This window comes from Topomyia yanbarensis, chromosome 2 (genome assembly GCF_030247195.1).
Source record: "Topomyia yanbarensis strain Yona2022 chromosome 2, ASM3024719v1, whole genome shotgun sequence".
Taxonomy (NCBI): domain Eukaryota; kingdom Metazoa; phylum Arthropoda; class Insecta; order Diptera; family Culicidae; genus Topomyia; species Topomyia yanbarensis.
This window is the reverse complement of record NC_080671.1, coordinates 279,218,475-279,290,563: the sequence shown is the minus strand read 5'-3', so window position 1 is coordinate 279,290,563 and position 72,089 is coordinate 279,218,475. Positions and strand designations below refer to the sequence as shown.

The 72,089-nt window shown below is 38.2% G+C and overlaps 1 protein-coding gene across 1 annotated transcript; it reads right to left on the bottom strand.

The window, feature by feature from the left end:
• Positions 1–37,679: 37,679 nt before the first annotated feature.
• Positions 37,680–43,123, bottom strand: LOC131680369 (uncharacterized). The gene is made up of 6 exons (XM_058961087.1): positions 42,843–43,123; positions 40,017–40,336; positions 39,319–39,958; positions 38,844–39,232; positions 38,174–38,773; positions 37,680–38,056 (listed from the first exon to the last, which is right to left on the bottom strand). Exons 1-6 carry the CDS (start codon positions 43,121–43,123, stop codon positions 37,680–37,682), a joined length of 2,607 nt encoding a protein of 868 aa, XP_058817070.1.
• Between the last annotated feature and the right edge of the window lie 28,966 nt (positions 43,124–72,089).

Sequence of the window (72,089 nt, the reverse complement as noted above, 5' to 3'; positions counted from 1 at the left end):
ACACAGCTTTGATAGAAAACCGTTACAAGAGGTAGGATCAAATTGAAATTCAATAACAGCCAATGGGAATAACGAAACCGATATAAACGTCCGCACATACAAACACATATGCATACACACAGACATTTTACGATTCGAAAAGTATATGGGACTACGATGGTTTTTGTAGCAACTGCATAACCTTTATATATTAGAAAGGTAAAAAAGTTGCGAAGTTCAGTAAAAAAGTTATAGATTTTTGTCGACGTTTTTTCGAGATCACATAAAATCATGAATTTTAAAAACATTTAACAGCAAAAATACGAGTCCGGTTTTTTAAATTTCATGTACTCTCCCCTTTGGAAAAATTTCAGATTCCGGCTGACATTGAAATTTCATGTATGACCGAACAATTCAGTTTATATTTTCGGAACCATATAAGCAATCCAAACGAAACGTTATAGCAACCTATGGGGATACTTTTGAGTTAAGATTAAGTTTGTGATTATCGGACAATCATCTACGATAAGTCGATGTGACTGTTAATTTTGAAATATGGTCAAATTATTTAGAGATTTTATATCTAACCGTACTCTTCAACTCGTAAATCCGGAAAGCCGATGGGAATATTATACCATTCATTTGAATCTTAGTTTGGAAAAATCGTTTCATATATCCCAGAGAAATCGATGTGGATATTTTGTTGATATACACACAAAGTCATTAACAGAAGACAAAGATTAAACCCGTACGATATTAAGCCTGCTCTAATGACTCTGCCACTTCTAGTTTTCCGATCTATTTACTTCACATCCTTGCTCTCACTTGAGTACTATGGCTCTAAGTTTCATAACTTTCCCTACCCAGTAATCTCTAGCTAATTGAATGTCGTTAAAATGTAAAAAACAAAAAAAAATACCTACATACATACATACACACGTACAGACATTTTCCGATCTCGACGTACTTAGCCAAATGGTATATGAGACTCGGCCCTCCAGGCCTCGGTTAGAAAGTCGGTTTTTGTAGCAATTACATAACCTTTCTATATGGGAAAGGTAAAACTATTGTTCCCACTCTTTTAGATCGGATTGTATTCCTAGTTTTGAGATAGATGTTTCTTGTTCGATTTAACATAAAAAATATTCCAGCACTTCCTTATTTTAATATATACAAAATGTGAAAAAATAAATTGACATTGTCAAGCTAACGCATTTGTGCCTATACAATAAGCGAACTGATTAGGAAAAAATAATTATCGGACATTTTTAAATAGACCATACTTTCGAAATATTTTGAGGAATCGGCACAAAATGAACATCGTTTACTTCTACGTACTATCAACATTATCATCTTGAGAATGTATTTTGCTACGGGAATAAAAGAAGCATCGTCTTTTCGTATTACGGCTAGTCTGACTTGAAGTGCGTCTCGTTGTACACCAAAAACGCAATACATTAGGGGTAAAGCTCTTTGGACGTTTTTGCAGCCTTATTTGTGCCGTTTTTACTTGATGCGAAACTGAGCCAGGTTCAAACTCCAGCTGCTGTCAAAATGTTCGAACTGACAGCGATTGGGATTGCAACCTGACGCAGGTTCGGGATCAAGCAAAAGTGGCATTAGTCTATCGTCTTAGTTCGAAACGAGAGGTCCATAAAGTTTAATTGTTATCTGAATGAAATAACCCAAAATATTCATTTTTATACACATCAAATCAATAAGTTTGAACGATATTAGAAATCGTCTTGTTCCTTTTTAACCATTATCGAAACAACTTAATCACATTTTCTGCCACAACCAACCTCCGGATTTGTGCTGCCGACAACTTTTCACCGATCAACATAAATATAGCCGGTTTCTCTCTAGCATTCGCACTAGATTTCATTCTGGTCGCGGTTTTAGTTAAAATTTCTTTCGCGCACATTTTTGCGATAACATAAAAACCAATAGTTTCTTCCAAAATACTAATCATTCTACTACATGTTTTCGAATACAGTCGTTAGGAGTCTTGACACTAATGATTCGTCCTATCCCAGGTACGAAGGGTGCCTTACCGTTTGCACCACAGGGTAAAGAAAATGATTCAAATTTATTTATAGCCATGCTAATAATTACGTACAGTCGCAATAATTGATATGATGCAAGACTTTATCATACTATCTATACTATACTATATTGGTTTACTTATGCTAACTAATTTGCCAACCTTCGTTTTTATGAAAGAAAGAATAAAATCCATCATCAATAGAAACATAGCTTTACATTATGATCATCAAAAACGAGCGCTAGACCCACTGCGTACCATTTGTGTAGTGATCATGTAGGATATATGTGTCGGTTTTTCATTTTGCGCTTTGTGCGGAGGTTCGTCACCCCAACTCGGTTCATTTTTTGCGCGCGCTTTTTCGACCTGAATTTCACCTTAAGTCTTAGGTTGCACAGCTTTTTAATGCGAATAGTTCATCTTTTTGAGAGGTCCTCAAAAACCTGAACATTCTACTCACTCCACATTTTTCAAATCTGCTTTGTTCACGCTATTGCAACACATTCTTGGCGCATAATCATTTTTTGACGTAGGACTACGTTTTGCTTTCGATATGGGGGTGCACTGTGCAAATTCTACAAAAATTGCATGTAACGAAAAGTGGTTCAATTTTAAACGCATATAGTTCAGCCATCTCACGATAAATTTTCATTTTTTTTTGCTCATCGCCCCGAAATACTTCTAAGAATAGATTTCAATAGATACACCTAAAGATTTTTGATATCATAGCATTAAAAATTTAAATAATGTACATAATAATAGTCAAAACATCACGCATTCACACACAGAAGATAGCGCTTCCCAAGTCCGGCACGACAGATTTGTGTACCAAGCGCGCTACGCTTCTATGAATATCGTCATCATCGACTATTTAAAGAACGGATTTGACCGAACAAGCTCAGTAGCCTGTTGAACGGCAGGTGGAGCAGATCACTGTGCTGTGTGTTTTCGCAGCCTGAGGTAGAAGTCCGTTACACTGGCTGTGGAGGTACGCTTCTCAGTTCCGTCCAACACGCGACTGAGCTTGTCCGTTCAAACACTATGCCTTCTTTTGTGTTGTGCTCGCTTCCAGCACACTTTTATGTACGATCTCGAACATTATTCGTACACAAAATCACTTGTACACTCGAGCTCCATTTGCAAACACGGTTAACATAGTGTCGTGGTACTAGTTGTCTCTTTCGCTCTACCCATCATCATCAGCGCTGACTCATTTTGCTTTGTGCGCTTGGGTTCAATGTTTGAGGCGGTTGTATGCGTAACCTGCATGATAGAAATCTGTGCTTTCGTTGCGAAAAGACGAAAACTTTCTTAAATTGATGGAAAGCACAACGAAAGTTTATTATTTACGTTCGATCAATTCATTGAATTATTTCCACTTCATGTGATTCATTTTCATTCAGCCTATCCTATTTTGATTCTACTAATAGGTACATACTAGAAAACCTATTTATGAATGAATACACTTCCACTCGAAAAACCGTTGCAAAAACGCGTCTACGTCCATATATAAAATTGTTTTCGATTCTTGTATATTTACAGTTTCGATATATGATTAAGACCACTGCATTCGCATTGTATACGTACTTTAGGAAAGCTGCAATAATGGCAAAATATAACTAGAAAGCTTGTACAGACACATGAAATGTGATTATATTGTCTAAAATTTGTCTACTACAAATGAAATGACCTGATAACCAAGAAGGTTTGGTTCAATATGTAACATTTGATGTTGATTGGTTGTGCTTAAACTATACGTAAGAAATATATTTGATTTATTATTACTCTAAATGTACTAAGAAAATAAATATTTTACATTAAGTAGTATAGTCCTACGTCTACAGTTCGTGCAACCCCATAGACTGCTCCTTGTAGTTTTATTTCTTAATCCTGAAAAAATACTGATGAAAATTGACTCAAAAATCAATTTTGATTTTTATCATGTTTTACGTCTACTTGAAGTTCTTAAAAATATACTTTACTTAACTCATTGGATTGGAGCAAAACAAGGTGCTGGACGAACTGAGGAATGAAGTTGCACTCAACACCACGAAAATCAATACAATACTTCAGCGAACGCACTTTCCCACCACACCACGTAGAACACAACTAAACCCAAATTCGCGCAAGAGACCACGGCTGTTAATCCCGGATGAACCACCGCACCGCGATAACATTTTCGAAGGTACAAAAGATATTGAACCGGACGACGCTATACCATTGGTCGCAGCTTAAAAGGATAAACAGTTTTGGCTGTACTTATCTGGTTTCGATCCTCAGGCGACAGTGCATCAAATCGAAAAGGTAATCAGGAACAATTTAAAAACAGGCACAGCTGTGGACGTCGTTAAACTAAAGGCAAAACTCTCGATGAACTCTCGTTTGTATCGTTTAAAGCTGGCATTGACTTGCAACTAAAAGATTTAGCACTATCCAAATCAACATGGCAAAAGGGAATTGTTTTCCGACCATTTGATTTCCAGCCCTCGTCGAACACACGTAATATTTTTCGCTTCTTGCGGACACTAAAGCACAATAAGCCACTCTTCACACGTTCCTACTGTCACACAGAAAGTTCTACTGATGCTCAAGAACTACCAGCTGATTTAACCTGCATCCGCACACCTCCGTCTGCACATCAGTTTTCTGCTATCAACAGACGTGGTCCGAATCGTGAAAACAGTTACCGTCCAATCTCGCTTTATTATCAGAACACGCGCGGAATCCGGAGTAAGACAAATAAGTTACTAATGTTTCTCAGTGCGATTATGACGTTATTGCCTTTACTAAAACTTGGCTGAATAATGACGTTTCAAACTCTGAGCTAGCTCTGGACTATACTATTTACCGTTGTGATAGAAACCCCCAAACCAGCCAGCACAGACGAGGAGGGGTGTCCTGATAGCAGTAAAAAACGGCCTTCAGAGCTCTGCTATTCGTATTGCTGACTGTGATCAATTGGAGCAGATTATCGTTCGCATCTCATCACCAAACTTTGATATGATAGTGTGCTGTATATATCTGCCGCCCAACAGTGAGCCCCTGTTGTACGAGCAACATGCAATATGTGTGAAAAAATTAATTGATCTTGCGGGTGATCGTGGTGTGGTTTTAACTGTTGAGGATTATAATCTCCCTCAATTACGCTGGATGTTGGATGAAAATTTGAACTGTTTGCTGCTGTTAAATGCTTCGTCTGAACAGGAAATATCCCTGGTTGAGTCGGTTTGGCAAACGGAATGTCTCAGATAAACGATCTCGAAAATAAAATGTAAATGAGAGACTACTTGACTTAGCGTTCATTAGTGACACTAATTGCGTTGAATTGTGTGAGCCACCGTTACCATTGCTGAAAATCGACCAACATCACCGACCTTTTATCTTATTATTCGAGCTTGACGTTGTGATGCAAAACGCTCCTGGTATGGTTGTTGATCCACTCGGCTTTGATTTTACCCGCTGTGATTTCGAGAGGCTCAACACATTGTTACCCGATGTTCATTGGGAGGGATTTCTTGTTTGTTGCAGTATTAATGACAAATATGTACGATAAAATGTATGATATATTTCGTGATGTTGTTCCTGTGAAGCGACCTCGTCGTTCGCGTGGTAAAAAGCAGCCTTGGTGGAATAACGAGCTGCAGAATCTACGGAACCGTCTTCGCAAGGTTAGGAAACGATACTTTCGCTGGAGAGATGATCAGCACAAAGCTGAGCTGCATGCCATTGAGAGCGAATTTAACTCTTTGCTTGCGCATTGCTTTCGTAGCTATATTCATCGCACGGAGGAGAACCTGAAGCAGGACCCCAATTCATTTTGGTCATTTGTAAGAAGCCGTAAGCAGTTGTCCCGAATTCCACAACGTGTTAGTTACAACGCATCTACAGCCGAGTCTCCGCTTGAATCGGCAAATCTATTCTCATCCTTTTTTCAAAGTGTGCAAAGTAATAACCGACCACCTTTGTCTGAAGCATATTTGAATATTCTGCCGTTGTTCGATTTGAATATGTCGCTATTTAATTTATCGCCGCGTGATGTGGAGCTGAAGTTGCAGTCTATAGATGGTTCTAAGTGTGCTGGTCCGGATGGCTTACCGCCTATCTTCTTCAAGAGCTGTGCTGAAACGCTGGTTGTTCCTGCGAGTATAATTTTCAACAGGTCATTGTCCGAAGGAATTTTCCCGAGTGTCTGGAAGACAGCATCCATTACACCGATCTACAAGAAAGGTAGCATCCACGATGTTGAAAATTATCGAGCCATTTCAATTTTGAGCTGTTTACCGAAAATTTTTGAAAGCCTCGTTCACGATTTGCTGTACCCGAAGGTTCACCATATAATTTCCGAGTGGCAGCATGGATTTGTGAAAAAACGTTCGACGAGTACTAATCTTATGGCGTACGTTTCGTCACTTAATAGCGCGCTTGGAAAGCGTCAGCAGGTTGATGCCGTTTATGTTGATTTTGCAAAAGCGTTCGATAGGGTGCCTCATTTGTTAATCGTGGCCAAATTTGAGCGAATGGGACTTCCTGAGTGGTTGACACGGTGGATAATGTCATACCTCACCGAGCGTAGCGCATTTGTGCGCATAGATGAAACGAGATCGTCTCCGTTTGTGATAGAGTCGGGTGTGCCTCAGGGAAGTCATTTGGGCCCGCTACTGTTTATTTTATTCGTAAACGATTTATGTTCCGCTATACAGTCTCCTAAGTATATGTTTGCTGATGATCTGAAATTTTTCCGTGTAATTGCGTCGGCAGTCGATTGCTGTGCCATTTAAGCCGATATTGATGTGCTGCTAAAATGGTGTACTCATGACGGCATGGAAGTAAATGTGCAGAAGTGCAATGTGATATCGTTCTGTCGAAACAGGCACGTCATGACATTCGATTATAGAATGGCAGAAAGCAGTATCAACCGAGTTAATACGATAAAGGACCTAGGCATTCTCCTCGATAACAAACTAAATTTCGCGCAGCACATTGCAATGACTACAGCTAAGGCCTATGCCGTGCTGGGGTTCATTAAACGAAACACGCAGCAATTCAGCGATATTTATTGTCTAAAAACGCTCTTTTGTGCTCTCGTGCGTAGCATCCTGGAGTATGGCGTGCTTCTGTGGGCGCCTTATCATGCTGTGCAAATCAATCGCGTCGAACGAATTCAGTGTCACTTTGTTCGATACGCTCTGCGACTACTGCCATGGAATGATCCTGTTCGACTACCGCCGTATGAACAACGATGCAACCTTCTACGTTTACCGACGCTTGCAAGTCGGAGGATAATGCTGCAACGGCTCTTTGTGTTTGATCTTCTCGGAAACAATGTTGATAGCTTAGAGTTGCTGAGCCAGGTTCGCATCAACGTACCACCTAGACCTACCAGACGAACAGATTTCTTTCGGACTCCTATGTATCGTACACTTTTTGCTCAGAACAATCCGTTCAATGTGTGCTGTCGTAATTTTAATGATGTAGCTAACCTGTATGATTTTAGCATAACCAAGACTACTTTTAAACTTAGAATTAATAATAATTAAGGAACTATCTGTACGAATACTTCGAAGATCAGTACTAATAAATAAATAAATAATTATGCAATTCTCCATGCGATGAAAATTGAAGAGATTAAATTATTTAATCACAGATCAAAATTTAAACTGAACCAGATTAGTTTTCCGTTCGCAATGAATAAAGCTCTTTCAAGTGGATCTAAGCCATGTTTTAATGAAATTTGCATCTTGGTGCTAAGGACGCGACGCGGTTTTTGTTTTTTCTCCGGACATCACGTTTAACCTAGTGAAATAAATGTTGACGTACTAATCGTATGTTGTTGCGGGTGATTCAGGCGTAAACGATTATGAAATGTTGTGCAAGCTACTGTCGATTACGCCTGCATCGCCGCACTGCCACACCGTTATAAACGCTTTCAAGATAAACCCATTGTACCCGCTTTTTACTGAAGGCTCAAGTTTACTCGGTACATGTTAGTATGTGTATAGAAAAAATGTGCTTATCTTCACGTCGTATCATGCAAAAAAGTTGTTAGAAAACCTATTTGGATGCTGCGTTTGAAAAAATAACTGATTTTTAGTCGCACTACTAAACTATACTGGAGCACGCAGAGACGAGAAACCAGTTATTTTTTCAACATCAGCATTTAGGTCGTTAGTTTTTCTAGCGATTATTTAACATGATTCAAAACGTGATCATCAAATAAATTTAATTTTTTGATAAAACGGATGTGAAATTGAACGCATTCTTTCTACACCTATAGTAATATGCTACCGAGTACACTAGAAGTTTAGTGGATTGAAATTCGGTCTGCATGGTTTTCTTTATTACAAAGAGATGCATTCCGAATGAGATAAATTCATCAATTACCTAGGCACCAACAGTAAATAAGATAGAACTGGCGCTTTTCTCCATACGTTCAACTCTTATCACATGCGTTAAGCCGTTTGTAGAGTTTCTTTCTGTGAACTGATTAAGCTGAAATGTCCAGGGCCGCTATATAATACAGGAAATCAGTCTATCAAGAGCAATGTTTCGAATTCAGATCCTTTTGGTCTTTTAACGTTGACTTATCAGAGTATGAACTCGCAATAACAAGTACAAATTTGAGCATTACGTTCATTATGTCATTGTTTCCAATCAAACATTTTCGACACATGACACTTGATAGTGTGTAGGGAAAAATCGAAGTCCTTTAATGGTGTAAGGTGTGTGTGGTGGGAAATTTGTGGTGCAATGCATGATAAAACTATGGGTGAATTGTGGGTTACACATGGTAGAAGTTGTGGTAGTTCAGTGGGGTAAACCACGGTCTAGTGATAGGGTGATGTATGGTATAGTAATAGTACAATGCATGGTTTAATAATAGGGTAATAGATGTTATATTTAAGGATTATCTCTGCTCCTACTATAGAGGAATTTATGGTCGTTCGATGGTATAAACTATGGTCCATTAATGGTAGTTCACATGATCTATCGTTACAATCCACTGTATTGAATCATAGTGTTTTGATGGGTTCAATGAACCATGCCCATGATCCTCGTCCTTGGAAGCTATGGTTGTTGTATGACATATTTTATGGGTGGATCCCAGTTCCAGCAGTGGGTAGTGTTTGAGGTATTGTAGGGGGAAACACCCATCTTTTTCCAGGTCATGCTACGGTGTTTCTGTGGGTTTTCCATTTGCTCGGTACGCAGACTCGCTTGCGTCGACGAAAATATGGAGTTGAAGATCCTTATAACGTATACTGCTTGCGTTTGGGAAATAACAGCGAGGGATTTTAAGATTGCGAACGTCTTCGAACAGATTCGTCCAATTTAACCACCTTCTATGTAGATCATCGTTCACTTTTTCATCCCATTGAATTCCTGCTCCCCACACTTCTTGTAATAGGATCTTTCCATCAGTTGACAGCAAACTGTTGTCATGAGCACACGCGTTATAACGACAAAAATAGTGGTTTTTCTATAACGAAATTCGCGGACTTAGTCCGGCATATTATAACAGTTTAAACTCCGATATTCGGAACCAGCAACTGCCAATATGGCATCATCAATTGAAAAAACATTTGTCATCAACTTCAAAGTTGTATCGACTAAACTAAACCTGCCTGCGATCGCAGAATTCATAACAAAAAATCTCGCTATTGAAGCGACTAAACTACAGCACTCAAGCAACGGACGCGTCTTCGTGGGCACCGATTCCGCTCAAACAGCACAGGACATAGTTTATTTATTGTCGTCAAACAAGAGTAGATCGTTTTGTTACAACGATAAAATTTAGTATACACTTAAAAAATAAAATACTAATAACTAAACTAAACACTATCTGGTTTACATAGTACTACTTTAGGATGTTCTTTATAAGTGAATAGAATTGAAATATTTTTTTAATTTGCTTTTTGTCATTGTTAAGTCAATAGCTTCGCTGTGCTTGTTGTAAGTTGCCATCATCTGATTTAATGGTCCAAACTTGGCATAATTTGTACGATAATTGTTTGTTATAAATGTATTTCGGATTCGTAACTGCCGGGAAGGTATATAAAAATTAAGTTTAGATAGAAGTTCGACTGAATCAATAAGACACGAAATGATATCGTTTAGAAATGAAACCATTGCATATTCTCGGCGCTCTTTTAGTGTTTGGATGTTAATGAGCATACAGCGAGCTTTATAAGATGGGAGAGGAAATCGTGTCCAACCTATTTTGCGAAGTGCAAGCAATAAAATTTGCCTTTGTACTGATTCTATTCTTTCTTCGTGTGTGATTGAGAAAGGTGACCAAACTATGCTACAATATTCCAGTATTGACCTTACATACGAGATGTATAATGTTTTAATTGTATATGGATCATTAAAATTGTAACTAAAACGATTTATAAATCCAAGCATGTTATTTGCTCTATTGATGATTGTGTTGTAATAGTCAATGAATGTTAATTTTGAATCTAGAATGACTCCCAAATCTTTAACTCTTTCGCACTTTTGTACCACTTGATTTCCTAGAGTGATTGAAATGTCAGGTATATTTCGTTTCCTACTAAAAGTTATTGCATTACATTTTTTTACGTTTAGTTGCAGAAGGCTTTTGTTACACCAGAGGTAAAACATATGTATTTCTTACTGTAATATCTTTATGTCTTGTTCGTTCCTAATTTCTAAAAAGAGCTTCATGTCGTCGGCATAGATAAGAACTTTTATGTTTTTGAGAATGAATGATATGTCGTTTACGAATAAAATGAACAAAAGAGGGCCTAGATGGGAGCCTTGAGGAACTCCTGATGTGACTTGAATGGGATTCGATTCTTCCCTTTAAATCTAACTATTTGTTGACGGTTAGTTAAATATGATTCGAGCCATTTGAGAAGACTTGGTTCAATTCCTAATTTTTTCAGTTTGAATAATAGCAAGGGTAATTTAATGGTCCAAACTTGGCATAATTTGTACGTTAATTGTTTGTTATAAATGTATTTCGGATTCGTAACTGCCGGGAAGGTATATAAAAATTAACTTTAGATAGAAGTTAGACTGAATCAATAAGACACGAAATGATATCGTTTAGAAATGAAACCATTGCATATTCTCGGCGCTCTTTTAGTGTTTGGATGTTAATGAGCATACAGCGAGCTTTATAAGATGGGAGAGGAAATCGTGTCCAACCTATTTTGCGAAGTGCAAGCAATAAAAATTGCCTTTGTACTGATTCTATTCTTTCTTCGTGTGTGATTGAGAAAGGTGACCAAACTATGCTACAATATTCCAGTATTGACCTTACATACGAGATGTATAATGTTTTAATTGTATATGGATCATTAAAATTGTAACTAAAACGATTTATAAATCCAAGCATGTTATTTGCTCTATTGATGATTGTGTTGTAATAGTCAATGAATGTTAATTTTGAATCTAGAATGACTCCCAAATCTTTAACTCTTTCGCACTTTTGTACCACTCGATTTCCTAGAGTGATTGAAATGTCAGGTATATTTCGTTTCCTACTAAAAGTTATTGCATTACATTTTTTTACGTTTAGTTGCAGAAGGCTTTTGTTACACCAGAGGTAAAACATATGTATTTCTTACTGTAATATCTTTATGTCTTGTTCGTTCCTAATTTCTAAAAAGAGCTTCATGTCGTCGGCATAGATAAGAACTTTTATGTTTTTGAGAATGAATGATATGTCGTTTACGAATAAAATGAACAAAAGAGGGCCTAGATGGGAGCCTTGAGGAACTCCTGATGTGACTTGAATGGGATTCGATTTCTTCCCTTTAAATCTAACTATTTGTTGACGGTTAGTTAAATATGATTCGAGCCATTTGAGAAGACTTGGTTCAATTCCTAATTTTTTCAGTTTGAATAATAGCAAGGGTAATTTAATGGTCCAAACTTGGCATAATTTGTACGATAATTGTTTGTTATAAATGTATTTCGGATTCGTAACTGCCGGGAAGGTATATAAAAATTAAGTTTAGATAGAAGTTCGACTGAATCAATAAGACACGAAATGATATCGTTTAGAAATGAAACCATTGCATATTCTCGGCGCTCTTTTAGTGTTTGGATGTTAATGAGCATACAGCGAGCTTTATAAGATGGGAGAGGAAATCGTGTCCAACCTATTTTGCGAAGTGCAAGCAATAAAAATTGCCTTTGTACTGATTCTATTCTTTCTTCGTGTGTGATTGAGAAAGGTGACCAAACTATGCTACAATATTCCAGTATTGACCTTACATACGAGATGTATAATGTTTTAATTGTATATGGATCATTAAAATTGTAACTAAAACGATTTATAAATCCAAGCATGTTATTTGCTCTATTGATGATTGTGTTGTAATGGTCAATGAATGTTAATTTTGAATCTAGAATGACTCCCAAATCTTTAACTCTTTCGCACTTTTGTACCACTTGATTTCCTAGAGTGATTGAAATGTCAGGTATATTTCGTTTCCTACTAAAAGTTATTGCATTACATTTTTTTGCGTTTAGTTGCAGAAGGCTTTTGTTACACCAGAGGTAAAACATATGTATTTCTTACTGTAATATCTTTATGTCTTGTTCGTTCCTAATTTCTAAAAAGAGCTTCATGTCGTCGGCATAGATAAGAACTTTTATGTTTTTGAGAATGAATGATATGTCGTATACGAATAAAATGAACAAAAGAGGGCCTAGATGGGAGCCTTGAGGAACTCCTGATGTGACTTGAATGGGATTCGATTTCTTCCCTTTAAATCTAACTATTTGTTGACGGTTAGTTAAATATGATTCGAGCTATTTGAGAAGACTTGGTTCAATTCCTAATTTTTTCAGTTTGAATAATAGCAAGGGTATGTCGATGCGATCAAATGCCTTGCTAAAGTCTGTATAAAGAGCTTTCGTTTCCTACTAAAAGTTATTGCATTACATTTTTTTACGTTTAGTTGCAGAAGGCTTTTGTTACACCAGAGGTGAAACATATGTATTTCTTACTGTAATATCTTTATGTCTTGTTCGTTCCTAATTTCTAAAAAGAGCTTCAGGTCGTCGGCATAGATAAGAACTTTTATGTTTTTGAGAATGAATGATATGTCGTTTACGAATAAAATGAACAAAAGAGGGCCTAGATGGGAGCCTTGAGGAACTCCTGATGTGACTTTAATGGGATTTGATTTCTTCCCTTTAAATCTAACTATTTGTTGACGGTTAGTTAAATATGATTCGAGCCATTTGAGAAGACTTGGTTCAATTCCTAATTTTTTCAGTTTGAATAATAGCAAGGGTATGTCGATACGATCAAATGTCTTGCTAAAGTCTATGTAAAGAGCTTCAATGTAGTTTCCATTCTCCATTGCAATCAATGAGTAGTTGACGAATTCTAGTAAATTTGTATTAGTTGAACGTCCTTTGAAGAACCCATGTTGCATGTTAGTAATTCTGTTTTTGATTTGATTGAATAGTTTTGTGTTAACGATTGCTTCAAAGAGTTTAGGCATACATGGCATAATGGTAATTCCACGGTAGTTACATATGTCAGATTTTTTGCCACTTTTAAAAATGGGTACCAGGTACGAGCTTTTCCATAAATTGGGGAAAATGCCAGATTCAAGCGACATGTTAAAAATCCAAAACAGAGGAGTTGTAAGTTCCAACGCTAAGTTCTTCATAAATATGGGTGGAATCCCGTCAGGTCCAGAACCTTTGGAGGCATCTAGTTTGTTTAGAGCCTCCTTAATATTTTGCACACTGACATGATTGACGCCAATGTCTGTGGTGAATTCTGGGAAGAAACCGAAATATTATATTAAAATATTATGTGGTATAGATGTCTTGAAAGAAGGTTGCGAAAAGATTGCAGATTTGTTCCGAGTTGACACCGACATTTTCTTTAAGTTTCATTTTTGAAGGGAAGTTTTCCGATTTTAAATTATTTTTAACATGATTAAAGAAATTTTTTGGGCAAGATTTTATTTGAAGTTCGGTTTTTGAGTTATACTCTTCGAATGCTATATTAATGGATAGGTTTAGTTGATCGCAAATGTCCAAATAGTTAAATAAGTTCCTTTCATTTCTGATTTTTTTATACTTTTTGTGGGCCTTTTGTTTACGATTTTTTAAATTTTTAATTTGCTCGTTATACCGAACTGGATATTTTGTGTTGCCTTGTCGCCTAATTTTTTTCATTGGTACTTGTTCAACTATTATATCAAACAATTTTGTGTAAAAGACGTCTACTGAATTTTCGATACTCGTTTCATTTCTAAACAACGTTTGCCAATCTATACAGCTTAATCTTTGTTTTATGTTGTCAAAATTTGCCAATTGAAATTGAAAGGCCTCTTCGTACTCGCAGTCATCGGGTCTTTTGTTATCATGTACAAATACAAAAAACTCAATTGCTGTATGAAACGCTTCATTTTTCCATAGCGGAGTTAATGATTCGGTGACACAGAAGTCTTCAAGAATGTTTGTGAATAATAAATCTAAATAACAGTTTTGCTGATTTCTAACATGATTAATTTGGTTAAGTCCAAAACTTGCAGTTTTGTCAAATATGGCCTGCAGAGTTTCGTTATTCCCAACGACTGGAAGTAGGATGCTTTCATTTTCAGTGTCTGGAAAGAAGTCAATGCTTCGTTGATTGAAGTCACCATAAATATGAACTTTTACCTCTGGGGGGAGCCTGGTTATAATGTCTTCGGCAATAAGAATTTTTTTTCAAATGTATCTTTGCGGGCATTATTTGGGGGGAAGTACACAGAGGCAAATATATGTGTTTCACCTGCCAGATGGGTTTTAACCCACACTCAAATTCTTTAAATTTCCTTGTAGTAATGATTTCTGCGTTAAATTTTGATGTAATTGCTATTAAAACTCCCCCTCCTGACTTCTTTTCAGACATATGAATGTCTCGGTCAGCTCTAAACACATTGTAGCTGTTCACGAAAACTTCTTCACTTCTAACACTTTCGTCCCAACTAGTTTCTGTAGCCAAAATAATTGTATAGGAGCTACTTAAAATATTTTTTCGAATTTCATTCATTTTCGATGCACTTTTCATTCTATTAAAATTTTGACAGTAAATTAAAATTTCTACTGACGACTCTACTTGAGGAGTCGAGATTACCTCTTTTTGTTGTCGTTCAAATGGCGTCGAATCTTGGCAAACTGCGGTGTCCTCGTCGTTTCCTTCTTCTAGGGAATGCGTCAATGTCGTCGAAAACACGAGTGTTGAGAATGGCACGCCTTACACAAAACTGTTGACGAGCGCTCCGATGTTGGGTGCATTTGCAGCGTCGACCGTGGTAAATCGTCCACTGGATAGGGATTCAATGTCGGTCCTCTTTGAAACTGAATTGTTGGCCTATAGTTCGTGGGGGGTCCTGAGAAATGATCCTTTGCAGCCGCAAGAAGCACTCTATCCGGTGGCAGGAAACTATTGTTGTAGTGACTACTCGTATGGTTTTACATTTCTTATAAAAGAAATGTATAGAATTCGCTCAAACTTTCAAGATTTTTTCCGAGGCCCGGAGGGCCGAGTCTTATACACCAATCGACTCAGCTCGACGATTTGGGACAATGTCTGTGTGTGTGTGTGTGTCTGTGTGTGTGTGTATGTAACGGACAAATTCTCATTCGTGTTTCTCAGCAATGGCTGAACCGATCTTATCCAAACCAATTTTAAATGAAAGAACTAAAAAACAGTATGAACGCTATTAATTTGTTTTTGATTCTGATGTTTAGTTTCCAAGATATGAATGTTTGAATGCGTAAAAATGGCGTTTTTTGCAGTTTTTTTTGAATTATCTGCCGAAGTTGACAATATAGATTAACAATTGATATGTTTTTAGACAGCTTTAACGAATACCTTTCGAACAAACTATAGATTGTTGAAATCGGACTATTATCAAAAGAGATATTTAACATTAAATGCGGACGAAAGATTTTTATCATTTCCCATTGCCAGAAATATGACCAAAAACATGTAATCTATTATTAACGCCAAAACGGCTTATTTTAGGTCAATAGTATCTTCGGAGAATTTAATGGAGGTAATATGCCCTTTCTTTTGGTATTGTGCTTTTGCTGATTAATCCCCCTATGAGTGAGATATTTTCACAAATTTTCTTGGAAGTGATTATATCGAAATGATGCCTTCTACAAATTTATAACTTACTTTTGCGAATAACTTTACTGAAGACTTCAAATATCTATTTTGAATACTTTAAAAGTTATGGCTTGTTGTTTGTGGATTACTCTTTGTCGCCTATTTATTGTTCAATATAGAAATAATCCATTGAAATAAGCCAAACATTATTTCGACAAATCGAATTTTGTATTTCATTTTTCTATCTACAACCGCTAGAAATAATCACCGCACCGAACACTTCCAAGTTGTCTGGAAGGTACTTGATAACTTATCAGTGCAAAAATGTTCATTTGTGCGAACCTTCTGACTGCAATTTTTCTAACTAATGACCATCGGATCGATCTGAAACATATCGGAAAATGAAAAGCCAAATAAATAACTCCAAGCAACGGCGTAGCCCAGAGAAGGTTTTGGGGTTTAACACCATACAACCCCCCCCCCCCCACCACACCCAAAAAAAATATTGGATTGAAGTTGAAAATGTATTGATGCAGACTGATTTAATTCAATATTACAATAACAATTATCTGATCCGTAGATTGATAACCTGTTGTTGTAAACATCATGAGGACTTTTGATAAATTGTCGGAATGGGGTCCTGATATGTACCTGATCTATTGGTCTTCATTTCACAGTTGTCTAATAGCATCAATATCAAATTCCTGCCTGAAAACATTCCAATAGAAAATTACAGAGTTCTGTAATCAATCATAGTCCTCAGATTTATTTTCAAATTGATCTCGTTTTTGTAGAGATGTACTGTAATAAGGGTCTTTATTTAATAGGAAGAGAAGTTAAAATTGATTTAATGTCTATGAAACATAGAACTGCTCACTAAAAAAATGCATAACTTTCAACATTTGCCAAAAATGTTTTTGCCTTTCTCATTCACTCTAAAATTGGTCAATCTAATCCCGACCCGGAGGACCGAGTGTCATATGCCAATCGACTGAGTTCGTCGAGATCGGAAAATGTCTGTGTGTGTATGTATGTGTGTATGTGGAAAAAATGTGACCTCTGTTTCTCAGAGATGGCTGGACCGATTTGCACAAAGTTAGTCTCAAATGAAAGGTACAACCTTCCCATTGGCTGCTATTGAATTTTTTATTGATTGAACTTCCGGTTCCGGAGTTACGAGTTGAAGAGTGCAACCACACAACAAATTCCCATATAAACTGAAATGAAAAATTTTCAAAATCAAATTTGTATTTTGACTTTTTTTGGACTTTGGTACATTTTTGTCTTTCTCATATAGAAAGGTTATGCAATCACTCTAAAAATTGTCAATCATACCGGCCCGGAGGGAGTATGCAGTGAGGGGTAGCTACTTTAAAATTAAAACTAGTTTAAAATTTCTTAACAAGTTGAAAATTTTCGGCAGGATCTGGAACTCCCGGACCTTTCTCCATGATCCGCCCCTGGTTTCAAGCGACGTTTCAGTATCACATAGTATCTCAAGATCGTGGCTGTCGATCCATTGTATGTATGTGCAAATCGTACTGAACATGTAATATTCATTACCACCATTGTATTGAACATAACCAGCCATGGAATCGTAGTCTGGACAAATGAGAAAAGCACAATTGCACCACTAGGTGGATTAAAACAGGTTTTCATTTTGGGAATGCGTCGAGTTGAGATGAAAAACGTAATATGATTAATAACGAGTATAACACTTTCCGAATATAAAGAGAAATTTTTGAAAATGACGATTTCCATTCGACTCTAGCAGATCCTGATCGATTTTGATGAGCATTTGATTTTTGTTGTATGACCAATTATATGTATAGGTCAAATGTTTAAAATCAGTAATTTAAGGTCAAGATAGCATCATTTTGAAACCGCCAACTTCGGAGGTTTAGTATCTTCGATGAGTTTTGCAAACGTTAAACAGCGCATCATTTGATAAAATAATTTTGACGGTATATCGTCCAAGAAGTATTTATGGTGATTTTTCTCAGGTTAATATTCATGACTACAATAAAGTCTCAACAAATTCGCTAGACACGAACTCTGTTACTATTTTCTGAAAAATTAATTCTGCATAATTTTAAAACTTCAAAAATTACGGTTTCGGAATTATGCCGTTTGGACAGTATGATCGATTTTCACCAAACCCCCACCAAACCGAATTTCTGGCTACGCCGCTGACTTCAAGTAAGTAGAAACAAAGTCGTTCTACACTCGTTCACAAGAAACTTCTTCGAATGCTGAATATCTATTATAATACATTGAAACCCTGATTTTATCAGCCAAATATGAACATATGTTTGATGGGCTCTAGCAGACGAACAAGACTGAATTCGAGTAAATCCTTTCTTGAGCATGTTTTCCTTATCATGAAGATGGAAATATGCAAAAATAAAAAGTTCATCATAATCAGAAATAGTTATCAGACTACATCAAGGGACGGGAAGAATATTTTAACAGCTTCAGTTTATTATAAAGAAAAAAAATTGCCCGATTTAGTCAATGTCCCCATTTTGTCAGCCTAAAATACACCATGAGACTGATAAAAATGGGTCTTTATTGTAAGTATTATTCACTGTGTTTCTCATTAATAGGTACATTTCATTTTTGGGGATTTTTTATTGCATCGAACTACAACAATTTTTAGGTAATTTTCAAGGAGTTTTTTATAGACTTCTTCCAAAATTTGGCGAACCTATTCCAATTCGTATACCAATTAATTGGTATACTTAAGGGTTAATATGTTGCAGATAGAGAAAATACTGAAATTTTCAGCTTTTTTCTTACACAATATTACGAAAGATTATTAAACAATTTTTCTTAATAAGTTTGTGAAAATTATAAACTATTTGAAATTTTTTAATAGTATAATTTTTTTTATTTAACCGTGATTTTTTAATAAATAGTGATCATCGCTTCACAACGTAGTCTATTTTCCATGGCTTGCGGTGAGCACGATCTCTCGAATTGCTGAACTGAAAATTATGGAATAGAAATTAATTTTTAGTATTCTTTACTTTACTCGCCGCGCAGATAGCTCTGAATTAGACCCGCTGGTGCCCTAAGACGATTTCGCTAGATTTTCAGTGCACTGTGCACACAGTGCATTAACGCAAGTGACGGAAGGTTATCGAAAAGTTTCGTGAAAATGAAAATTCCAGTAATGATGATGATTTTCCCAAACGGTTCGTTTTCGAGAGGTTTTTATTTGTTCTTTGGCATTAGGATTAGATTGTGAAAATGGCGATACTTACAAATGTAAACATAAGGCTTTTTTCATACATGCGAATGAGGGCTTTGAAACGCAACCAATTAACCTAAAAATTTTGATTCTACGATATTGCTTTCTTAAACTACAGCAAAAAATACAACGGGCGAAACTGTATTTTTGTTTGTTTATTTAAAGTTTCGCCCTCCACGCTCCATGCAAACAAACAGGGCGATACTTTTTTTGCTAGCAGTTTAGAAGCGAAACTGTCATTTTCGTATTTTAAAGGGTAAAGTATAAACTTCAAATCGATTAAAAAAATGTGATTTTTTTGGCTCAGTACAATATATAACCCCTTTAGGAAAATTCAGTTTTCCCACCACAATTTAGATATTTTATTAACAGAGCATTAACAATAATTCGTAGCTATGTCTATTTTATGGGCCATTTTTTCGCTTCCCATTGATTTGATTTGAGATTTCTAGCACTGATGTTGTCCTATGCTGATTTGAGCGATTCTCTGAGTCCTGCCACTTTCCCATGTAGTATGTGTTATCAAAAACATCGCGAAGCATCAAGTTCTAAATGTTCTCAAACGATATAATATCCGAAGAGAGTGATAAGAGTTATAAGAAATGTCTCATCACACTGTCAGGTGGATTAAAAGCGTTTTTGTTATAGTGGGTGCTGCCGGCCCTAAATGTGATTCTGCGATTGGTATTACTCGTATGGTTACTATTAACTGGCTGTCGTGAGTGGCGCGCCGCTGCGAGTTGCTCTTGATCAGGTCGAAGAAAATTTGTAATGCTTTTGTTTTTTTCATTACTGTAATTATTATCATTTCGCCTCGATATTTTTTTACGTCTTCTAGCCTTTTCGGCCTGTTTTTGCTGGTTCATGTTTTTTTAATTTGCGTGCATCGTAATTGCTCCAGTCTGCTTTCCATACTTTCCTTGTACCCAAAAAGTGCCAACCTGAGTTATCGATATTTTTGTCGTTATTTAATTCGGCTTCCAAACTGGGGCATGAATCAAGTGATGATGTAGCGTTTTGACTTGCCGTTATGTTTGATGAAAGCGCCTTAAGTTCGTCGAGAATATCAATAGTTAACGCAGAATTTGTGAAGTTTTGACTGGTGGATATGTTCGCTGACAGAGACTTAAGCTCGTCAAGAATATCAATCCCCAGCGTCGGGTTTGACGTCATAGTAATACTAGCCGCTGTGTCCAGAGACAGTTGATTAAGCTGGCTCATTTCATCATTCATGGTGCGCAGTTCAGCTGATAGCTCTGACGTTACCGTTTTCAGCGTGCTATAGACATTATTTTTCGTTGTCGTCATTGCTGTATCGAATAGCGAGGTAATGTGATTTTTAATGGCAACAACACTTCCAGTCAAACTGCTGTTTTTGTTTATTGCTATCAATTCCTGTTTTATTGTTGTAAGCAAAATTTCTAGGCCATCGATCGCTTCGTGAACTATGTTAGGCTTCTCCAGTTGAAACGCGAGCCGGTGCATTACTTCCGTATTGGCTTGCAGTTGTGATTCCAGAAGTTGTTGTTGTTCAATAAGCCCTTTGAACTCAATCTTGGCCTGCATCAATTCTTGACATGATTCGAATGATCATCAAATCATAAACGTTACGAGCCCCTTTGCCGGCTTCGCAGACCAAAGCATCGATTTAATTGCAGAGAAAAACAAAACCAGCACAGTGAACACAAAAAGACCGGCATCACCTCTTGAAAATAAAAGAAACAACGAAAAAAGACCGTCCCAGCCTGACACAAGACTAGAGCCACATCTCACTCGTTCGACTTCACGCCACAAACAATAAGTAGGGAAGCAAACCTAAACCAGCCCTATCATAGCAACGACAAAAAAACGAATGTGAAAACTTTTTCTTCTCCGGTAAGCACCTTCAACAGTATATGTTCAGCCGTAGCAAATCTCGATACTACCGCTCTCAGCAAAATGTGCAATATTGCATTGCAGCATTTATTCTCGTCAGCCATCGGCCCAGTTTGTGCAACATTGAAATGATTAAGCAAGCGCCCGTCGTCAGACAAATTTTGACTAGCTACTCGCCTCAACACTGCAGCAACGAACTGGATGTGCAAGCAGCGCCCTTTGCTTTCCTGCATCTATCGTTCCCAGCTTATGTCGCCACCGCAACAACACCCATCAGCTGTCCATCCTGTCGGGGCAATCAATCGATGTCTCTGGAATTGTCCGACTGCTGTGATGGAACTTCACCTAAAACGATTATGCCAGCAGTGATTTCAGCTTCCTCGGTAAGCATTTTGAACAGTATATGTCCCGCCGAAGCAAATTTAGATACTACCACCTTCAGCAAGTTTTCACCGTTCCCAGCTCACCCTGCTGCCTGCTGCCATTCATCGTGTCGGCGAAACATAAATAAATGCAGTATGCAGTATTGCGTTGCTGCATTTGCACTCGTCAACAATCCGTCCAGTTTGTACAACACTCAAATGATTACGCTAGTGCTCGTCGCCAGGCCAATTTTGATTAGCTACTCGTGTCACCGCTGCAGCAACAAGCTGAAGGTGCAAGCAGCGCCTTTTGCTTCACTGCTCCTTTCCATCTCAGTTTACGTCGCCACTGCAACGACACCCATCAGCTGTCCGTACTTTTGGAGCAATCATTTCATCGATCTGCAAGAGTCCGCTTGCTGTGATGGAATTTTGCATAGAACGAATATGCCAGCATCGATTTCAGCTGTCTCGGTAAGCATTTTGGGCAGTATATGTCCCGCCGAAGCAACATATGATACTGCCACCCTCAGCAAGATTTCACCATTCTCAGCTTTCGCTGCTACTGCCACCTCCATAAGGTGCTTCGCTGGTCTTCGTGTTCCTGCCAACATCGCGACGACTTTTAGCTGGTCGCGCAAACATGTCTACGATGGAAATGGCTGATATGATGAGCTACAAGATTGCTACAATCAACATGAACGCAGTGACAAACGGGACAAAACTCGATGCCCTGAATTCCTTCATCCAGTCTGCTGAACTAGATATTATCTTCCTGCAAGAGGTGGCAACGACAAGCCTCAACATACCAGGTTTCAGCATTGAGTACAATGTAGACGAGCATAGAAGAGGAACAGCGATTGCAGTACGAAGCTTTTTCCCCCTCACTAACATTGATAGAAGCATGGACTCAAGAATTATCAGCGCACGGATAGATGACGTTACATTCATCAACGTTTATGAACCGTCAGGAACGCAAAATAGAAACGCTCGGGAGAATTTCTATAACAATGTGCTACCATACTACTTCTACAATGCGACACACACTGCAATTATTGGGGGTGACTTCAACACTGTAGTGAATCAAAAAGACGCCACCGGTTCTAATGCACACAGTCCGATGCTTAAAAGGTTCATGTCTGCCTCAGGAGTTGACGACAGCTAGGAGCTTATACATCGACAACATGTAGAATTCTTCTCACTCCAAATATACGCGGGTGGATAAGAACAGCACATTTTGCAGCAACGGCTTTCTCGGATCATGAAGCGTACATTATCCGCACTGTACTTCCCACACTTGGGAATCCACCTGGTCGGGGTGTATGGCGTATGCATCCAAATTTGGTGAATGATCCAGCAGTTATCAACGAACTTCAAGTCAAATGGGTGTATTGGACAAGGAACCGAAGGAATTTCCGTACATGGATCGAATGGTGGATCAAATTTGTCAAACCAAAACTTATTTCCTTCCTAAAATGGAAAGCTTCGATAAAAAGACGTTCCTTCTGTGACACAATGGATCTGTATTACGCTCTGCTTCGCTCATCCTACGATCGCTACTATGGTGATCCCCGAAAGCTACGAAGTATTAACCACATTAAGGGAAAAATGCTGCTTCTCCAACGGAACTATGCGCAGCAAACGCGGTGTTGGAACGAAGCATACATCGGCGGAGAAAGCACATCAATATTCCACGTAGCAAATAAAAAGACCCGACGAGCTGAAACTTCGATCAAAGCGCTGCAAAATGAAGCTACCATAATAAGGGATCCAAATGAAATACATCAGAGCGTGCAGGGCTATTTCGCGAACCTGTACTCCTCAACAAACACCACAGTAAACGACAGCTTCGATCCAGCAAAACGCATCCCAAACGAGAGTCAATACAACGATCGCATACTGAAGGAAATTTCACCAAATGAGATATTACAAGCAATAAAAGCAAGCAGCTCACGTAAATCGCCGGGCGTGGATGGTCTACCGAAGAAATTTTTTGGAAATCATGGCATGTGATCCAGCGGGAGTTCACATTCATCATAAATGAAGCTATGTCATCCCAAGCTCCCAAGGAATTCTTTGATGGCGTTATTGTGCTAGTAAAAAAGAAGAAAAGTGATAACAGTATAAAATCGTACAGACCGATTTCACTATTGAACACCGACTATAAAATATTCACTAGGATATTAAAAAATAGAATGAATCCCCTGCTTCCACTGGTGCTATCCAAAAACCAAAAATGCTGCAATGGTAAGCGAAACATCTTTGACGCTACCGCCCGAATACTGGACTGCATCTGCGAACTTAAGCAACAGCGCGAAAACGAAATGTTAGTAGCTTTCGACTTCGACCATGCCTTCGATAGAGTGGAGTACAGCTTCCTTGCAAGAACGATGGGAAAAATGAACTTCAACCAGGAATTGATAAATCTCTTAATGTTCTGCATGAACAACAGCTTCTCCAAAGTTCTGATCAATGGGAAGCTAGAAAGCGAAATCAAAATTCAAAGGTCAGTGCGGCAAGGTGATCCCATCTCAATGATCTTGTTTGTTATATATATACAACCCTTGCTCGATAAACTGCGAAGACATTTTCCTCATGCGGTACTTAACGCATATGCGGATGACATATCTATGTTCGTCGGAAGTGAATCTGTTTCTGGAGCAATACTCAACACGCAGAAAACTAACGCCCTAAAGATCGGCACTTTGAACTTGACACCAAGTAGCGAGTGGTTACAAATGCAGTCATCAGTAAAAATCCTCGGAATACATTTTGCCGAAGATTTCTCAAGCACTGTTGAGCAAAACTGGATTGCGGTTCTACGAGGAGTTCAAACAGGCATGTGGATGAACAACTCGCGAAATATTAATATAATACAGAGAATAACTTTATTGAACACGTTCATTACGTCAAAAATATAGTACACAGCATCAGTGATCCCTCTACCAAACAAATACGGCGGGAAATTTATTTTGCGAATCGGCTCGTTTCTGTGATATGGGAAGAATTTAACCCGAATTGCTTTCGAAACATTAATTCTACCTAAACGTCTAGGAGGATTAAACTTACACTCGCCGCCTATTAAAGCCAAGGCCCTACTAACAAACCGCATGATGAAAATCGGCTCAGATCTACCCTTTTTGTGGGGGTTTCTAGAGCACAACGCAAATCCTCCAAATCTCTCATGCATTCCAAGAAAATATGAGCACATCCGTACGGTGATCAAAGGGACAGCATTCCTAACGGACGAAATAGCTAGGGCACCTTCTTCTAGTGTAATATACAACTACTTTTTGAAACAGCTGAAGGAGCCCAAAATAATCAGGGAAAATCCACAACGCGATTGGAGGAAAATTTTCAAAAACATACACTCGAAGCAATTAAGCTCACGCCAACGATCAGTGTGGTTTTCGGTGGCGCATCGTAAAATTTTAACCAACGAGCTTCTACATAGAATGAACAGGAGAGCGGACTCCAACTGCAGCCAGTGCCCCGGCCAGACAGACACCATCGAGCATCACATATTCCAATGCAGCGAAAACAGGACCATATGGACATTTCAACGTAGCGCTTTCCTGGCTCTAGATAGACGGCTTTGACAGCTTCATCAGGAGGACTGGATATACCCGGCTTTCCAAAATCAATCCAGACATACTCGCCAGCATATTCTCCAAGCATTCTCTACAATGTATATTGTATATGACAAGTATTCCAGCAAACGAAAAGAACATAGCTAATTATAAGTTTAATAATTAAAAAAAATGTACTAAGAAAAGGCCTAATAGACCCAACGGATCGAAAAGACACATCAAGCATCTTAACATCTGTCTTTTCGTGGGTAGCTACGGATCAGCGCTTCAATTTATGGCTTCATCTTTATTGAGAAACTGAAGACGTCCTCATGAGTTGACCACAGCATTCCTAGAACACGATCATACTCACTCGACTTATCTGGTGTAAATTTCTTATTATGTTGAGGCAATGGTTCTCCCAAACCGATCATGTATTGAACGCATTTCAGCGGACACCTTTATCGCCTCTTCTACACTTTCGTAACTCTCTATAAATCATCTACGTAATGATTCTGTACTATTCCGTTCACAGCTCGTGAGTACAGCTCCTTAAATTCGTTAGCGGTCTTATTTTTGACATATTGAGCCGATGTAGGAGAGTAAGTTGAGCCGAATATCGCAACATTCATTAGATAAATATCCGAGGCATCTCTCGGATTCTCCCGGAAAAGGAACCGCTGCGAGTGGCGATCTGCCTTACGTATGAAGATCTGGTGAAACATCTCCTTTAGGTCGACTGAAACGGCCACATTGAATTGTCTAAAACGGACTAGAAGACTACACTAGAGATGTGAGTTGATCTGGACCTATCAGTAAGGCTGAATTGAGAGAAATTCCGTTTAAAGTAGCTTTGGCGTCCCAAATCAACCGAACCTTGCCCGGCTTCCGTGGGTTCACTACTACTCCGAGCGGTAAATACCAGACACGTCACAAATCTGCACCGCCTAGCTCGTCTACGGATGCTCGATGTGCATAACCCTTCTGTTGGTTATCTTCTATTTGTTTGTGTAAAGTTTGCTTCAACTCTGGATTACGGCTCATTTTCCGTTCCAAGCATGCAAGTCGTCGAAGAGCCATGTTGTAGCTATCGGGAAGCTCTATGTGGTCATGCTTCCACAAAAGACCATTTTCATACCGGGCACCAACACAAACTGTCGTTTCTTCCAGTATTAGAGAAGCGCGCTTTGCTTGGCCCGAAAGTAGCGGAGAGATTAGTTGCATTCCGGCGTCCTCCTTGGTGAAAAAATCCTTGACCAACTCATGAAGAGCTTGATCTGATGCGCAGCTGCAAGCATGGGAGTTGACTGAAGATTGCTGACCATTGGCTCCCTCTCCTCCGCAGATGCACCAGCCCAGTCGGGTTTGCAGAGCTACTGGTTCACGTTTGAGTCCTTCCTTTATCTTCAGAGAAACCATCAAACTCAAATGGTTGACTCCTATCAGTATCTTCGGGACCGTATTTGTATAAATCGTAACTGGAAGTCCCTTCAAATATGCACTGCTCAGTTAAATGCGTGAATGAGCGTTTGTATGGGTAGGGACAGCTCCTTCACCGTTTGCACTTGCTCTAATGAATACTTCTTTCCCCCAGCGGCTGAAACAACTAACGAAAACTGTTTAGAGTCTTTCTCTACTCTTATCACATTCGCTGTCCACAGCAAACACAACGGCTTCTTTATTCCACAAACACCTAGTTGCTCTACTAAGCTGTCCTCGACTAGGGTTAGCGATGATCCGTCATCCAGAAATGCAAAGGTTTCAACCTTCCCTTTGGGTCCGTGCAACGTCACTGGTAGAATCTTAAAGAGCAGCGACCGTTCATCCACACGGATCGTGTAGTTTTCCGCGGTATTCACTCTATATTTACAACTGCCTTTGAAGTCGTCTCGTTATTGTTTCGAGACAAATGTAGTTCCGCAGTAACTAACTTTCCTACAGCTTCTTGTTCAGGGAGTTCAGACAATTTCGACACAGCCCACCGGACTGTACGCATTTCCAGCGTCCATCGACGGAAAGTGATTTGAACGTTCGACACTACTGAATACGATGATCAATATGCTTACAAGCAAGACATGGTTTCCCGTCATCCGAATTAGCTAACGAGCTGGCTGCGGCATTGGATTCCGACACACTTAAGTGGGTGTTGACATTTTCTTTGGGTTCTGCTCTGTTCTTGTTGACGAAACTAGACTTCCCATGGCTGCTTGCATACACTGTCAGTTGACTCACTGATTTTACTACGCTGGACATGAAGCTTCAGAATGTATTGAGATTAATTTCCGGAAATGCTTGAAGGTACGTTCCTCATTCTATTTGAAGATGTGGAGGGAGTTTAGCGACAAGTTCTACGAGAAGAGAAGGGTTTGACAGATGCGCGGTTAGTCCCGCTGCTACCAAATGATCGCAAAGACTTTGGATGGATATCCCGAAATCGATAATCTATTGGAATTTATCGGCTTTCGGAGCAGGGGCAAAACGCACCTTTTCTAGGAGGGTCGATATTAGCAAATCTGGCCTTCCAGAAAGCATATGAAGCGTTTCTAAAATTTGAGCCACCGATTCTGAAAGAAGCAACCGGCGCTTTGCACAGCTTCGTATGCTGCGCCTTTTAGACATCATTGAAGACGGCATAAGTTTTCGGCACTGGAATACCCACAAGCTAGTGTAGAGTTCATGAAACTGCTTATGGATACCGGCCAATCGTTGAGATTGGTAAATCGCGCGGCATGACTTGCCTAGCGGCCAACTGCGAATGCGAGGGGACAAAACTGGCTATCTTTGTATAAAGCATTGGTGCTTGCGATGGCGACAAGGCAATGCTACCAAATTGCTTCAACAGATGTTGTAGATTGATATCACTATTTGCTGGTATATTTGCAGGTAGAGGCTCACAGGATGGTACGGAAAATGCTTCTGGTCCGGGAACAGATCCAGGAAGAGGATAATAGTCTGGCTTACCTTGTGGCACGGGCAATGTTGCTGGTCCATGGAAATGTCCAGTCACAGGTTAATAAAGCTGTGCTGGCGGGACAAGAACTGTTGCTGGTCCTTGCGCGGCAAGTGGTACAGGTCCGGATAGCGGTATATGCGTTGGCGTTGATGTTGCCAATGGCACAGGAGCTGTTATTCTGTTCAGAATGACAGATCGAAAAATTTTATTCTGCTGCAACCCGTCTCTGTATCCCCACCTGTTGCTGGAATGACACCCGGTGGTTGCAGTGCTGCTCGCTGGTTGAACCAATCAGGATGCTCGATGGGGCACTGTTGATTCTCAACAGTCGTAGCATTTCGATCGTCCTTGTTAGGTATTGGTGGCAATGATGAAGGACCTTTCATCGTTGTGCTTGGATTTTGAAAGGATTCTGTTTGCTCTGCACTGTTTTTAGCCTATTCACAACCTTGGCAATGCTCTCTCGCTTACTGACCCGACTGCATTTGCTCCTTTCACTTGCATTGTCATCTTCCAAATCCAGCTGGGACTCAAGCAGCTTGTATTTTTCCTCGACAAAGTTTTTTTTTGTAGTTCATGGAGCTCTTCCAGCTTCTCAAGCTGAAAATTCACCCTGTTGGACTTCCTCGTACCATCAGAATTGTGAGATGTGCGAGAAACGGATGCGACACTAAATGAGTCATTACCATGACATTTGGTGCAGGACCATGAACGGTTCGCGACCGAATCAGAGACCCCGGCACAAGAGAAGTGCCACCACGTTTGACAGTTGTCACATTGCACTATATTTTCCGCACCGTTGAGGCGCTTGCAACGAAAGCAGGCTAACCGATCGTCATCTGGTGTAGGTGGATCGTGACGAGAATTGTCGGTTGGCATTTCCGGTGTCGGTTGCATATCGATGATTGTGACTAAAACCGCAGTGATTTTTCAAAAGTTATTCCCAACTGCGAGTAGCGGATATCCGATATCTTTTTAGAAAAGATCAACGACCGAACTTGTCTGTTGTAACTGTAGCTTTTGCTATAAATTTATTAATTATGAGTTTCATAGTTGTTTCATGTTAAATAAATGTTACTTACAAAAATCAGTTTGCATGTGTAGAATTAAGGAAAAACTATCCGTAATCCTATATCCGTACTATAATCCGTACTGTTTCTGCCTGATTAGTTTAATTTAGGTTAGGTTTTAATTAACTAGATCATACAAATTACAATTTGCATGAAACGGCTACTCTTTCTCGGGGATAAAATAGGGAATGTTTATTTGTGATTTTTAACGTGAGAAACTAGTATATAAAATTTAGCTAATGTATTGCTTCTTTACGACACGAGAACTACTTGCGAAAAGACTATGACAGGAGTTCTTTACTGTTCATCTGCTTCTATATTTCCGGTTGTGGCTGTGACAATCCCGTTGACGTGACAGCAGACGGCCCCTACTGTATCGCGACGAGAAGTGTTGCCTGTATAAACAGATCTATCGGTCTTGATCTCACAGTTGTCTAATAACATCAATATCAAATGCTTCCCTAAAAACATTCCAATAGATATTGAGTTCAGTTTTGAAGGGGTGTACTGTAATATCGATTAGGGTCTTTTTTTTTAATAGGAAGCGAAACTGGAATCGCTTTAATGTCTATGAAACTTAACTGCTCACCGAAAAATTGCATAACTTCCAACATTTGCTGAAAATGTTTTTATTTTGGGAATGCGTCGCGTTGAGACGAAAACGTTATAGAATTAATAATGAGAAAACCATCTTCCAAAAGTAGGGGAATTTATGAAAAATGGCATTTTCCGTTCCGCCAATTTCGCAGGTTTAGTAACCTCGATGAATTTTACAAGCGTTAAACAGCCAGGGCCGTCGACAGCCGCGTCGGGCCCCAAGGCTTGTATTACTGCCGGGCCCTTCACAACCTGAGCCCTCTAGTGCAGTATGAGTTAGTACCTCTTCAGCCTTGAGAAACTCGTGAGTCCTTATTTTCTATTAGTCTTTGGTTGACTCATATTGCCACATCCACAGATAGCGTGCCAGACAGGTGAATTTCGACAGCTTCCTGTTCCTATTAGCTACGAGTTTTTCAATTTGCGGGTACTCAGGAAACAGAAATCAGTAGCCTCTAGCTCAAATAGCACGTTCCCCATTTTGATCGGAGATTTGTGCCTTGCCATGCATCGTCTTTTCATGATTTTCCTGATGGGAAGGATTGGGGAAGCAGTAAGGTTAGTGGTAAGGAATATACCCAAGAGGCGCATACAAAACATATTCTTTGCGGCTTCAAAATTCTATAAAGCTCATTAAAGCACACTTAGTGTCGGAAAAGACGAAAGAATGTGCCAGAATAGAGCTAATTCAAAAATACCTTAATGGCTATCAGCAATGTTAAAATAGAGCTGTGTTTTTTTAAAATAATTTCGCTTCTTTATCGACACAGCAAAAGAAAAAAATTCCCTTTCGATAACGTACCCACCCTTCTTTTCTTTTCTTTCTTTTGTTTGACATGCCGACTGATTAAATTGACGATTTAGTGCCTGGGATTGGATTCCATCCGTAGTCGAAAACCTCGTCTCAATTTGGTATACGCGTTTTATCACCCAAGTAACCATAAACACTATTTTAAAGCTCTAGATTGAGTCTAAGTTAGCATTACTATTGCTAACTAGCCGTATATAAGTATTTTTAATGCTTCAATGCACCTAAAATTTGAAGCATTAAATCTAGCACTATATCGACATACAGAACATACACATCGCACTAAAAAGATTTTGAAAATAAATGCTATGAAACTTTTATTGAAAACTCTAAGTGCAAATATGTAATCTTCTTATAGTGCTTTGAGACACCGAACAATAACAATTACACCTATGCATTCCAATAATCACCTAAAGTCGTATGCATTCCTGTAATAAATGATAATGCAATAAACGTAAATTAGTGTACTTTCGACTGTTATTGTGACAATTTATGATTTGAAGATCGGCGTTTCAGTCAATAAAAATCAAGAACACTCGTTGCTCTCTTTCTCCAACGTTTCGGTCCTTATTGGACCTTTTTCAAGGAAACGAGAATTTTTGTGTGTTCTGTTGTCGTTTTGTTCATGCTAAACAATCTAGCTGTCACACTATCATTTATCAGTGGGGCTGTTAGACCCACTCGTTGCAATTAACGTTTAAATTAGACATTTATAATTGGACTACGTTTGGCGTCACTGCACTATTTTATCAAAATCTCCGTTCACTCTCATTTTGTGTCTGTAAAAAAAAAATACGTAAATAACGTAAAATCAAAATGCAAATTCTGCTCGATTCTTCGAAAAAAAATCAACTAAATGTCTAAGTAGAGTTTGGAATAAACCGAATATACAAGCAAACCTTCGCACAGATCAGTGATCAAACACGTATACCACATTGAGAAGAGCTTTTCGACTGGGGATTGAACCCCATTTCTATAGGTACTAAATCGTCAATTTAAATAGTCGGTACATCAAACGAAAGAAGAGCGGAAGGGTGAGTGTGTTATCGAAAGTTTATTTTTTCTTTTGCTGTATCGATAAAGAAGGAAAAGTTATTTTTAAACGGTTCTATATTAACATTGAAAGCCATTAAGGTGTTTCTGAACTAGCTCTATTCTGGCACACTAAGTGTGCTTTAATGATCTCTATAGAACTACGAAGCCGTAAAGCATATGTTTTGTATGAAAATTTAGAACATATCTAAAGCCATTACATAATGCTTCGTGGTTACTTGGGCGAGGCCTAAAATCACCGTTTTTTCTCAACACAATGTACTTTTAGAAGAAAATTCCTTGAACGTGCTATAAAAATACAACAATTATCCATTTCAATCAGCGGTTAATTAAGGTCAGTCTACCTTCTCATCTCGCCCAGAGTAGAAACTAAAAATCGTTCCGCTATAGATGCACGGCAAAATCCAACTTTTTCATACGTAACTATTTTATGCGGATCAACCGAAAATGGGACGTTTCATCAGACAATACTGGTTATGCAACCAAGGTAGATTCCTATGCGCGAATTCTACAAAAGGACACTGCACCACGGAAAACTTTGTGCAAAACCAGCTAAGAACAGCCCACCTATTGTAACTGTAAACAGCACACCGTTATCTTATACCAAACCACAAACGGCTACAAAACCAATATCTATGGATCTGACACCAACAAATATTCACTCAAAAACAATCACGACCAATGTCTCTAAGCCAACAACCGGCACCACCAGCAAAGAAGCGAACGTAGAAGAGGACGGATGCGTGTGTCCGTTCGCTCGCATTTTTGTTTGACGCTCTATTGCTTTCTTCGAAAATACTTTGAATTAGCTTCTCAATATTTTGTAGTGTAGGGGAACATGGGGAGACTTGACCAGGTTTTCAGCTAAAACTGCATAAATCTCTAAAAAAGCCTTCAATCCCCCAAAAATCATTCAGATATAATGCACAAAGTTATTGCGCGTCTTCATGATTTTTTGCAGAACTTTTAATTTAATTTTTGAAAAGTTACAAAAGTTTTTCTGTGATCGTTTTTTCTGGTCAAGTCTCCCCATTGCGGGGAGACTTGACCAAGGCGTGGGGAGACTTGACCAAGAGAATTTTGAAAAATCATAACAAAAATAATGACATAAAACATACTGTAATTATTTTTTCCCTATTGTCGAGATCCTTAGGTAGCAGTAAAAAATATAAAAGGGTTGCATTTGCTAAATTTTGATTTTTTTAAATGCATTTCTTTTTAAGGATTAACTTTATTGCTTGCATTGCATGTTCACACGTCACGAAATAAGTCCTACTATTGTTAACTTTGTTTACTAATACTACAATATAACGACTTATGTTTGAGGTGGGATTTTTTATGGCGTGATTAACATTAACAGTAGATACCAAAGCATAATAAATATTAAGAATTTTGTATCTTTCTTCAGTTGATCGCCACTTGGTCAAGTCTCCCCATAAAATCTTGGTCAAGTCTCCCCAACATTAGATATTGCGTTCAATTTCATGCGAATTCTAGTAATAACTATTCCAATGTTCCAGTTTATGTAAAATCATTTCACTGCTTCACAAGGATTAAGATGGTATATTAGTCCTTTAATAGTAATTAGTAGTCGAGTAGATATGTCCATACAAAGTTTGATAAAAAATTACATCATTTAATGCAAATTTATTAATCACGTAATATTTTCTGCAAGTAAAGGATTTTTTACTCCAAACTTTCAAAATTACCTTAAGGGATCGAAGCAAGTATAAAAATATTTTTGAAAAAAATTGAGAATCGAATAGAAGACGCCATAGCCGAAAATAGAATTTTGCGCTTGGTCAAGTCTCCCCATGTTCCCCTATTCCATCAATTCGAACAATAAAACTCGTTTTTTAACTTGTACACAAAGTAGGCAAATCCTTCAAAAACGTTTGTTTTAACAAATGTCAACTATCAAATAAAGTTTGCATTTTTATACTTTTATCACATAACAATTTTATAAAGCGAATGGTTATAAAGAAATTACTACAGTGGAGACCCGATTTTATCAGCACCCATTTTTATCAGCCCACGATTTTATCTACCCCCGATTTTATCTACCCACGATTTTATCAGCTTTTTGACCCGATTTTATCAGCTTCATATGAAAATTGATAGTTGGTAGTTTGATGGGCTCTAGCAGACGAACCAAGTTGAATTCAAGTAAATCCTTTCTTGGGCATATATTTCTTATCTTAGAGATCCTAAAAATGCAAAAAAATGTCATTTTTTTAAATTTTGCGCTGTCAGACCCCGTTAAAGGGAACTTAAAGAAAATAATCAGAAAAGGTTCTGAGGCTATATCTAAGAACCAAATATTTTAAGAGCTTCGGTTTATAAAAATGATAGAAAAATATGTGTCCCGATTTTATCAATGTTCCTATTTTATCAGCTTAAAATTCGCCAAGGGGCTGATAAAAACCGGTCTTCGCTCCTTCTTCCTTCTTCCGTGTCAAAACGCGGGCCCCCAAATACGACCCGGGCCCCAGGGCAATTGCCATGGCTGCCTCCTCCTCTCATCGGGCCTGTAAACAGCACATCATTTGATAAAATAATGTTGGTGTTATATCCTCCAAGAAGTATTTATGGCAAATTTACTCTTCAAACAAACTTAGCTCCAGACTTAAAGTCGTCAGCAAAATTTTGAAGAGTGCTATTACAAACAGCTTTGTTGAATATATTTTAAGCCATTTCTATTTAATTTTAAAATAAATTATTTTGATTTTACTGTTTATGATAAATCTCTTCTATTGTTTATGTTTATTTTAAATAAATTGTTTATTTTATGACTCGATATACTCCATATACGTAGTATTCATGCCTACAATAAAGTTGTTTTAACTGAAAGTCTCAACAAATTCGCTAAAGACAGGAACTCTATTACAATTTTTGGAAAAACTGATTCTCCTTAATTTTAAAACTTCAAAGATGGCGGTTTCTAAATTATGCCATTCGTACAGTAAGTTAGATTTTCGCCAAATCTCCACCAAACCGATTTCTAACTACGCCGCTGACTCCAAGTAAGTAGAAACAAAGTCATTCTACACTAGTCCACAAGAACCTTCTTTGAATACGTCCTATCTGTTATAATACATTGAAGACCCGATCTGCCCCCAATTTTATCAGCCTCATATGAAAATCTTTTTGATGGGCTTTAGCAGACAAATAAGACTAAATTGGAGTAAATCTCCTTTCTTGACCATGTTTTTCTTATTAGATGGCGACACTTTCGAAAGACCAATTTGCTTCAACGAATTTTTTAGTGTCCCTCGTCAGAGGACGCTCGAGAGTTGGCGGGCTTCGTGGAGCAGTGGGCGTCTGGGACGGTGACTACATTCCGTTGTTCCGAGGTTATCGGCGAGTGCTTGTTTTAAGGGCTTGTATGTGAGCCGGGACTTTGTTCGTACGATGTCAAGGCTCATGTCCGGCCATTGCACGTTTGATGCGCATCTCCGTCGTATATGGTAATTATTGTGTTTGTGAGAACGGCAGTCACGACGTCGAGCATGTTGTTTGGCTGTGCGCAGTGCGCTGTGTTGCCCGGTCCCGACGGATAGATTCCCCTCGGGCCCGAGGTGGATCACCCTATGTGCCAGTCTGGGACGTCCTGGCAGGCCGTGATCACCCCTACATTTTTCTTGTCCACATCTTTTTAAAAACTATTCATGTCCAGGTTTAATGCATTTTCCCCTCTCATTCGCAGTGGAACCTCGTCAGCCTCTCCCTGTATCTACAATATGGCATTGCTTCACGAGTCTGCGATGCATACCTTTCTTGATAACCGCCCATCCAGAGCATCATGACACACATCACAAGAACATCATGACAGCATCGGAGTGCCAGTGATCGTCCGGAATATCGACGCTCCCCTCACCCCTGCGATTACAGGATGGAAACCACTACAATAGAGTGTGCATATCCTCCACAATCATCGACCAGCCAACGAGAATGTCAATTTTACAAAATTTTACAATATGTATCCCACTTCCTACCATTTTCCTGTACTAACATAAGCGGTGTTGTTCAACAATGTAAGCAGCGAGGAAATCGTTCCGATTTTGTGAACTCGTTTTATTTCGAAAATACGGTTACAAATTCCGAATACAAGAAGGAGATTTTGTTAAATACATATTGATGTAGGTTAATTGTATCTACCTTAGGTTTAGTAATTCCTCCACTGAATTCGCTGTTATAAGTTATCGTAATTCTATATGAATATAATTATTATAGGTTATACAGAGTATAATATGGGTCGGGATATTCTTACCCGTTATAATTTTAAGGAATTAGTAATTTTATCCAGGCTATGCCTAAGTAAATTATACTAGGAATCTAAGTAGTTTAAACGATCGCTAACTTGAAAAAATCTATGATTTGTTCAGGTGAACAGCCGAGTAGGACACCGATAATTTTTGCGACACACGTCTAACCACACTTCTTAATGATATATAAATGGCTTAAATGATAGTGTGATCGAGGGATGTTGATCTCTATTTGACCTTCCTATTCGAGTCGACCCTCTCTGCGATCGTAGAGTTTGGCTCAGCAGGCAGCCGTTGATAAAGGGGACCGTGGCGTTCGTTGTTCGATATGGTGCAATTAACACTCCCCCCGGAATGCTCTGAGGATGCGTCCGAGGTGTATTCCTTTCTACGCCAACATCGAGAACCGCGAGATTCACGGCTGGTCTCTCGTAAATTCCACCGCTGACGGTTTGCACTGTTGCCGATCGTACCTGCCCGTCCGATGCAACCTATGTTGCAATGACTCTGCCTTTTGGCCAACAGTTTCGTGGGAACTTTGAATCGGCAATGATGACGATGTCGTTTACTTCAATGGGTTTTGTAGCCGTAAACCATTTGGATCGTCTCGTTATCGTGGGAATATAATCCCGTAGCCACTGTTTCCAAAAGCTGTTGGCAAGAACCTGGGAGATTTCATAGTTGTTTTTTAGAGCACGAGAGTTGTCGTCGAAAGGAACGAATGGTTTCAACCCGTTGGAGGACTGGAGAAGAAAGTGGTTAGGGGTAAGCACTGGGAAGAAGTCGCCGTCTACCGGGATATTGGTCAACGGTCGAGAGTTGACGATGTTCTCCACCTCGTTCAATGCGTTCTCGAAAATCTCGGCGGATACTACCTTTGATGCCATCACCTTACTTAAGTTCTGCTTTACTGTCCTGATCAATCGCTCCCACGCTCCACCCATGTGTGGGGTCGCAGGTGGGTTGAATCTCCATTCGGTGTGCCTTGAGATGAACTCGGTTACTAGTCTTTCTTGATCTATGTTCCGAATCGCGTCTTCGAGCACCTTTTCAGCACCTTGAAAGTTAGTGCCTCTGTCGTTATATATTACCGAAGGTGTTCCCCTTCGGCTGAAGATATTTCTCAGGGCCATGATGCACGAATCCGTTGAGAGTGAGTATGCGACTTGCAAATGGATGGCTCGGGTAGTGAGACACGTGGCGAGAACCCCCCACCGCTTTTCCGTGCGACGACCGATTGACACCGTTTTCGGCCCGAAATAATCCACGCCGGTGTGAGTAAACGGTCGAGTATAGGCAGCTAGTCGCGCCTCTGGTAGGTTAGCCATCAGTGGGGGACGTGGTTTACGCTGTCATTTTTGCACTGCTGACATTCCTTGCGCGCCCGCCGGTAGACAACCTTCAATCGCGGGATGTAGAAGTGTTGACGTAGTTCGTTCACCACGGTTTCGTGATTTTGGTGACGGTACTGTCGATGAAAGTATGCCACCACGAGTTTTGTTATGGTGTGTTCGTGGGGGAGGATAATTGGGTTAGAGGCATCTACGTCGACGTACTTGCATCCTCCTGTCCGACCTTGAACTCGAAGCATGTTGTGATTGTCCAAAGTAGGGCAGACACGATAGATTGAACTGCTTCTAGGTATGCGCTTTTTATCTACAGTAACGGCGACGCGTCGGCTTGAGCTATGCGATATAGATAATTTTCGGTTTTCTTCAGTTCATCGAACTGCTTCTAGGTATGCGCTTTTTATCTACAGTAACGGCGACGCGTCGGCTTGAGCTATGCGATATAGATAATTTTCGGTTTTCTTCAGTTCATCGTGGGTCAGCGGTACACTGAGTGGTTGCTCCTTTTTTGCCAGTCGTCTCCAGTTGAAAGCCTGTCGAGTGAACATTGCCGTTCGGCGTAGTAACGTCATCCAGTTTGAATATTTCTCTGGCGCAATCAACGGTTCCGGTGCAACGATGTGTGTGAGCAGGTGAGGGCGAAGTTCTTCATCTGTTGTTTCATACCGCTGCGACGTTATAGGCCACTCTTCTTCGTATGTCGACAGAAACGAGGATCCATGAAACCATGGGCCCTGAGGGCTGAGATCCGGGAAACCTTTCCATTTGCTGCCTAAGTCAGCTACATTTTGTTTGGTCGATATTCAATGCCATTCAGATACATCCGCGTTCTCCAGGATTTCACTGACTCGAAAGGCAACAAATTGGCTATATCTTCTATGGTCGGAGGTAGGCCAACAGCACACATCTCTGGCGTCAGTGTAAAAGAATCGCCGTCTCACTTTGAGGCTCAGAGCGCTTTGAACGGCATTTGTTAGTCGAACTCCGAGAACAGCTGCTTGGAGTTCGGCTCGAGGAATAGACAGGAAACGAAGTGGAGCCACTCTTGTCTTGGCGGCCACAAGTGCACATTCTATTTTAGTTCCTTCGCAGAATCGTAGATAAACCGCAGCTGCAAACCCATTCTCACTTGCATCGATGAATGTGTGTAGTTGTATCTCGACGTCAACTGTGGTCAGGTTCCGGAAGCATCTTGGAATTTCAACGTCTTCTATCTTAGGCAGGACTTTCACCCACAGCAAACACTTTTCAAAGTCATTTTCTCCGATTTTATCGTTCCAGCCAATTCCAGAGCGCCAGATATCCTGCAGCAAGACCTTGAGGTAAATCAGGAAGTGTGCGATAAATCCACACGGGTCGTACATCAGCATCAGCATTCGAAGAGCTTCTCGCTTGGTTGGTCGTCGTCGGCCAGATAATAGATCTTCTGAGCATTTAGTAGAGAGCTTGAAAGTAAAACAGTCTTTCTCTGTGTCCCACCACATTCCAAGGATTTTCTCTGTGGGAAGACCATCGCTGGCGTTTAGGTTCTTTTTTGCCACTGGTTTTTCATTCAGCGAAGTTAGCACCGTAGGTGAATTCGACAGCTAATTTCTCATCTCGAAGCTGAATCATCTTAACGTCGCTGACGATCGAAATCGCTTCCTCTTCGGTTTCTACGCTGATGATCATATCGTCGACGTAGTGCTGCTTGACTATCGCATGAACGGAAGCCGGAAACTTGTTTGCGTATAACTTGGCGTGTCTGTTTTTCACGTACTGGGCTGTGCTTGGTGAACAACAAGCCCCAAACGTCATCACCTGCATGACGTAGACAGTAGGTTTAGCTAAACTCTCTTCGCGTCCCCAGAAGAACCGTTGGCTATGTTGCTCCTCTTCTCGCATCAGTACTTGGGTGTACATTCCCCTCAGGTTGCCGCAAACTGTTATCCGGTGTTCTCTAAACTGTATCAGCACGCTTAGCAGAGACGTTAGGAAATCGGGTCCCTTAAGAAGGACGGAGTTTAGCGAAACGTCGTGAACTTTTGCGGCGGCATCCCATACCAGCCTTGTCTTAGCAGGCTTATTCGGGTTAACAACAGGAACACCGGTAGATACCAAATTCTGGGATGCTTGATCGTGAGTTCGGCGTCGGTAAGCTTCCGTATATATCCTTTGCTGATGTAGTTCGCGATCTTCGTATTTAAGACTTCAGCCAAAGCCAGGTCGTTTTGCATTCGATGTTCCAGGCACTCCCAGTGCTTTAGCGCCATAGTTTTATTGTTCGGAGGGCGCACCCCGTCGTATTTCCACAAAAGACCTGATTCATATCTATCCCCTTTCCGAGGCGTTAGTGTGTCCAGCATTTGCAGTGCCCGTGCATCTTCTGTGGACACGAGAAACTTTTCAGGTTTAACCGCGCCCATACTATCAAGAGGAAAGTATTCCTTCATGGCTTTGTGTAAATATTCACAATTTTCTTGGTTACAGGGGTAAATGTCTAGCATATGATGGTTGACAACACTGGTGCTGGATGAACTTTGTTCGATGTATCCATAAACACACCAACCTAGGCATGTCTTGACCGCGACAGGCTCCTTTGTTTTACCTTTGCGACTCTTCGTTACGTGACCAAGCTTGGCATGGTCCACACCGATAAGTATACGTGAAGCGGTGTCGTAATACGACTCGATAGGAAGTCCTGCTAAGTGCCGGTATCTTTTAATTAATTCAGATATGATCATCGTTTGTGGTCGTAATACATGCATGCATGCTGACCTTCTGAGACTCGCACTCCACTCTCTTTGTGCCTCCGGTCCACTTTAAACACAAGGGTGCTATTTGTCCAGAAACTCCTAACTCATCAGCCAGGCCTTGTTCCAGTAGAGTCAGTTCGGAACCGTCGTTGACGAATGCGTACGTATGAACTTCTTTCGATGGTCCGTATAGAACCACGGGAACGAATCGAAACAATACTCCGCTGTTTCTTGCTTGATGAATATTGACACTGTGCTCGAGATTCCCGTCGTGGGTTATCGAACTGAGTGAATCGGAGGTTGTTGCTTCCGGCTCAAGTCTTTTGCTATTGTGAAGAAGAGTATGGTGTAAGTAGGTACATCCATTAATTCCGCATGACCTTTTCTGCCGGCAAGAGCTGTTGTGTCGATGAAGACATTTCCTGCAAAGTTTGAGTTCCTTGATCGTGGCCCACCTAGAGTCGTAGCTGAACTCTGTGGATCGCTCACACTTGGCTAGCGAAGAGCAGTTGCACTTGCAGACGCTACATGCTTGCAAGACATTCTGTTTTGGGTGTACGCTTGCTTCTTGTCCGACTCGATATGGACGTTGAGGACGTTCTCTTTCCTGCTACGGAATTTTGATTCATCCCTCGGTACATTGTTTTGCGTGCCCATCACTGCGCTGGCATCTTCCGCCATGGTATACAACCAGGTGCTAAATTCTAGCAATGTTGGTACAACATTTCCTCTAGTTGCTCTTGCCCATTCCAGTTTCAATCCGGGTGGTAAACGTTCTACCAGTTCGTATCGCAGGGAAGAGCTATACATGTAGTCGCTTATTTCACAGGTTTGGATTGTGGCGCAGAGATTCTTTACAGAAAGCGCGAAATCGACTAGACTTCTCGACCTTGGGTGCTGGCAAATCTCTCACCTTTTGGATGACCGCTTGCAGTGGCGTAGCCAGAAATTTGGTTTGGAGGGGGTTTTGATGAAAATCGCAAATTTTTTGAAAAAATGCTAAAATTTAATATGAGTTTGATAAATTATTGAAAACTCAAAAACAGAAGTAGTCTAACAGATGTCATTCCAGTCTACAAACAAGAAGGATCAACATGGAACAGTTTTCAAACCTCTATAGATTATTTTCTTGTATAATATGTCAATGAAGTCAAAAATTGCGATCTTTTAAAGTGGGATAAATGATCTAAAAAATTTTCAACGTTCAAGATCACCTAATATAATAATCCCTGACTTTGAAGGTTTGACAACTTCGGGAAGTTATCAACATAAAACAGCGCCTGCTTTGATATAGAAATTTTAGTGATTAACTCTCATAGAGGTAATTATGGTGAATTAATTTTTCAAAAATATTAAGAGACATGGTGCCTTCAGCGAAGTTTTTGATAATGTCGTTTCAAACAATTTTGTTGAAAATATGAAGGCTACATGAATTCCACATATAGGGATTTAAATGGACTGGGCCTGCTATATTTCTTCTTAGTGAAGAAAAATTTAGGTGAAAACTATTTTTTTCTGCGCCACGGATAAAATTGTTTGAAACAATCATTGCGAGTTGAGAACACAAAACCTATAACTAAATTATGGATGGATGGAACTGAAACTTGCGTTTCGACTTCATCTCATCAGAATCCGACACTAACTTGGTGGGCGGACTAAGCTAGCGCCGAATTGATGCTTGCTCCTGAAAATGGAATCACTCTTTGTGTTTTTGAGTCCTTTTAATATCTGGGAATTATTTCTTTTAAATCCAGTTCCCTTATTTTTTTTTGTAAGCTTCAAAGGCACCTTGAACGCAATGTGAATTTATTATTCAATTACCGCAGAAGAGATTTATCAAATACAGTAATTTCAGAATAGCTTGTTGTAAAGGTTTTCTACTACTATATTTCGATACTCTGAATATGTGGGATATTTATGTCTTTGACAAAGTTCTTTGAAGTGGCACTTTCGGAGACTTTGCTGGAGACATTAAGTCTCGCCCCAAATTTGGTTGAAGAGTAATTCTTGTCTATAATTACTTCTAGGAGGATTAACCGTCAAAATTATTCTATCAGCAGATGAACAGTTTTACGTTTTGAAATTCTTCAATGTTACTTGACATCGAAATTTGGCGGTTTCTAATGAATGTGATCGTGAGCGTTAAAAATTTATCGAGCATTAATTTTACTTTTCTTCATTAGTCAACCTCACAACTTGCAGTACTAGTACGTAGCACACAAATCCTGCTAAGAGGCTATTCATATAGTTGATGATACAGCAAGGATCCAATGCTCATAGAACCGATCCTGACCTGCTAGAGACAAAATTACATCAGCTTTCAACTAGTTTCTGAAATGTTATTAGTGTTGTTAACCATATTGAATTGTTGTCTAAACTCTACACAATCTAAGAAAATACATTTTCAGCAAGTGTTGAAATGTATATAAGTTTTCGGTAAACAAGCTTATGTCTTATATGCAATCAACCTATTCAAATTTAGATTCCCATTCGAAAAATTGTCTCTAATCCATATTTTGAAGCATCTTTCCAAAAATGAGCTCATAATAATTCAGACAGTTATTTTATTTTACATTGAAGTAGTTTGACAACTGTGGGATTTTGGCTAAGAGATAAGTTACAAGATCCCCTTCCCACAATTTTCCAAAAGTTCTAATGACGCTTTAGACACAGTTCTCAATGTAGTGATCAGAGAATATTTTTCCAAAAATATTTTGTGGAATATTGGATTGGATTCGTCAGCATCAATTTTTTTTTTCAATCCAATTAATTTTGGTTTGGGGGGGTTTTAACCACCCAACCCCCCCCCCCCCCCCTGGCTACGCCACTGACCGCTTGGATGATCGCTTCGGGCTTGCCGTCACGTTGGACGGGTGTAACAATTCGCATCTCACCCTATTCAGGGCTTCACCTCTCAAGCATTTCCGCGGTTGGAGCATATTCTCTTCATTTGAAAAGCCGCACATTTGCGTTGAGGAGTTGAACATGGCCAAGAACAATGGCCACTCTTCGGCTTGGCCGCTGAACTCTGGTAGATCCTTGGGAACGGCATGACGTGCAGCCAGTTGACTTCTGTTCAGAAGATACACGGTATCGTCACCGTTATTTTCCATGGGTTTGAGTCGGTATCATGGAGGATTTGGTGTTGATCTCTGCTCAGGAACGAAATTGTCGACGGAACTCACTCTTCGGTTCAGCACGGTAGGACGTGTCCACTGCAAGTTGTGAGGAGCTGGACCAGGGGGTTGCACACCAATGTGTTGCATCGAACGTCCTCCGAGGTTTGACAGAGGATTTGGAGCGACGAAAGGAGCTTGGGACGTCCCTGCTCCATTGTAACCGATTGGTGGTTGCTCTTGACCATAAGCGATGTGCTCTACAGGCTGCGAACTAATCGGCTGCTGTCTATTAGTCAGAAAATGAGCCTCGTTCATATCACCCATTCGATCCGTATCCTTAATCCACTCCTCTACTTCCGATAGTTTGTCGACTATCGATCCGACATCGTCCTTCTCACTCGCTTACGTACTCGTTAAGTATGTCAAATTTCATTTCCAAAAATCGCTGTTCCAATGCTTTAGTTTCTGCCAGCTTGCGTAACTGCAGATTCATCGCTCTTCTTGATCGGTTTATGCGAGTAGAGGTGCTTGAGCTGGTCTTGGTATTGTTGGATAGCACAGATATTATATCCTCAGATTGTTCATGATGCTGAATCGATTGATGGTCTGGGGAGCGAACATTGTCAGCGTGGGGAGGATTGTTTAAAACGTTGCCACAGGCATCTGAGTTGGTAGAGGCCGCAGGCACTCCTTCGAGCGGCTTATTGATGGCACCAGTATTGCTAGTAGTGGTATCGGTGATGGCGACGGTTCCCCTTGCCCCAGGTTCCGGCTGTCTTATTAGATTTATTGTTGGACTTTTGGCCTGGCATTTCTCAGCTCCAATAAACCATTTTGTAAATTGTTGTCCAACAGTGTAAGCAGCGAGGAAATCGTTCCGATTTTGTGAACTTGTTTTATTTCGAAAATACGGTTACAAATTCCGAATACAAGAAGGAGATTTTGTTAAATACATATTGACGTAGGTTAATTGTATCTAGCTTACGTTTAGTAATTCCTCCACTGAATTCTATGGACAACCGGTACAATTGTATAGTGAACAATGTGTGCGCAACTAGGAATGGGTAGCATTTGTAAGTAATCTGAACGGCTCATAATAATTATATTTCTCACCTATCGCGTACAACATTTGTCTCATGACATGATATTGCACACGTTCGCTGTTAAAAGTTATCGTAATTCTATATGAATATAATTATTATAGGTTACGCAGAGTATAATATGGATGGGGATATTCTTACCCGTTTATAATTTTATGGAATTAGTAATTTTCTCCAAGCTATACCTAAGTAAATTATACTAGGAATCTAAGTAGTTTAGACGATCGCTAACTTGGAAAAATCTATGATTTGTTCAGGTGAACAGCCGGGTAGGACACCGATAATTTTTGCTACACACGTCTAATCACACTTCTTAATGATATATAAATGGCTTAAATGATAGTGTGATCGAGGGACGTTGATCTCTATTTGACCTTCCTATTCGAGTCGATCCTCTCTGCGATAACAGGGTTTGGCTCAGCAGGCAGCCGTTGATAAAGGGGAGCGTGGGGTTCGTTGTTCGATGTGGCGCAATTAACAAGATGGGAGCAAGCCGCTGTAGTATACACCTTTCTTTGTAAGCTATCAGAGAAACTAAAAACCGAATAAACACATTAAGCAAGTACAGCACTTTCTTATAACATAATTTGTGCAACTAAATAATACCAAACCTAACTTACCTACCGAAACAGGGCTATCACCATATTATCATTCAGTAAATAAGTCAACGCTAATCCGTACTCGATGCAATTAGTTTACATATGCTTTACAACCTCCCAGCGTTTGGGTCGCTTCCCGACCAAATACAATAAATAAGACAGTGCGCATGCAATCTCAGGTTACACACGATAGGAACAGTTTTTCATGCTTCACACTGGGCCGACGCTTGCCTCGGTGCACAGCGACGCAACCTAAAAACAATCAATAAATTCAATATTGCAGGATAAACAAGTTTGGCCTTCGCTTCATTTTATGTCTCTTTCTAGCTTTAAGGAAGATTGTAATTGTCGGCTAGCATTGGAACCCGAAAAGGGTATATAAGGAGAATTTGGATAATAAACGATGCTCATTATTATTGGTCTGACCCGACTCGGCGGATGTACATCCAGTCGGACAATCGGCTATCAAGCCATTGAGTTAAGAAATCATTCAGTACATTTTTTTTCCTTTGCAAAATCTAACTAAGTCACCCATCCAAGTTGCTTCTTGTTCTGCGAAGATTATAAACATATTTCATGGCGACCGTTGTCAAGAGGCCCGAAGCCTACAAAGACAAAATGAACAAAAACTGTTATTGAAATCTAACCAATCTGCAGCAATAAAAGTGAAAAAATGGTAGTTCAGTGAGTTCCAACCAATTTGCAAAGACAGTATGAGCAAAAACTCTTATTGAAATCTAACTAATCTGCAGTAATAAAAGTGAAAAACTAGTAGTTTAGTGAAACCCAGCCAGTTTGCAAAGACAATATGAACAAAAAATTGAAATCTAACCAATCTGCAACAATACAAGAGAAAAACTAGTAGTTCAGTGAAACCCAACCAATCTGCAAAGACAAATTGAACAAAACCTGTTATTGAAACCTAACCAATCTGCAAAAACAAAAGTGAAAAACTAACAGTTCAGTGAAACCCAATAAATTTGCAAAGACAATGAGTAAAAATTTCTGAAGTGGCACCCCCATTTTCACAAAGTAGTGAATTTTGCAAAACATGTTTTTATTTTATTGTTTAGGTATATCTTCATGAAATCTTTTGTCGTTATTCAAAATATTTATAATAGTTTTAGTTACTTGAAAATTTATACACCTTTTTATTATAATATTTTTACAGCCAAAGTTTAATGTCTTACTCCACTATCTGGGGCTAGGTGTCATTCTAAAATCTAAACTATCTCCCATGTAACGAAACTATGTAAGGTTTGCACGCTTATAACTCCGATATTACTTGATGGATTTTAATCATTCATACACCAACCGATTCAGAAACACCTAACTTAAATATTGGTAATAATTTAATATCTCCCCAATAAAAGTAGACTTTTGGAAATTGATAAAATTAAAAAGTTCACGAAAAACGGGAAAATTACTATTCGTGAGGCAGATTTCTCAGACACAACCGTCATTAGAGGGCACCTTAGTCGCCCAATCACACACGAAAAGTCATAAATAGAAGCGACGCATGTCCGTTTAAATCAGTTGTTGCTAATATCCCATACGAGCAACATCATCTCCGGACGATGCAATAAGCGCTATCGATTTTCAGCAACGTTGGCATTTGCACACACTCGCACCTAAGTGACTAAACCATATACGGTTAGTTTATAAATAGAGGTGACGCGTACACGTTTGAATCAGTTTTTGTTCTTATGTCGAACGGGTAAGATCATGATGGCTGTTGAGGGCACCCAATCCGAAGAAAATCGCTTCGAATTCTTCTGGAGCGAGGGCTTTTGACAAGTCTCATGCTCGATTGGAGTGGAACTGGCGGATGTTTGTCCAGAGGGGCTTAGCATCGTTAAATGAGTGAGTGGTACTTTTGCAGTTCTTATGTCCATCAGGGATGGGAAACCAAGTATGTAGTTGGCATAATAACGAACGTCGCGCGCGTGAGATTGACATGTGTGTCATGTGTGTATTTGGTACATATATACTTGAAATCACTCGGGATTGCTCTCGTGTTAATGTCGCGAATATAATCGATGCTGCTCCCTATCACCTCGGTTTGTTATTTATTCTCAAATCAATTCGTTGTCAAATAGCATAACGTCGCGCGTGGATAATGGTTACAAAAGAGCTGGCATATATTCTTATAATATCACGAGTTAAACACGATAATTATTCTAAGATAGTAAGATTCAATGGTATTACGATAGATATCTCTAGACAGCAAATATAATCGTATCACATTCTAGATTATTGTTCTAAAATCGCATCATCGAAGTAAAGAAACTTTGAAAAATGCCCTGTCTTATAAAAAAATATTTGTTCAATTAAAAATAAGCAACACTCCCGATGGCCGGCTGTCCGGAGTTCAAGTTGCGTATTCTACACGCCGAGAGTTCCCGAATTAATACAACAAATGATAAATATTCTAAAAATTCTCGGCAGTCGGCTGCCCAGAGCAATTAATACATGATAACACTTCTAAAAGTCGCATAGATTGTATCACTTACCAAGGTGAATCCAGATCTATGCAACTATTTATCCTAACCCACTAACAAAACCTCCTTTCCGTGACAACCGTGGAGATGCAGAGGTATACACGGTCTCCATACCAACGGTTATCACACTAACATTCCCTTCCTTCCCCGATGACTGTAAGGACGTGGCCGGCGCCGTTATTGGCACTTCAAAATTTAGAACTCTCGAAACGTGTACATGGAGAATGGAAAGCTACTCCCAGGCTCCATTCATTGGTTCTTTGTGCAATTTCGCTTGTTCTGGTTAATCACGGAGTAGCAACTACGAATTGTATGGTCATCATGCTCATGCTCATGCTCTTGACCATGTTTTTCTTATCTTAAAGATGCAAATATGCAAAAATAAAAAAAATCAATTTTTTTAAATTTTTGGTTATTATGAAGAAAAATTAAAGGGTTGTGTACAGGACACGACCACGGTGACATTAAAAATGTATCTTTTTTCAAGAGCGTGCAAATGAATTTTATCTATCACACATATCGACTCACGTTCTTGCTCACTCGCCTGTTTTCATATGTTACAATTTGCTATATACCCTCCCCATTAAAACATAATTTATTGAAGGTCATTTAACGGTAATCTATTATTACAATTAATCTAGTATCTCACTAGGTGATTGGCATTATTTGGCTGATCCATCTAGTAAAAATAGGCTGGTCTGTCCAGAAGATATATACAAAAGAAAAGTTCCATATCGAGAACTGGAAGCCCACGCCCGCCAACGGAAATATACAGATTCTCCATGAAATATGAAATTTCATTTTCCATTTAAATTTTCAATAATGTACTAATGAACTTAAGTAAACAATCTTAAGGTTAAGTATTTCTTGATCGATTAGTGGTGGAAAAAAGGAAATTATTTAATAAATTACATTATTATACAACGTTCGCACTACCAGTTAAAACGGGTTTTTATGCTATCTTGGTGACATTTTTCTTGTTGCTAATTATTATAACGTGTTATAACTCTGTAGTGTAAACATTGTATTATTAAACCAATTCTGCAGCGTTTAATGTCATATAGGTGTTTTATGTGGTAGTAGAAATGACATAATTATATCTTCAGTACAGCGGTTTGTTTCATAATTTAAAACAGATTTATTTTAAAATTTAAATTGGTATATCCAACCGTTCCATTTGTTGTATACTTTAAAACGCGATTAGAAGTGTGTTTTAAATACATAGGGCAGGACAGATACTCTCACTGCATAAACTGGGAAAACAATTTTAAGTCCATTAACGTTTAAGACCTGGCTTGAATTTTAATCGTGATTGTTTCCGATGCAATTACACTCAGGTTTTTTTTTGCGCTGGGGATACAGGCTGCGTAAATAAAAACCGCGTAAATTAAAAAAAACGTGTAAATGAAAACCGCGTAAATTTCAAAAAAACGCGTAAATGAAAACCGCGTAAATTTCAAAATCCGCGCAAAAAATACCGCGTAAAAAACCTGAGTGTACTCTGCTATATAAAATATTACGCTGCTGAACAGTGCAATAACTACAGAAGCACGTTGCCAGATGCCTTACTGATAAAAAACATATAACCGAAATATGAAACATATGAAAGCCAATAGGCTGTTTACCCTACGCAGCTATAAAGGGTAATTGTTTACTTTAGCTACTTTTCCCCTTGTAAGTGGAAAACATGTTTTTCTTTCGTGAATATGTTAGTTTAGTGCTGCAGATTCATAAAAAAGAGGCGGAAAGCGAAAATTTTTAATAATTTATTAATGAGACTAAAAATAAGTTCTACCTACTAACCTTGCACATAGGGTTATTGTGCTCCCGAAAGTAAGGTTTTTGGCGAAGCTAGTTTAATGCGGCTACGCCGTATAGCCAAGTCCAAGGATCCAAGGCGGCGCAAAGCCGCTGAGGATCCGCTGGACGAGCCTTCCTTGTACTTGTCATCAGAAACGCAAGCAAACCTGTGATCCACTCGTTTGCCCGGTATACTCAAACATAGGGGCTATCCCTAGTTTAAGTCGGACTGAGCGGCAGCGAAGTCGGACAGCACCCAATTCAAACGATGTGGCGTAGCCACATTAGCAAGTGACAATAATTTAATTTTTGCCGATGAATACAATCCTATTATTACTAAATAAAACATTGTTAATGCCTAATGTGGCTACGCCACATCGATTTTTTTCTCATGCTGTCCGACTTCGCTACCGCTCAGTCGGACTTAAACTAGGGATAGCCCCTATGTTTGAGTATACCGGGCAAACGAGTGGATCACAGGTTCGCTTACGTTTCCGATGACGAGTACGAGTACTACGGCTAAGTGGCATAGCATGCATTAAAACTAGCTTCGCCAAAAACCTTACTTTCGGGAGCACAATAACCCTGTGAACAAAGTTATTAGGTACAACTTACTTTAAAGCTAATTAATGAATTGTTAAAAATTTTCGCTTTCCGCCTCATTTTTATGAATCTACAACACTAAACTAGCATATTCACGAAAGAAAAACATGTTTTCCACTTACAGGGGGAAAAGTAGCTAAAGTAAACAATTACCCTATAAAGCGCCGTAAACATGGATTAACAAGTTATAACGCACACGCATGCATAAAAATAAATATTTTTTTCAACGCAACATATACGTCGCATCCTGCCGCATTGAATTAAATCCAAACCACCCCACCCACCCACTTTGCAAATCATTCTGTGACACCGTGCTGGTACCTGAAAAATCCGTACACGGCCACCGCTGCCGAAAATGCATAGCGTCTACTGCTTAGTGTAGCGTCCAGACGCTGCAGCCATGATCTTATCCGTTCGACATAACAACAAAAACTGATTCAAACGTGTACGCGTCACCTCTATTTATAAACTAACCGTATATGGTTTAGTCACTTAGGTGCGAGTGTGTGCAAATGCCAACGTTGCCGAAAATCGATAGCGCTTATTGCATCGCCCGGAGACGTTGTTCGTATGGGATATTAGCAACAACTGATTTAAACGGACATGCGTCGCTTCTATTTATGACTTTTCGTGTTTGATTGAGCCACTAAAGTGCCCTCTAATGACGGCTGTGGCTGAGAAATCTGCCTCACGAATGGAAATTTTCCCGTGTTTCGTGAACTTTTTAATTTTAACAATTTCCAAAAGTCTACTTTTATTGGGGAGATATTAAATTATTGCCAATATTTAAGTTAGATGTTTCTGAATCGGTTGGTGTATGAATGATTAAAATCCGTTTAGTAATATCGGAGTTATAAGCGTGCAAACCTTACATAGTTTCGTTACATGGGAGATAGTTTAGATTTTAGAATGACACCTAGCCCAGGTAGTGGAGTAAGACATTTTTAATATCAAAAAAATGTTGCGATTTAGTCAATTTTATCTATATTTATTACTCACAGTAATAGGTACATCCCATTTTCTGAGGATATTTTCTTTCAATTGCTTCGAACTACACCAATTTTTAAGCAGTTTTCAAGGTTTTACCGACCTCTTCCAAAATTCGGCGAACCTATTCCCATTCGTGCGATAGTTTATGTTAAAAGGGTATCCCAAATTAATTGGTATACTTAAGGGTTTATATGTTGCAGATAGAGAAAATTCAAATTTAGCTTTTTCAACACAATATTAAAAAAGCTTCTTAAACATCTGTTGCTAAGGGGCCATACACTAATTACTTAAGGGAATATGGGGGGAGGGGGAGTTTCAAAATATCTTACGAATTCTTATCTAAGGGGGAGGGAGGGTTTTTCCTTTCTTACGTAATATCATAAAACAAAAATGAAAAATGAAATCAATAAAGAAAATATTGTAAGGGTACTATTTCTTATTTCTGCCATGAACATGTTTATTACACAAAACGAGTATATATTGTACATCATGGTCAAGGAAGGGCGGACCTCGAATTAAAGTATTTTCCGGCTGGATATGATTCCTAAATTAGTTATGGAATATTGTTGATTGTTGGCTGCGGGAGGAGCGACTAATTTGTCGATGGTGTTGGAGAAGTTACAGCAATTTCTTGACTCTTTATGGTACATTGTTCTGTTCAGGAACTGGAGTCACCATGGAGCCTTACAAGTTAAGAAGAGTTGATACCGTGTTATTAGGCTAACATCCTTTTTCAAATTTTCGCTTCCGCAAGGTAGCCGGAAAATGTTCTGTCATGCGATTGTCAAAGATCTTGTAGACCGAATATTTGCAGAATGTGAACTGTATTTGACTTCAAGAAAATTCGTAGATAGCCATCTACGAATTTTCTTCGGAGCTACGCGTACGATAAGCATCACAGTTGGAACTCAGAATTAATTCCCACCAGAAGAGGTTTTACATCACAAGGAACTATTTCCGAATATAGCGAAGCAGACTATAAGGACCAAATCGGAGTTTCTGAATATCTCCCAGCAGTTATTCTGAAATTTCTACTGGGCGAAATTAAGATGCTAATAAAATTACTGCTGATGATTAATTTTCTTGTAATAATTCTTTAAGTATCGTTTTCGCTATGTTTCTATTTAATGAATTAACAACATGCTTTTTTAATTACGAAAATCATAATAAGATCTTACGTAGGGGGGAGTTCACCAAAATCTTACGAACTCTTATCAGGGGGGAGGGGGAGGTTGAAAAGTTCTAAAAAAAGCCTTACGTAATTAGTGCATGGCCCCTAATAAGATTATGTAATTTATAAAGTATTTGAAATTTTTTAATAGAAGTGACGGAAGGTTATCGAAAAGTTTCATGGAAAAGAAAATTCCAGCAATGATAATGATTTTTTTTCTAACGGGTTTCGAGCTTTTATTTCTTCTTTGGCATTAGGATTAGGGATAATAATTCAGATCAAAGATACTACTGGGAAGTCATTTTTAGAAAAAGTCAATATCGAAGTAAAGTTTGCACTATTCACGCATGCACTTCAGAGGTAGCGAGATATGAAGAGCTGAAATTTCAGTGCTTAGTTCTCAGCCGCGTTGGAAATTTAAGGAAACGCTATTGAGAGTATGTACTTCAAATCCATTCGTAAATTTGTTTTTCGAATTTTTTGACTCAGCACAACATACCCCTTTAGGAAAATTCAGTTTTCTTTACACAATGCATTGATTGAAGAGTTTATATATGTTATTCGCTTGTAATTCTATTTTATGGGACATTTTTCCGCTTTCCATTAAATTGGTTTAACCTTTGAGATATCTTGTACTGATATTTTTTTAATCTAAAGTTTTATTTGAAACAGCTCAATGTGTTAGTACAACTGAGCCGTGGGTCTTTTATTTTTTTTACAATAAGTAAAAATAAAAAAAAATCTAAGAATGTCGGTCTGCCAGATCTTGTTGACGCAGTTTACTGCTGCGTGTCCTTTTCCTTGGTGGTGAAGCCGCTTGGGGGTCATTCAGTCTGCCTTCTTTCGCGTTATCGTTCCCGTCCATGTCGTCAACGGTACTTCTTGCTGGCTTTCTTGCTGTTCACGATCAGAGGTTCTTATTTGTTTCTTGTTTTTACGGGTCGCTGTTGTATATCCGTCTTCATCGGTATTTGCTTCTTTATTGGCGATGCTAGTTGTTGGTTTAGGAGCGGTTGTCGTCGTCGTTGTACCTGCATTATTAGTTAATTGGATCGTTGTTTTTGGTTTATCTGAAGGTGTCGATGGCTGCTTGTTAGAGTTGGCTGTAGTAGATGAGTTTTGACTAGTTGCTTCGGCGCATGTTTTTCCGTAGTGGGCTGTATGGTTACAGAATTTCTCCAGGTGTCATTCGTAATAGATTCTACTTCTCCATATTGCGACATGATTCGTTTGATGTAATCTTCCTTCGTGCGCGGGGCCGAATCATGGATACGCACGTCCACCGTGTCGTTTTCCATATACACGGGGATCTTGATTCTGGTGTTATTAAACTCGACCTCATGTTGCATGTTTTTCTTTGCAATGAAGTTTTCGGCCTGTGCTATGCTTCTAAACGTGATCAAAACACAGTTTTTTACGTGATGTAGCTGAATGTACGTAACTTCAGCGAGATTAAGCTCCTATATAAATTGTTCCACTTCCTGAACTGTGGGTCTAACACGAGTTTTATTAAAGTTGATCGAAATCGTTTTATCCCGTAGCACAGGCACTTTTGTTTTATTTGACAAACTCACTCACTACAATTTGTATGTACACTTAGGGTTCGTCGCGGTTGCTGTAATTACCGCATCCGCGCCGTATTTACCGCACCCGCACCGCAGTTTTTGAACGGCGAGCGACAAGCAGAAGCATACACTACGTATGTGCTGCGAGCGACGGGCAATATGAGATATAGTGGGAACTTATAAAAAAAATTCGATCTCGATGCCATCGAATGGCGAGCGACATGCAAAAGCATACACTACGTATGTACTGCGAGCGACGGCAATATGAGAGATAGTCTGAACTTGTAAAAAGATTTCGATCTCGATGCCACTTTTTCCCGCAGATGCGGTGCGGGAAAGAGCTTTTACCGCACGGTTTTACCGCAACCGCACTGCAAAAAAATAATTGATAAAGTTTTACGTTTGCATTTAAAAGTGGACTAAAACTTTAACCATTTGAGAAGAATGCTAGATTTATTTCCTTAGCAAATGCTTAGCAAAGACATTGTTAGGAAAACCTCTCTGTGAGAACGTTCGAGTTTTAGTTTTCACCCTATAATATAGAAACATAAAAACATTGAATTGGCATAATTTCCATTGACTTGCTAATGATTGGAGAAGAAATAGAAATATAATCTGCATTCGACTTATCGCTACTTGATTTTTTACATTTTGGTTATTCTAAATTGATAAACCGACTGCTATTACGAAAGAAAATCTAACCGTGTCCGAAACAATTTGACGCTATTATTTTTACGACATATATTGGACACTAGTTATTTTATACTTCTAAGTAAAACTTTACAAACTAACCATTTTAAACACATATATTGCAAGATCCAAATGGAGACAAAATTATTAAAAACAATGAATTTGTGCTCTTGAATCCAATTTAAAAGTGCATCACTTCTCTCGTTTCCTGTTTCAAATCGTGGAATTATGAATCGTTTTCGATATCAATTTTTCAACTGTGAATTTTGATTTATTTAAAGGAATTAGAGATGATCTAATTATGCTGGGACTTAAACACAACCCAAAGAATATAATTATCTTCATCGAACCAACCGAATTTGGAGGAATTGGCAGTAAAGGAGACAAATGTATGTAAAGCGTCCAAAATAAGGAGGGGTCCAAATTAGGCTGATTATTCTATCATTCGTTAACTAATATCGTATTTCTATCTTCTTTGATTGCTGTGTAAATTCTATGTGAATTTTTCTGCAGTCAGTTTTTTTAGACTCTTTCTCAAAAAGACTTTGTTTCGCGTACTTTCATTCGAATTTACGATTATTTTCTACCAAATTAAGTCATAATATTTTTCAGTAAAGAGTATTTTGTAGCTTCTTCGCAGTAAAGTTATTCGAAGTTAGTGTTTTATAGTGTAGGGTATTGCATTTTTTGTAATTCTCAAATTGTGACGAGTGTGAAAATTAGCTATGCCAAATATCACATAGTTTGACTCTCGTCCACTTCAATTGAAGTTTTTGCCATTGGCTCTTTGGGAAAATATTAGAGGAAAATACATTAAATGCTAGAACTTTCGAACTAGCCTTTAGAAAATTATAGAGCATATATTTTCAAACCTTAGTATTTGAATGAGAATACTGTTTCTTGAAAAAAATCACTGTATTGGAGTATATTCGCTACTATATAGAAGTACTGGTATTTCGACTTTAAATTTTTTTATTGATGAAATTCCTTTAAGAATGAAAGGTGGTTTTTACTACATAAATGCCGAAAACATCCATTTCATTTTCATATGTCAAAAACATTGAAAATATGAAAATTTAAAGAAAAAAATATGCAACTTCATTTCTTATTACATTTTTATTCTATTTTTTCAATTAACTGAAGGGTTGCAAAAATAAGTTTTTCCATTAATGCAGTAGAACGTTTTTGTATGTATAATGTTACCTTAAAATGCACGGAATTTTATTAAAAGAAAATGCAAAAGTTGTTTTTTTTCATAATCTTAACATTCTGAGGAGTCTCTTAAAGTTAAATTTCGTGTTAATAAGAATCATATTTTGTTATATATTACGGTGTTCCTAAAACCGTTATTATTATATATCACGGTGCTCCTAAAACCGTTATTAACAAAAAAATGACCATAAATTTGTCATACGGCATTCGAAAGATACAGTATCCAAGCATCTTCTCAATGAATTTCAAAATGATCCATCGAGAGATTCGAGAGAAATTGCAATTTGAAATTTTATGACACGTTTCATAAGACTACCAGCGACCAGAGTTAAAAATAATCGAAGTTCTTTTTTGACGGCTGAAAATGAACCTGATGCGACTCGCGGTGAATAGAAAAAATATTCATTCAAATATCCACATTATTCATTCAGTTGAATATCGTACAATATATTCATTTAACTAATTATCTAGGAAAATGTTTTCAAATGCCGGTGAAGCATACGAAACAACAGTCATCATCACTTACATTGTTCCAGGGCCTACTTTGATGCGTTTGATTCGTTGCTCCACGGTCGCTTCATGTAATAATCGGAGACGAGTGAAAATGTGCATGGATGAATGGGCGGTTTATTCGTTTGACGTTTTCAGCTGCGTCACTGAATATTGAAAATGAATGCGGCTGAATATGATCAATTTTCATTCAATGAATTTGAATATTTTTAACTCTGCCAGCGACCACCCACGGGTTTGGTCCTATCTTTATAAACAAAAAATATGTGTCTACTTATTTAGTACATGGCATTCGAAAGATATAGTAATCAAGCATATCCCCTGCAAGTTTGAAAATATTTCATTGACGGAATCGAAATTTATAACGGTTTGGATGTGGTATGCGGTCATAGATGGGTTTTCTACCAGACTTCAAGCGTGAATCCATGTTTGTTCATTGACTATTTAGATCGTTTATACGTGTCGCGGTTTTAAAGGAAAACCTTACCATTTAATTATATAAATATAAAGTACAAAAGGTGTTATTTATATGGTGCACTGAAAAAATATGAAAATAGGGTTGTCTACCAAACGTTAAATATAATGTGTAAATTTAAAAAAAATGGATAAAAGTCGGAATGTTTACTTCAAAAGGCCATATCTCAATGGATTGTTGACCGATTCTAATTATTTTTTCATTATTGAAAAAGTAGACGTCTCATCGTTAATTTTCATTAAAAAGAATATAAAATAGAGTTGCCTGCTTCAAACAATAGGCAACATAATTATCCTCAACTATATGTATTATCACTATTTAGTGAATATCTTTATATTCAAAACGACGACCTATCAATTTCTATACATTAGTGGAATGCAACGAACGCAAACTACAAATCATGGAAAAATAAAACCATAAATTTAAAAAATATGAGGGTATTTGCTGATTCAGATCAATTTATGTAATGATACGGTCATGGTTGGAAATTTTGTACAATCGTGATTCGCTGGTTGGGTTGACAGATGTTAAAACTGGTCAAAGGGGATGTTATTAGTACAAGTTCATCTGCTCATATCTCTAACTATTGTCAGTTTTATTGTCGAATTGAACTTATCATGAGAATTTGACATTCAGATGTTTATACAGCAATTACAATCAACTAGTATATAAACATGGATAGACCGCTATTTTTAAAACAAAAATATTCACTAAATAATGATAATACATATAGTTGAGATCAATTATATTGTCTATTTGTTGATGTAGATGACTCTATTTTATATTCTTCTTAATGAAAATTAACGGATTAAATTACCTGTTCAATAATGAAAAAATAATAAGAATCCGCCAACAAACCATTGAGATAGAGCCTTTTGAAGTAAACATTCCGACTTTTATCATTTTTTTTTAATTTACACATTATATTTAACGTTTGGTAGACAACCCTATTTTCATATTTTTTCAGTGCACCATATAAATAACACCTTTTGTACATTATATTTATATAATTAAATGGTAAGGTTTTCCTTTAAAAACCGCGACACGTATAAACGATCTAAATAGTCAATGCACAAACATGGATTCACGCTTGAAGTCTAGTAGAAAACCCATCTACGACCGCATACCACATCCAAACCGTTATAAATTTCGATTTCGTCAATGAAATATTTTCAAACTTGCAGGGGATATACTTGATTACTATATCTTTCGAATGCCATGTACTAAATAAGTAGACAAATATTTTTTGTTTATAAAGATAGGACCAAATCCGTGGGTGGTCGCTGGTAGCCTTATGAAACGTGTCATAAAATTTCAAATTGCAATTTCTCTCGAATCCCTCGATGGATCATTTTGATATTCACTGAGAAGATGCTTGGATACTGTATCTTTCGAATGTCGTATGACAAATTTATGGTCATTTTTTTGTTAACAACGGTTTTAGGAACACCGTGATATGGTTATACAAATGAACAATTCTTCAACACTATTTTAAAAAATACAAAAATTTTACCGCATTACCGCGCGATGCGGTGCGGTAAATAAAGTGCGGTTGCGGTAAGCGGTGCGGTTTTATTATTTTTTTACTGTTGCGGTGCGGACAATCCATTTACCGCACACATACGCACCGCGACGAACCTGATATAGAACAATAGCTAGCTTGATTCACTGGTGCCTATAGCCTGCTATAGCGTAGCGATTTTTTTTGCTTCTGCTTTGTGTGACGTCAGAAGATAGACTGATTCATTGATATTGTCCTATGCTAATTTGAGCGTTTCTCTGAGTCCGGCCACTATCCCATGTAGTATGTGTTATCAAAACCATCGCGAAGCATCAAGTTCTAAATATTCTCAATCGATATAATACTCGAAGTGAGCGATAAGAGTTATAAGAAGTGTATCATCACACTGTTAGGTGGATTAAAAGCGTTTTTCATTTTTGTAATAAATATTGGACGGTGGTGAGTTTAGAACATGAATACCGTTACACGGGGTAACTTACAAAAGCGGGGTAACTTGCACGTATTCGACATGTTTCTGTTCAGATGAATTTGGAAACGATAATAATAATTTAGCATTATAGCTATCAAATGTTAGCATATTGTAACAGATAATCATATACTGCAAGTGATTATTGTCTGTTCCTTTAGCGCAAAAGTGTGGTATTTTGTATTTTGAGATTTTCCAATAGAAAAGAAGCCAGAATGTCGTGCTTTGCTCCATTTCAACGGTAAGAAATCATTTGTATCTCTTACGTATATATCGAGTATATAATAGAAATCGTTACTGTTTGATATATCGTCGCTGTTGTGCTATCTTATGACAAGCGCCATTTAGCACAATGCGAGAAAAACGATATATCTATATATATATATATATATATATATATATATATATATATATATATATATATATATATATATATATATATATATATATATATATATATATATATATATATATATATATATATATATATATATATATATATATATATATATATATATATATATATATATATATATATATATATATATATATAAAATTAAAATTAAATAGAAATAGCTTAAAATATATTCAACAAAGCTGTTTGTAATAGCGCTCTCCAAAATTTTGCTGACGACATTAAGTCTGAAACTAAGTTTGTTTGAAGAGTAAATTCGCCATAAATACTTCTTGAAGGATGTAACACCAAAATTTTTTTATCAAATGATGTGCTGTTTAACGCTAACAAAATTCATCGAAGATACTAAACCTGCGAAATTGGCGGAACGGAGAATGCAATTTTTCATAAATTTCCCTACTTTTGGAAGGTGGTTTTCTCATTATTAATTCTATAACGTTTTCGTCTCAACTCGACGCATTCCCAAAATAAAAACATTTTCAGCAAATGTTGGAAGTTATGCAAGTTTTCGGTGAGCAGTTAAGTTTCATAGACATTAAAGTAATTCCAGTTTCGCTTCCTATTAAAAAAGACCCTAATCCATATTAAAGTACACCACATCAAAACTGAACTCAATATCTATTGTAATATTTTTAGGCAAGTATTTGATATTGATGTTATTAGACAACTGTGAACAACAGTTACAGATCAGGATCGCATTCTCACAATTTTTCAAAGGCCCTCATTGTGTTTCAAATAATAGATTATCAATGTACTGATCAGATAATTACCATTGTAATATTGAATTAAATCAGTCAGCATCAATAAATTTTTAACTTCAATCCAATTATTTTTTTGTGAGGGGGAGGGGTGTGGTTAAACCCCAAAGCCTCTTCTTGACTGCACAGAGTTATTCATTTCGCTTTTCATTCTCCGAGATATAAACTAATAATTCAATTTTTGGTCTTTTGACTTAAGTGCCAATACCAATACCTGGCATCCAACGGGGAAAAACGATCGGAAATGGTGAGTGAAGCAAAACAACCATGTGGAACAAATTCCCCCCAGAGGCGAGAATCGAACGCAATGCACTAACCCTTATGCTATCCCTGGGTATGGTGACATCCAAGATAGAACATATGATTATCCCACTGACGACGGTGATCGTACCCTGCCTGCAAAGCGAGAATCACACACAACGGCAGCTGATCACCGCAACACATTTGATCTATTTAATTTCCCTGGTAGATATCAAGGCCTGGGTTTTTATTATCATCTGATGTCTAATTTTTAGTTCATTACCCACCGTACTTCGATGGGTGACAGAGCTAATGAAGACTGTCGATTTCTGGTTCCTTGCCCAGTGAACAGAGGTATGACGGGAGCGAACCCGCCCCACAGTGATCACCTTCCATACAAAAGTCGGACAAAACCTCAAAAGTGGCCCGAATTTGATGAACACTTCACATTAGGGTATTTTGTGACGCTGAATTCATATATGATGTTTATTTTTTGTTTTCTTATTGCCTCAAAATTTTGGCACTTAGAGTGGTTCGAAAATTTAACATTTACGAATATAAAGTGCACTATTTCCGAAAATTCATTTTCAAAAAAACAGGAGCGGTGGATTTTTTAGCAGAATACGCATTTTTTCAATTGTTGATAATGATAAGACACATCCATAAATTATATTACGAACCCTGGGTAGTCAAAGGTTACCATGCGTCTCCTTCAGACGTATCATGAAAAATGACGTTTTTTCATACCTCGGGGCAGAAAGGGGCAACACAAGATATTCATTTTTGGACAGTACACTAATTTGCAAGTATCACGAGCAACAAGCGATCTTTTCGAACCGTTCCAAAAAAAAGTATAACCACTTTGAACATTATAACTTTAAATTATTGCACGATTTATTACTTATTTTTCATATCTGAGCGAGATGAAAGGCTTGTATCGACTAAATCGAATGGCATCTATAAGTCCAGCGAATAAGCTTTCAAATGAAATCAGTTTGACCCCAATCGGAATCTTAACTAAAAATATATATTCATTTGAATAACTTAGGTTTGAAATAGTTTTCCTCAGAATTCATCATCTATTTCACCTTTGAAGTTCTGTAAAAAATAGAACGCTCGTCCTCGGGACTTTATATTTTGAGAAGACTATTTAACTTGTTATAGAAACATAGAAAAATGTTAAATCATGAAAAATCTAAAATAAAATTTTGAGGTTTTGTCCGACTAGGCGACACTGTGCGCCCATTTGAATTAAACTAATAATTCAATTTTTGGTCTTTTGATTTACGTTCCAATACCTTATTTAGGACTGGTGGTATCCAACGGGGAAAAACGATCGGAAATGGTGTCATAATGTCATAAGATAGCACAACAGCGAGATATTTTCATAAATTTTCTTGGAAAAGATTGTATTGAAATAATGTCTTCAGCTAATTTCTAGCTCTCACTTTTGCAAATAACTTTACTGAAGGCATCAAATACATATTTCGAATACTTTAAAAGTTATGGCTTGTTGTTTGTGGCTATTTGTTGTTCAATATAGTAATAATCAATTTAAATGAGCCAAATATTATTTCGATAAAACGAATTTCGTATTTTATTTTTCTATCTAGAACCGCTAGAATAACCACCGAACAATTCCAAGTTGACTAGTAGGAACTTGATCACCTATCGGTGCAAAAATTGTCGTTTGCGCGAACCTTCTGACTTATAACGCTCGGATCGATCTGAAACATATCTCGGAAAATGAAAAGCGAAATGAATAACTCTGTGTAGCCAAGAGGATGCTTTGGGGTTTAACCACACCCCTCCCCCCTTACAACAAAAATAATTGGATTGAAGTTAAAAATTTATTATTATTTATAATTATCTGATCAGTACATTGATAACCTATTGTTTGAAACATCATGAGGGCCTTTAAAAAATTGTGAGAATGCGATCCTGATCTGTAACTGATCTATTGGTCTTGATCTCACAGTTGTCTAATAACATCAATATCAAATACTTGCCTAAAACTATTCCAATAGATATTGAGTTCAGTTTTGGAGGGATGTACTGTAATATGGATTTGGGTTGTTTTTAATAGGAAGCGAAACTGGAATTGCTTTAACGTCTATGAAACTTAACTGCTCACCGAAAATTTGCATAACTTCTAACATTTGCTGAAAATGTTTTTATTTTGGGAATGCGTCGAGTTGAGATGAAAAAGTTTAGGAATTAAGGTGAAACTTTCCCCAGGGCACGGTGTTTCGCCGAAAACACCAACTTTCAATGCATTGTCTCAAATTACTTAAGAACGAGAAAAAATTCGGGAAAACCCCCTCGTCTGATTGTTCACAAGTTTGTTATGAACAGATCTGAGAAAAAAATTTCACGAAAAACGGTTCAGGAAAAAAGTTGTGGTGCGAGTTTGCCATTCCGTCCCTATATTTACACCCCATGGAATTTTCAGCAGTAAGTGGGTTGAAAAAAGGGATATGGCAATTGAAATAAAACGATAAACAAAAAACAACGTTATGAGATGGAATTTTCTCTGTATCTACGAAGATGGGAAGGAAAATGCTTTGCGGTGTTCAACAAAGTTGTAAGTCGAGGGCAGGTCTTCTCTTGGATCTGTTTAAGAATTTCTCCGATTGGCGGCGCTAGTGTGCAAAAAACAACGTTATGAGATGGAATTTTCTCTGTATCTACGAAGATGGGTGGGAAAATGCTTTGAGGTGTTCAACAAAGTTGTAAGTCGAGGGCAGGTCTTCTCTTGGGCCAAGAACATGTTTAAGAATTTCTCCGATTGGCGGCGCTAGTGTGCAAAAAACAACGTTATGAGATGGCATTTTCTCTGTATCTACGAAGATGGGAGGGAAAAAGCTTTGAGGTGTTCAACAAAGTTGTAAGTCGAGGGCAGGTCTTCTCTTGGATCTGTTTAAGAATTTCTCAGATTGGCGGCGCTAGTGTGCAAAAAACAACGTTATGAGATGGAATTTTCTCTGTATCTACGAAGATGGAGGGAAAATGCTTTGAGGTGTTCAACAAAGTTGTAAGTCGAGGGCAGGTCTTCTCTTGGGTCAAGAACATGTTTAAGAATTTCTCCGATTGGCGGCGCTTGTGTACAAAAAACAACGTTATGAGATGGAATTTTCTCTGTATCTACGAAGATGGGAGGGAAAATGCTTTGAGGTGTTCAACAAAGTTGTAAGTCGAGGGCAGGTCTTCTCTTGGGTCAAAAACATGTTTAAGAATTTCTCCGATTGGCGGCGCTTGTGTACAAAAAACAACGTTATGAGATGGAATTTTCTCTGTATCTACGAAGATGGGAGGGAAAATGCTTTGAGGTGTTCAACAAAGTTGTAAGTCGAGGGCAGGTCTTCTCTTGGGTCAAGAACATGTTTAAGAATTTCTCCGATTGGCGGCGCTAGTGTGCAAAAAACAACGTTATGAGATGGCATTTTCTCTGTATCTACGAAGATGGGAGGGAAAATGCTTCGAGGTGTTCAACAAAGTTGTAAGTCGAGGGCAGGTCTTCTCTTGGATCATGAACATGTTTAAGAATTTCTCCGAATGGCGGCGCTAGTGTGCAAAAAACAACGTTATGAGATGGAATTTTCTCTGTATCTATGAAGATGGGAGGGAAATGCTTTGAGGTGTTCAACAAAGTTGTAAGTCGAGGGCAGGTCTTCTCTTGGGTCAAGAACATGTTTAAGAATTTCTCCGATTGGCGGCGCTAGTGTGCAAAAAACAACGTTATGAGATGATATTTCCCCTCTATCTTGGAAAGTGGGAGGAATAATGCTTTGATGTGGTCTACAAAATGCAAAGGAAGGAAGTAGTGCAAAGACGGTATTAGCTATGTATTTTTTCCGTACTACATAGGTTTGTGAATAAATTTTTGTTGCTGTGAGCAGTGGTATAGTGCAAATGATAAACTGTGCGATAGTGGAATATATTATCTGCTCGTAAAGGTATATCAGTTCCATTCGATTTTTCTTCGATTTCCAATAAAGTTTATCAAGGATCTAATTTAGACACATACCTCCATATTTCAATACAATAAAATGTAGCTATAAGCGATAAGCTTTCAGCTCCATTCGCTGATTGAATGATACTGTTTGATAAGCACGGTCGAGATAGCGGTACAAAGTTTCCCCTTACGTGTTTTTTGTTCATTTCGCTTTGCAAGAAACATTCAAAGATTATAACAAACAGTTAAACAATGAAACCATTGTGAAATAATAATCCTTGTGAAGGCAAGTTAAAATCCTAACGCTAAAAGGCAGGCCTCTAGGGCCCGGTAAAATTGTATACCCATGAAAAATCCAAAGCATATTGATCAATTTTATTCAGAAATACAAACTTTTCAAGTGCTTGAATGATTTCTCTATTTGAATTTATTGGAAAATGTAGAGTAGACTGTGAAAACACAACATATAAGCGAAAAATGAAGGACTAGTAGATTGTTTCAGAATATTTTAAAGGATTCAAAATTGAAGCTCACGCCTGTAGTTACTTGCTATGCTATATACTAATAAAGTCAAATTCTCATAAAAATACGAATCCCCGATGAATACTCGCACTTGGGATTGGCTAGAGTAAGCCTTGAGTGAAGCCAAAGGCTAAAATATATAAATAAATAATTACCACTTTTCGAATGTGTCGAGCAATATCTTATTTTACCACAGGATAAAAATGGAGAACTTTGTACTTGGAAAAATTCAAAATTATGGCAATTTTGAGTTTTCGCTCTGGAGCAAAAGAATTGGCGAGCGAAATTTGTGCTTTTCAAAAGGCTTGTCTCAAACTTCTGCTCATGATTGTATATTTGTCCCGTTTTCTATGGGATTTTCTATATTTATGGGACTGATTTGCGATCATAGGCAGTGTAACTTTGTCAAATCTGAATACTCTAAGATGCCAGCTTCGTGTGCTAGTATACTCACCATATTTTACCAAAACTATGAATTCACAACATGTTTCAATGCTATGTAATAAAACGGTATTGCCAAAACTGTTATTCTGCCATACAGACCACAAAAATGGCAACCCTGTTCTCGAATGAGATATTTCACAAAAAAAGCTTCAGATACATGTTTCACTGAAGAAAACATGAGAGCTAGATTGTCAAAACAATTGACTTTTTTTTCGAAACACCACTCAACCGAATGGTAATTGGTTCCAGATCCCCCCTTCCAAATACAAATTTGTTCGGATGCTTCTGGTTTACTCAAAAGAAATTTTATGTTTGTATGCAAAAATATATGAAATATCGGCAATGGAAACAAATTCAGTAAAAAATGTCATAACTATTGGTGTTGTTGTTAACACTCGGAATACCAAGGGGGTAAAAAAAATGGGAACGCTTACTTTGACCGGACATATCTCAGCCGTTATATAATCGATTTTAAATCTGTCTTCACCAATAGAAAGGTATGTCTTTTGTGAACACGTCGAATTGAAATAGAGTTGTCTACCGTAAGTTAGAGTAAAAAGAGTATAACAAAGTCAGTGAGAAAAAAAATTGGAACGCTTTTTTGACTTGCCATATCTTAGCTGTTTGCTCACCAATTTTAATTCTTTCTTCACCATTGGATAGGTAAATCTTTTATAAAAACAGTGAACAAAGAATGATGGAAAACAAATTTGTATATCTGAAGTAATTGTAAAAACAGTAATTGAGAGTCAGTATAGACGAAATGAGTTTTTCTGTTCAAACAATCGTATCACGACCGTTTGTCAACCAATTTCAATTTTCCTTACACCAATGCAATCCTTAGAGCTTCTAGACTTGTAATATATGCAATAAATAGTAGATTTTCAAAAATTGCTATACTTTTTCGAGTTTTTAGTAGATAGGATTTTTAGAATCTACGTGGTTGAAATTCTTTGCGACTTGTTAGTTTCACGGTTTGAAAATTACCTGTTTACTCAATAGTCCTACATATTATACATGGATATTATTATGTCAAAATGTTTGCACAAACGTGGAGAAACACAATATTGTATGTATGTTACTAAATAATAGAGTGTGTTAGGACGATTCAGTAAATACGAAGAAGTTCAGAATTTTAAAATATTCGTCATATAACTTTAAATTTGAAGCGATGACCTATACATTTTAATATAAAGGACGATTGGTTGCTTCTTGAAAAAAATAAAGCGCCATCCCGTCCACCAAAAAACCCTAAAAATCTTACTAATTCAGAAACTCAAGCCCCCACCAGTGGTAAGCGAGAGTTTGTATATCACATAAGTGAACGTACTAAGATAAAACAAAAAAACCTATTTTAATCCACCTAGCGGTGCAATTGTGCCTTTCTCAATCATGAATCACGAGAATGTGTGCGTTGTTTATATTCATTAAAAACTTTTAAATGCATATATTACATTTTATTATTATACATCACATGACAACTATATACAGGAAAATAAATCATTATTCGAGTTCTAAAATTTTGAAAAAGAAAAAACAGCCACGGTAATATTGAACTGAAAAACCTGTTTTAATCCACCTAGAGGTGCAATTGTGCCTTTCTCATTTCTCCAAACTATGATATAATAGCTGGTTCGTACAATATAACATTATGGAAATGTCTTTCATTCTTATTACACTTGGTAAGTATATATAAGAGCACGTTTTTGCATTCATCGCGGTATCGGTTTGAATCGGAGTTTTCTATGTGATCGCACTCCACAACCCGTAACTCCGGAGCCGGAAGTCGGATGGAGATGGAATTTAATATCAGTTTCTGGGGACGCAACACCTTTCATTTGAGACTAAGTTAATGAAATCGGTCTAGCCATTTTCAGGCCCGATGAGAGGGCGGGTCAGCCGGGGCAATTGCCCTGGGGCCCGGGTCGCGTTTGGGGGCCCGCGTTTTTACCCGGAAGATGGGTGAAAACGTCCGGTATTCATAGAAGAGCAATAAAAATAATAATTGTAATGTAATGTAATGTGGATACCAGAGCTTTATTTGATATTTGACTTTTGTTAAAACAAACGTTCTTAGAGGAATTGTCCACTATATGTACTAGGTCACCAAAACCGAGTTTTTTGAATTGACAGAATACTTAACAAAATGTTCAGAAGCCATTTCAATGTATTTTCGAAGAAAGCAATACAGCGCCAAACAGGAATGCAAGCACGCGGACGTATCCGTCCTCTTCTGCGTTAGTTTCTTTGCTGGTGGTACCGGTTGTTGGTTTGGAGGAACTGGGAGTATTTTTATTGAGTGAATATTTGTTTCCCGTAAATCTTGATTTTGAAGCTTTTTGTGGATTGGCATAAGATGACGATGTGCTGTTTACGGGTATAGTAGGCGGACTTTTCGTAGCTACTTCTGTACAATGGTTTCCGTGGTGCAGTGTCTTTTTGGAGAATTTGCGTATAGGAATCTGCCCTGGGTGCATAACCGGGGTTTTCTTATGAGATGTTCCATTTTCGGTTAATATGCATAAATTGGTTATGTAAAAAGGAATTTGTTTGGTCACAAGCATTCTCACCACAAGAAAAGGATTAGAATCACCCTGGAAAATGTTCCTCTAAGTTATTAAATCCATTTCTCCGTACCTTGATATAAACTTTTTTTTTATCGTTATGTCAGTAGTGAGCGGAGTTAAATCGTGTAAGCGAACCTGTCTAGAGCCGTTGTCTATATATATACGGGGATGCTATAGTTGACGTTGTCGCATTCGTTGGCGTGTTGTATGTTGTTTCGCTTAACGAATGACTCCTGCCAGATTGAGCGTCTTCTGTACTTTTAGTAATTGTTTCACTTCTCGAATAGCTGGTCTCAAAGAACATTTCCAAAAACCAATAGCAACACAATTTATCCACAGTGGGGCTAGTTTTTGCCGTGGATCTGTAGCGGAACGATTTTAGCTTAAACTCCGGGCGGGATGAGAAGGTAGACTGACCTTAATTAACAGGTAATTGAAATAATTTTTTATTTGTATTTTTATAGCACTGCCGTTCTACGCATAATTGTCCCATGTTGATTTTTGGTCATTTTTTTCATCAAACAGTCCTTTTTGATGTATATTTTCAGAAAACACATCCAAATCATACAGTTTGTTCGAAGACTTCGTGAAAAAATACCAAGTCTGTTTGTCCCATTGTTGATATTATACGCATAATTGTCCCACTAACAAAAATCCCAAAAAAGATCACAATAAAAAATTACGTAGCGTTTAGTTAAGAAGTGCATTACGCTAGATGTCGGGCACTTAAAAAATTGATGAAAAAATACAGGTTCATTGAAAAAAGATGGCAGTGGTAATATTAATCACAGCAGTGAGAACAATCTTGTACGAACAGAACAATGAGTCTATTTTCGCAATGTTTTTATTATCACGTTACCCAATTGAAGCCGTTGGTTAGTGCAACGTTTGCTATCTTTGTTCAATACATTGAGTCAAATGGTAGGGCGACAAATGGGGCACTCGATTGGAGCTTATGTTGCGATCAAGCTACTAGCATTTCATCGATTTTAGGCCATTTGTGTTATTAGATTGGTTCTTAAGAACGAAGCAAGGTTGTGGATGCCAAATTATATGCACTCCATCGAGTGTAGGCAGAGTAATTAATTATTTTGTGAGGTACCCTTCTAAATAGAGTAAAAATAGGTACTTTACCCTATTTCCAATTTTGATGACGCAAAAAATTCCCCAAGTAACAGAAAAACTCACGACATACACTTTTGTAAAAAATGAGTTATGAGCATCGTTTACATAGATCGTTATGGGACTTATATGCGAAGAATTTTCCGGTTTCCTTTCGATTTCTCGGCATTACAGTCCCACTTAACATTTTTTTGTAAAAACTAACGTTAATTGGATCTCTATAATGAAAAACTTGACTGATTATGTTGGAAACGATTGCTATGAACGTAATTTTAGGCTAAAGCTTTATTTGTTACACCGTTTCCCTTCAGATTGCTAATATAATTTTCATCTTCAATCGCGTTTTTCTCAGTTGTCAGTTTTGCAACATGGGACAATTGGGCGTAGAACGGCAGAGCACGTTAAAATAATTTTTTGCCTAAAATTCTTTGTGTTAAGATGGAACAATAATTTTAACCCTCGTTTGAGATGTTTGTGATATCCATAAGAATCCAATTGATATGTGCGAAATAAAGAAATCAAATCAGTTCAATTCAGTCACCAGTACCAGCAGACGGTTGCCCGCTGCACTCACAGTTGTTTTATTTGCGTTTAATTCCTTATTACTGCGTTCTGCATCATTTTTTGTCTGTTACTACATATTTCAATAGCGTATTAACACCGACTTCTACATTAAAACGTCACATTGCTTTCCCAAAAAAAACCTTCATAAAAGCTATGATTAGAAAATTTTCTCGGTTGTTTTATATTTTGAAATGAAAATTACGAGCTGCATCTGCTACCTTCTCATCTTGCTTACAACAAAAGCTAAAAACTGCTCCACCGCTACCAACAGAAAAATCGTATATCGTTTTGTCTAAACCACAGAAGCAAAATATCGTACTTCAACCTACTGTGTCGAACGTGAATAAAAATGAATGACGATCAAAGCAGAAAGTGGCCCTACTTTGGTCAAACTGTATTCCTGTTTACTTTTCGAGATGTCTCTTGAAATCATCTGTTGGAGAAATGAAAAAATATCAAATTTGCAAATGGAAGTAAAGATGATCAATGTCTACACCCTAGAATTTCATAGCTGGACATAGCGTACTGATTATTTTTTAGACTAGTAGAAGCATTTGTTGCGCAAAATGAAATATATCATTGAATGTGGCAACATGAAGTCAGTACCTCTTTGTATATAAAGACGATGACACAAACAAGGTGCGAATGTACGGATGAGCTACATATACCTCTAATAAGGTTGTTAACCATTGCGTACATTTTCAACAGGCCAAAAGAGCACCCGGGAACTCGCAAATTGAAAAACTCGTACCAATGGAAATTTTAGTAATAGCAACATAGTTTGATATTTGAATGAATATATACAATTCCTCTAATCAAGATTCAAATAAGTAAGTTGAGAAGGGCCCGTCAGTAACACTAGCCTTGGGGCCCGCCGCGGCTCTCGACGGCCCTGGCCATTTTCGAGCAACCAATATAACCGTTATTCTGAATTTGGATACTTCAGGATCCGTCGATGGTGGCCAGTGTGGCCAAAGAGACTTTGAATGACTGTTGGGGACCTAGATCTACAAATTCAACAGTTGTGTTTACATTTTGGAAAAAAAATCACCTTTTTACATTCATCGCAGGATTCGTTAGAATCGGGAATTGCTGCGTGATCGTACGTATCACCCTGTAATTCAGGAACCAGAACTTCTGATCCACACAAAATTCAACAGCAGCTGATGGACATTTCATTTAAAATTAAGTTTGTCAAAATCGGTTCAGAAAATTCCGAGAAACCGATGTGGACAAATCAACAAATTTTGTTTCGTAACCATACTCTTCAACTCGTAATCCGGAACAAGATGTCGGTTGAAAATGAAATTCAATAGAAACACACATACATACATACATACATACATACATACATACATACATACATACATACATACATACATACATACATACATACATACATACATACATACATACATACATACATACATACATACATACATACATACATACATACATACATACATACATACATACATACATACATACATACATACATACATACATACATACATACATACATACATACATACATACATACATACATACATACATACATACATACATACATACATACATACATACATACATACATACATACATACATACATACATACATACATACATACATACATACATACATACATACATACATACATACATACATACATACATACATACATACATACATACACACATACATACACACAGATATTTTGCGATCTCGGCGAATTGAGTCGAATGTTATGAGACTCGGCCCTACGGGCCTCGGTTAGAAAGTCGGTTTTTGGAGCAATTGCTTAACCTTTCTATATAAGAAAGGCAAAAGAATAATATTTAATTAGCTTAATAAGCATGAGTTCAATGTTATCTTCATGTGATTTTAATTTGGAAAGGTTGGTGGAATGGGTTTGAACAGTGGAGGATGCGTCAGAAATCCTTCATCTTATTTCGGTATACGGGGTGGATGAAGGAAATGCGGGCGTGAGGGTGGTCCAAGAGGAGGGGAGTGATGAAGGAGGGAGGTTTAAGGGCAAGGCGGGGGGGAGGGGCGGCGACGCAATACTCAACTGCATATTTTGCCTTCCATTTGAGACTTGGTTTGAGAAAATCGGTTCAGTCATCACCGAAGAACCGATGCGACTTTAATTGTGGAATATGCCCGGAATTCCGGACTTCCGGAATCGTCGATAGTGGACAATATATTCAAAGAATGTTTGATTGGCAATCAGTGATCTAGATCTGCGATTAGAAGTAATTTGGTGACCATTTCAATAGTTTTTAGCCTCTGAGGTATTACGATTGTACCGATTTATATGGGAAATTCCAGTGTATCCTTACTAACACCCCTGTAACTCCGGAAGCAAGAGTCAGAACCGAATGAAATTCAGCAGCAGTCAATGGCATTACTGTATCTTTCATTTGAAATCAAGTTTGTAAAAATTGGTAGAGAATTCGTTGAGGAATGGGTGTGATATTAGCTTAGGAACTTGGCGGGTTCCCCGGGGGCGTCATGAACCGTCATAGGTGGCCAATGTGGTCAAAGCTGCTTTGATTGATCATTAGTGATCCAGACCCGCAAACTAGAGTAATGTTACATCAATTTTAATATGTTTTACATCATTTGAACATCATGGTGGTACCAGTTTATATGGTAATTTGCTGTGTGACCGCACTCTTCAACCCGTAACTCCGGAACCGGAAGTCGGATCAACTAAAAATTCAATAGCAGCTTATGGGAGCGTTATACCTTTCAGATGAAACTAAGTTTGCGAAAATCGGTTCAGCCATCTCTGAGAAAATTGTGTGAGTTTAAATGACACACACACACACATACACACACACATACACACACACATACACACACATACATACACACACACAGACATTTGCCGATCTCGACGAACTGAATCGAATGGTGTATGACACTCGGCCCTCCGGGCCTCGGTTAAAAAGTCGAATTTTACAGTGATTGCATAGCCTTTCTTTATATGAGAAAGGCAAAAAGGTGCGAAATCGGCAAAGTCCCAGAAAGTCCTGTTTTAATCCACCTAGAGGTGCAATTGTGCCTTTCTCATTTCTACTAACTATGATTTAATAGCTGGTTCGTACAATATAACATTATGGAAATGTCTTTCTTTCTTATTACACTTGGTAAGTACACATAAGA

Excerpts from the sequence above, each read along its gene's own strand:
- LOC131680369 (XM_058961087.1), bottom strand. The coding sequence starts at position 43,123 with ATGGAAAATAACGGTGACGATACCGTGTATCTTCTGAACAGAAGTCAA. Across the intron at positions 40,337-42,842 it reads CCGAAGCGATCATCCAAGCG|CAAAAGACTTGAGCCGGAAG; the intron begins GTCAGTGGCGTA and ends TCTTCACAATAG. Across the intron at positions 39,233-39,318 it reads AGCCTGCTAAGACAAGGCTG|CGTGCTGATACAGTTTAGAG; the intron begins GTATGGGATGCC and ends GTCTCTGCTAAG.